This window comes from Protomyctophum parallelum (genome assembly GCF_964188405.1).
Source record: "Protomyctophum parallelum genome assembly, chromosome: 9".
NCBI lineage: Eukaryota > Metazoa > Chordata > Actinopteri > Myctophiformes > Myctophidae > Protomyctophum > Protomyctophum parallelum.
In genome coordinates, this window is record NC_139706.1 from 23,986,907 (window position 1) to 24,058,995 (window position 72,089).

The 72,089-nt window shown below is 40.4% G+C and overlaps 3 protein-coding genes across 4 annotated transcripts in view; all 3 read right to left on the minus strand.

Moving 5' to 3' along the window:
• Nucleotides 1-1,926: 1,926 nt before the first annotated feature.
• Nucleotides 1,927-28,982, minus strand: LOC310864656 (CD166 antigen homolog A-like). Of its 2 annotated transcripts, XM_083773354.1 has the most exons (16): nucleotides 28,752-28,982; nucleotides 12,339-12,445; nucleotides 11,909-12,131; nucleotides 11,267-11,331; nucleotides 10,467-10,554; nucleotides 9,362-9,535; nucleotides 9,082-9,206; nucleotides 8,799-8,931; nucleotides 8,405-8,517; nucleotides 7,888-8,014; nucleotides 7,351-7,472; nucleotides 6,596-6,728; nucleotides 6,222-6,251; nucleotides 5,448-5,559; nucleotides 3,955-4,111; nucleotides 1,927-3,694 (listed from the first exon to the last, which is right to left on the minus strand). In XM_083773354.1, exons 1-15 carry the CDS (start codon nucleotides 28,807-28,809, stop codon nucleotides 3,988-3,990), a joined length of 1,734 nt encoding a protein of 577 aa, XP_083629480.1. In that variant the 5' UTR covers nucleotides 28,810-28,982; the 3' UTR covers nucleotides 1,927-3,694; nucleotides 3,955-3,987. The 2 variants fall into 2 exon arrangements, with proteins under 2 accessions (XP_083629480.1, XP_083629481.1); XM_083773355.1 differs by lacking the exon at nucleotides 6,222-6,251.
• A 29,971-nt stretch (nucleotides 28,983-58,953) lies between these two features.
• LOC310864491 (zona pellucida-like domain-containing protein 1) lies at nucleotides 58,954-64,063 on the minus strand (the record flags this gene model as incomplete). The annotated part of the gene is made up of 9 exons (XM_083773179.1): nucleotides 58,954-59,087; nucleotides 59,959-60,067; nucleotides 60,194-60,362; nucleotides 60,661-60,741; nucleotides 61,105-61,202; nucleotides 61,423-61,495; nucleotides 61,796-61,980; nucleotides 63,090-63,310; nucleotides 63,967-64,063. 9 exons carry the CDS (start codon nucleotides 64,061-64,063, stop codon nucleotides 58,954-58,956), a joined length of 1,167 nt encoding a protein of 388 aa, XP_083629305.1.
• Nucleotides 64,064-69,824: 5,761 nt separating this feature from the next.
• Nucleotides 69,825-72,089, minus strand: part of LOC310864305 (zona pellucida-like domain-containing protein 1) — a gene marked incomplete at both ends in the record, with an annotated part of 5,546 nt that continues 3,281 nt past the window's right edge. The window contains 3 exons of the mRNA XM_083772945.1: nucleotides 69,825-70,000; nucleotides 70,272-70,301; nucleotides 71,885-71,987. Coding sequence (XP_083629071.1) covers nucleotides 69,825-70,000; nucleotides 70,272-70,301; nucleotides 71,885-71,987 — 309 coding nt within the window. The remainder of the gene's footprint in view (nucleotides 70,001-70,271; nucleotides 70,302-71,884; nucleotides 71,988-72,089) is intronic.

Here is a 72,089-nt window from a genome sequence, read left to right on the forward strand (position 1 = left end):
CAGTCACCAGGTTTTCTTCAGAATATGTATGACACTGCTTTACTAGCACATTTGGAGTCCACTAGTACTAGCGGTTGTCAAATGTTTTATTTGTAAGGACTCCCATAACTGAGTGTGTTATACAAATGGAACCAAATGTTTGATTCCATTTGAACACTCAGAGTTACAGGCCTGTTATGGTCATTCAGGGCTAACTCTTTGTGTTTCTGATTATATTATTGTCCAGTCCACTCATTTTGTATGTCCATGACAAAAATGGAATTTTTACCAAAACAAATTCGCCAGCATGGCTGCAGAGGTTAAATACCTGAGGAATTCACATGGGGGAGGGCAGTACAATACAATAAATATATACTGTAAACACCACAAACAACTGTACCATGTTTTTCAAACAATTTCGACCAATAGACCCATGCTGCTCCCCCTTAAAGATTTAAAAGAAACATAGGAACTGTTACTCTTAAAGGACCACTTCACCACTTTTCAACCTATCTACATATAATAGGTCCTCACTAATAATCATGATAAAATGGCACAATGTTTTTCTACTCAGTCTGTGTCTCATAGGAGGGCTGTAGGCAGTTTAGAAACCGTCTTCCAGTGACATCATCATTAGGCAGTTTTTAAACAAGATCTTTTTACATTTGTTTTTAGATTTTCATTATTGTGAGAACGATGGCTGTGGGCAGTTCAGAAACCGTCTTCAGTGACATCATCGATGGGGAATACAAGCTAATGGAAACTGCAGGCTTTCTAGTCCTGAAAAGTTGCAATGCGAAAATGGAAGCCGTCGTTCTCACGATAATAAAAAAAAGTTAAAAGATCTTGCCTAAAAACTGCCTAATGATGATGTCACTGGAAGACGGTTTCTAAACTGCCCACAGCCCTCCTATGAGACACAGACTGAGTAGAAAAACATTGTGCCATTTTATCATGATTATTAGTGAGGACCTATTATATGAAGATAGGTTGAAAAGGGGTGAAGTGGTCCTTTAAGGTCTACAGGTAACCCATTCCTACTACAGTTGATGGGATCGTGAATGCACAATTGTCCAATGTTCCTCTTAAATCTGAAATAATAAGGCTACATATGGAGCTAAATTACTCAAAATCCTATGCACCATGCACATCTTGATTTGGGTCACTCTCATCTACTCTGAGCCATTTAAACTCAGAGTAGCCTACAGAGGTGAGTTCTGGAATTGAGCTTGATGGTCTTGAGTTTTTCCTCAGACATAACGGGAAAGGAAAAAGCATCAAATATCTATATAGCTTGTTTGCTATGGTGTTTACTACAAAATATTTAGGAAATTATCTACATTTTGTGCTTACAAGTATATGCTTATTTCACAACATGAAAGTGTCTGTTTCAGACACTTTCATGTTGTGAGTTTGACCTGTTCTCTGATATTCTTTTATCATAGCCTGTGCCTTCTTTATTAGCCCTTATTTATAAGGGGTTTGCTAGTATTAAAATGTTAGTATTGTTTTATGTCCAATGTATTTGTATTTAGTTCATAAAGTTAACATAACTAAAGGCATTTGAAAGGCATTTGAAATAAAATAACAAATAGCAACAAAAAAAACCCATTCAGTATTTCAATTCAAATATAGCAAAAATAGCTTATCTACAAGCTCAAAATGCGGCGTAGTGCGACGTGTTTTGAGTTTGTAGATTTTTTTTGTAGCTATTTTTGTCGATCTACAAGCTCAAAACACGGCAATGCGTTTTGCACTTCGATCGTCTATATTTGCTACGACAGTAATATGCAATGTGGCCCTCTAGAGTGAGTGTGGCACAATAATGGCCCTCTCCATCATCAAAGTATGCCCACACCTGCATTACATTACACAAATAAATTACTCGTGCATTTGTGCAAATCCATCAGATACAGCACTCATTATTTATTGTTGAAATAATTGCACATTCTAGTTTGGTTTAATTCTTGGAAAAAATAAAAGGATGTAAACAAACCATTCATGGCTTCAGAGGGCATAACATATGCATCTATAATCCTCCCATGCCATGTCTGTCAATGACAATGAGCTCATGACAGTACCTTAAGACTTGTGTGAATCAAAACATTAAATAAAGCAGGAAATATCACAGTTTCACGACTGAAAAACATTCTGTTGACATAATGTTCTGAAATGTACACTTTATTTTAAACAAAAGTACAAAAACAAATGCCAGATATTTACAATACTTGCATGGTAATATTCACTCTTTGGTCATACTTCCAATTTAATTAGTTTATACAATGTAGGGAATAAACGTCAGCTTGTCAATCTAAAGATATCACACATTGAATTGGAAATCAACCAGAAGCTGGTTGATTTCCAAGCCTACAAATGACTCCGAAACTTGTTTCTATAAAGTCAGTAATTGTTACCAATTGTTTTAACCTAAGACTTTACAATTGTTTGACAGTTTATTTATAATATTGAACAGTATAAATAGCAAAGACAAAAATAAAGTCACATTGTTTACAATTACATCCAGGTGTGATATAGGCTTTTGAGATTTCATAAATGCTCACGGATAACCCTTTACCAAAATTGTGAAGTGTCCAGCTGAGTATTTAACATCTGATTGTACACAAAGAAAACATAAACCATAGATCACATTGCAAACTGAAACCTTTACTGGTAGTTAACAGGTAGATTTTCAAAAGAATACGTGAACCTGTCTATATTGCAAATCTATTTTCAAATTAACTTCTTAACCTATCAAGCTTCATCTTCAATCACTGGACTCAGTGTTGGCTGACAATAACATACAGTCAATTCATGAAACAGATATAACAATAAACATTTCTTAATGCTACTAAAATGGTTTGTTATGCTTTATTTGATTATTATTAGTATTGTTTTTTGAGAATATACCTGTCATTTACAGTAATGGCTATATCAAAGCTACATAATGTGACACACAGTGAATTCAGTACCTGTAAAATCGATCCTGATACGATGATGTACAAACAAATAATAAAATCATATAAACATCCAAAGAATTTCTGGGGCACATCTCCTACTTCCTATAAGGCCAGGGGACACATGCCTGAAAACCCGTAAATCATATGACCCTCTACAACTAAAGAGTGTATACCCTTAGCTCTTTCACAAATTCCATCTCAATTTCAACATCTCATGGATAGGCAAAACGCAGCCGAAAACAGTGATGACTTTTAAGGTATAGGTGGTAATGAGACATATGAATAACCAACAAGAAGTAACACATTACTAAGATGTAACAATTGTGAGGGATGTGAAACAAAAAACAAACAAAAAACCCTACTGCACTATGGGTTACAGACAGATATAGGCCAATGGGAGCCATACATCCTTACAGCAAAGGCAACTGGTCCAGTAGCAATTCTACTAGCAGCAACGGGAGAAAAATAAGGAAAAAAGGAAAAAGAAAACTTGCATTTCTTTTTAATTTTCCCACATTCCTTCAAGCAAATGTGAAACCATATTTTATAACAAGCATGTTGGTATGTATCAGTAGTGCAGACAAGTTATGTATATCACATATCCCTTCATTTTTCAGAAAGGGGGACCTTTTGGATGTGGTGTTGGGTGCGAAAATTGTCCCTGAATCCAAATCTAAATCATCTCCATTCATAACGTATGCCCATTTTCAACAGAGCTGCACAGGAGTGTGCAAAAGCCTCTTGTTTCCAATTGTTCACTGTAGGGGAAAGAAAAAAGAAAACATCTTAGGAATATTGTTTTGAAAAACAATTTAAGGGCACGGTCACACCGAAATTTAACCACAATTATTATTTTTTTCTCCTTTTTTCAAAACCAAATCACACGGCTAGTTTTAGAAGGAATAACAGGCTTTCCTCCCTGGCACAAAGCATTTTCAAATGGGGGTCCGCAGCCAAATACAAATCAATTTGGGGGTCCTTGACAAGAAAAGGTTTGAGAACTAGTGTTCGACAGTACCTTTCACATTCCTATTGGCTGACTCCTGGTACTTTACACCTCCTCAGCTTTTTGGCTGTTCACCTCCACCTCCACTTTCTCCACCTCCACCTCTTCCAGCTTCTTCCCCTCCTCAGATGATCCATCTTCCTTCTCATTAGTCTTCCAGGTTCCTTGCCTTTTTTTTAAAGAACAAATCACATAAGTTACATTTCTGGATGTGAAAATGTTTAAGTTCTTTTGATGGAAATCCATCACTTTGGGCCATATTCACAAAGCAATTTACACTCATATTTTGGGCATACCGGCATTTCCGACCATTCCTACGTTAGGTGTGGGATTCGTAATTTTTTGGGGGCTGTGAATTTGGGCACACGGTCCGCTCAATCTCACGTCAGTTCCACAGGGTGACTTACCAGGGATCAAAGCTTGCGTATATGTGTTATGTATTAAGATCAATTAATTGTCCCAGTTCTGGTCAGTTCAAAGCTTGTTGAAAGAGTCACTTCGAGGACATTTATATACCCCCACAGCCTGCGGACCACATTATTTAATTATTAGGTCGCTCAGTGTCGGCCAACTCAGCCAAAGTTTTAAGCCAGCTCTCGAGCCAGTTCTCCTCCGACTATCATGCCTTATGTTGCTGCCTCGCAGACACTGGGCAGATGCACCCCCATTGTGTCATGCTATTAATGTATAATAGTGTAGGCTACTGTATATTGATCACATGAATGCCACATAAGTCCTAACATTTCATGAGGAAACGTGGATGAAATCTATCTTTTCCGACAGGAACGTGATTAATCCAAAATATTTCCCCCTCAGTAATCAATAAAGCTCTGTTATGGATTATTACGGCCCTTTCTTTTTATTTTTGTTCGAAATCATGCCATGTCCATTACTCGATGTAGGCTAGTGGGACAGTGGATGATGAGTATCCAAAGGACAGAATCACCTCAGTAATCAATAAAGCTCTAATCAAAACGATTGGATATTCCAGCATCATTCTTTTACCTCGGCTACGGTAAGTTTGCGATTGTTTAGTAGCAATTGGGCTTATATAATGTCCATTTCAAGTTTTATTAGCCTTTGGTCATGAGGTTGAGCTCTATATAAATTAACTTCTTTCTCATTATACTTGAGAGTAGTCTATACTTTATAATGTTCCGTCATTTCATCCATTGCAAGAGGGACTCGCTTGCCAAAATAAGCTGATATACAAGTTCATGCGGTGCGGTGCATCGCAGAGCACCGTATTGTAATCTTGGAGATCTGTGTGTTTTGCAGGTTATGATGTTTTTCACCTGACATTAGATATTTCCTGTTGCCTTATGGCATGAAATGGGGCGTGTAACAATGCAAATGAACTTGAACAATAATGCGCCTGTAATTTTACGACAACCGCCATAAGTAAAATACACCCGGCCGTGATCCACACATATCAGGGACATACTGATCCCTCCGTGAATTGCACGTTGGTTTCAATTTGTGAATTGATTCATTTGGATTCTTACTTGTATTTCTTCGTGTAAACCCAGTATGCCAGGCCCACAATCACAGTGGCAACGAGAAGGCCGACAACAACTCCAACCACCACCTTGGTTTGGTCACTGTCATCCGGTTGGTCTGTAACACAATATGTCAGAAACATCAGAGAGTTTTCAGCATCATACCCCAACCCTTCCAATGGAGATTTATCATGGGAAATGAATAGAAACAATAATATGCATAAATAAATAAATGCATGAATGAATGGGCATACTAGTGCTGTCAATGTCCTTTATATCTTTAACCACATAGTGTTCCGATTCTGGGCATGTAATAATGGGCAAACATTTGGAAGAAAACATTCAAAAATAGCCGATCTATAAGCTCACAACTTGTCATGGTGTGGCGCATTGTGAGGTTTTAGATCGATATTTGACTTCGAACAAAATATAAAGGGTTAAAGTGGTTAATAACAAATATCTCTCAAGATATATTATTTCGTTAATTATCAGTAGATAGATATATATATATATATATATATATATATATATATATATATCAACATATAGTAGATATTTTGTCAGGATGCTGGTAGCTCAACTCCCCTTACTCTACTGTGCTGCATAGTAATTCCATATACTTCAAAGCAATGTATAAACAACTGCTGTGGGAACCTATACCAAACTGTTCAAAGTTAAATTTCACTGTGGTGATAGGCTATTCTAAGTGGGGTTCTAAGTGAATTCTAACATCTCCTTTACGCCCCTTTTCATACAAGTAAGAAGACCACTACAACTTACCTTGTTTATCCATTCTCACCTCCTCAAATACTGAAATCAGATATGAAATAACATTAACGTCCATCCAAAGAGACAAAGTTGTTGGTCAGACAACTGTTTACCTTCAAGCTATATGAGAATCTCTACACTAAATTATAGACTGTTCCTGCATGCACATAAAGAATGTGATTCAAAGAAGGAAAGGATAGAGCCCAGCATCCCGATATAAAGATAAAGATAAAGATAAAGAAGATGAAATGATCACATGCAGGAAACATATGAGGAAGATTCCATGATTCAATTTTAAAATGTCAACATATTACGGTACTGTTTTGTCAAGACATCATGCAGACGGATGCAGTGATCTTCGGTCCATACTACCACACTGTACTTACAGGCTGACACCTTTATGTCCTTAGAGTCTTGTCCATGCTCATTGTACACATAACAAGAGACGGTGAGATTGGCAGTAGGCACCACATTGAGTGTATGTGTAATCTTCCCATTGATGAAAGGGGTCTCGTCAGCCTAAAAATGGTGAAAGAAAAGCACAGGTTGGAATATTTGATTTGTTCAGTTGAGCTCGAGTCCTGGCATGTTCTTGAAATTATAATATCTTCCACAACCAAGTTTATACAATGTCATTAAAATGTTCATTTATAGGCCAATATTATAATTTGAGTACTGGCTGTAGAGTGTACATCTAGCAGCTTTGTCCACATAACCTTTCAAAAACATCAGATTTTAAGTCATTTCTATAAATGTATATGAAAAAAAAAACTCATGATGTGGACTAGTATTTAAATATCTGAAGCTTAAGTTGTCCCTTATAAGCAGGGTAGTAGTATACAATGTTATTCCACAACACCCCACTAGGGGATAGTGTGGATTTACAGTGTGGCTCAGGGGAGTGTATCCCTTTGTGATGAAGGCCAGTGGGAAAAACTGTAGACAAAGGAAAATTGCAAACAACATTTCTACTTATAAATAGAAGATGATGTGTCTGCATTGTAAACAACTTGGCTTTTAATTTGATCTGAATGTCATTGAATAATCTTTAAAGAAGAAGAAAGGAAAAAAGTTGGAAACCTTTGTCATAGGGATCATTTTAAGGTTTTCTTAGGGGGTGCTTAGATGAGCATTTGCTTACCGATGTTCCATTGATGCTCCAGGTAACAACAGGCTTTGGGGAGCCCTCAGCTTCACAGTAAAGGACCTTATGCTGCTTATCTTCCCCAAAGTGCTTGTACAACTGTCTGATAACTGCCCCACCTGCAAGAAGACAGACATGCCACTTGAGCAACAGTACGCTACATCAGACTAAAGCTTGATTCAAATTACAATTCAACTTCTATACAACTCTATAAAAAATATAAATCAATTCTTAATTTGAAATGAGCAGCTGAACAACATTAACAAACAACAATATACAAACGAACGAACGAACGAACGAACGAATGAATGAATGAATGAATGAATGAATGAATGAATGAATGAATGAATGAACGAACGAACGAACGAACGAATGAATGAATGAATGAATGAATGAATGAATGCATGAATGAATGACTGTGGACGAGTAGGTTATTACTTTATGTATGAAAAGCTTTGCATCCTCCCAAGGGTGTTTGGAGTACTGACAAAGTATGCTACATCAAAGATGACTAGGGAGCATCTCATTCCTTACCTTCGACAACAAGCTCAAAAGATCCTTTTTGGCTGATAGCTCCGATCCTCACTTCACACTCATAGAGACCAGAGTTAGAATAGGCCACTTTGTCAAATTTGGGTTCCCCATCAAGCTTAATGTTATCCTAATGAAATTAAAAAAATGCAAACATTTTCAACAGATTAGACCCACAAATATACTGGACATACCGTATATTAATACAATGGCCACCAAAAATACTTGGATAGTGGATGTCTGTTAGTATTGTCAATACTCCTGAAATATTCAATTATATGTAACAGTAAACAACCTGTAGCAACCATTTGTTGGACTAGACTAGAAAGTAGTAACCTAACAACAGAGCTTTTGTTTACTGCTTTCCTCAATCATGAAAGTATAAAGAAATGTAAACAACAGGCTCTCTTTCTTTTCAGTGAATAGAATAGTGAACGCCGGGATTATTTTCCAATATCGGGACACTTTGTCACACTTTATGACTTGCATATGTGCTTTGATTTACACATAGGAGTCTTACCTTTGTCCAGGACACCGTTGCTACTTCAGATGCATCAATATGCAGGCTCACAGCCAAGGTCTCACCAGCTCTCTTCAGAATCTTCCCAGAGGGGCTTAAATTCATTTCTAGGTCTAAAAGAGAGTACAGCATCATTAAAAGACTGTTTAAGAACCTTGCGGAAAACATTTACAGCACTCCTGCAGTAGAAATGACAACCTCCCGGTCCAATACATCATCACCCAAGCACAACTGAACCACAGTTTCACTGTTAACACTGCTTTACCAAAATTCAACTAACTATACTCTAACTAAAAAAAGAAACAATGTATGGCAACGAGTATAAGACTAGTAAAGAATAAAGTTTTAGTACAATCTTTGATTCACGTAATAAACAACACTCAGTACTACTTACAGTTGACTGTGATGTTCTCTGAGGCTTCAATCTTAGCATCGGCAGTAAGAGCACACTTGTATTCACCAGTGGCATCACGAGTGACATCGGTCAAGGTGTAGGTGTTTGAATTCTCCACTTTCACCAACTCTCCCTTTGAAGTCAGAGTGGTATATTTCAGCCATCACACATACAGTATAGCTTAGCTTTCATTAACAGAGAACCAACGTTGTTACCGTTTTAGAGGTGTATTGTTGTTATAACCTGCTTGAGCTTTAGATGAAGAATAAAGTTGATCTCTTACCTTGATGTGAAAGTTAAAGCTGGTAGGAGCTGGGTTTCCATCTGCCATGCACTTCAGGGTCACGTTGTCTCCCTCTGTAACAGGCCCTTCAGACATTACCTGGAGACTAATGTGTTCGGTGGGATCTGTGGAGGGACAGCAGAGAGCAGTCATTAGACAGTAAAATCCATAGTGTTGACTGAACTCAGACTCCATTTGTACACTCTTCTTTGTAAACTGTTCAATCAATTAACACTAGGGTTTACTGGTTTAGACGTTGGGATAGAACTTGTGTACTTACAGGTGACGGTAAATGTCGCTGGAGCAGAGACTTTCTCTTTTCCCACAGAGAGCAGGGTAACACAGGTGAACTGGGCATCTGTGTCTGCCTTCTCCGCAGTGTACTGTAGTGTGGATGAAGTTGTTGACAGGCCAGTTTCGGGGTCCACTTGCACTGAATCATTGATTATGATTGCTAAAGCGAAAGCAAACAGCACTCATTAATACATATGGCATTGTAGAGTCTTTACATTTTTATCCCACGATTTTGTAACCCAGTTTTTCTTTTCACCCAGTGCCAATTATCTAATGTAATCCTGGGCGCTACACTTCCTCTGCCAACCTGGGGGGGCAGCGGACTGACCTCATGCCTCCTTCTATGCATGAGGAGTCCAAGCTGCTTCTTTTCACCTGACAGAGGGGAATTTCCCCGGCCGGACGTAGCGCGTGGAAGGGACACGTTATTCCGACCAGTTCCTTTCCCCTCCATCAGGCGGCTGGCCAGGGGGAGGTAGTTTTAGAGACCAGGATTACGGCATGTTTTTGTGAGGGTATCTACCCTTGGGGACACGGGGAGAACATGCAAACTCCGCACAGAAAGGCCCTATCGCCAACCCCCGCCTTGGGTATGGGCACTGATGACGCAGAGGAGGGAACACGCCGCTAGTGCCCACAGCGTCCCCAGCGGGAATCGAACCCAGGACCTTCTAGCTGTGAGGCGACAGCACTATATACGCACTAATAACGATGGTCCAGTCAAAAAAAATAGGAAATGCATATATTTTCAACTATGATCCAACTTTCATGCTCATCATGAGTTTCACTTTGACTTTGGCAGATATTTCCAAGCTTTCATGGCCGGAGTCGAGTGCACGTTGCTGCATGAGCTGTGATTGGTCTACTTTTGACAGGACAGACACATACTGTAGGTAACAATTCTATTGAGCAATGATATAATGAGAACGACATATTGACTGCAGACTGAGGGAACTGAAATCCATAGCTGAAGCCTAGCACAGTCTGCCTGGAACAGCACAATATTATTTCTGCAAAAACTTGTCAAATGCCAATTTGTTATACCTCGCTCAGATGTTCTTTACAGTGATAAATAAGGTTGAAATACACACCTTTGCCATCAGCCACCAGAGGTAGCTTGTTTTTAAACCATGTAATGTTGACAGCTGGATAGGCATCTTCTGCACGGCACTGCCCCAACTGCAGAATAGGTAATGAGAAGAGAAACAATAGTGAGAAAATTGAAAATACCTACATTTACGTAAGGTCGGACTGTCAGACTGGCTTAATTGATATCGGCCAAGAATGTGGTTCTCTTTTTCAATGCACTGGGACCACTGGGAGATGGATTGCTGAGGTGCAAGCTGTGCTCATACTGAGTGGTGGCCAGTAGTCGCTCTACTGACTAAGCTACCCGCCAGAGAGCTGCTTTTTATATGTAAAAGAATAACTTTAGCATGAATCTATTAATCCTTTTAATCAATCAAACAGCTGTCCAAATGAGGTCTTTCAGTTCATTAATAGAATTCGAGGACTCTCCTTTCCTATGCAATAGACCATGAAATGCCTAAAGCATTACTAAAGCATCTCCTCTCCTTTGGGTCTGTTAATTAGAGAGAGTGTGTGTGTGTGTGTGTGTGTGTGTGTGTGTGTGTGTGTGTGTGTGTGTGTGTGTGTGTGTGCGTGCGTGCGTGCGTGCGTGCGTGCGTGGGGTCGGGTGGGGTGGGGTGGGGGGGGGAGGACATGGGGGGGTGGGATGATACTGCTGTTAACTAATTCATGAGCATCACATCAAAGAAGTCATCATTCCGCCTCGTGAAGCCTTAACTCCAATGATTGTGCTTTTCCCCTGATGCTTTCCTGCTTAGAATAATGTAGGTATAAGCAATTATATCATTATCTATTATCTTACCTTAACTAGTTTGCCAATCTCTAGTTCTTCAGCTTTGTCAGCAATCTCCAGCTTGGATGGAGCCTCTGCAATACAAATTTTAAATAGTATCAATAAATGGTGCATTTATATAGTGCTTTTATTCAAAGCGCTTTAAATACACCAGAAGCAGCGAGTGCATAATCCGACAACGGCATGAGTCACTGCCGGGGGGAGCTCCGCCGCCGCAACTGCCAGTAAACTGCCGGTAACAGCCGCGGCGCTGCCGGGGAGAGGGGCGGCATGTGCCGGGGGATTATGTCACTCCACTGCCGCTCATCTCGTGATCACCGCTTCACGCAGCAACTACCGGGAAACTGCCGGTAACATCCTATTCATTATTTACACTGATTCATGCATATCATCAACTATTCTCCACCAGGCCGTTCTGGAACATTTGGGGCAGAGGTTCATCGTTGGCATCCAGGGAGTGTGTGTGCAAAATTTGGCATCGACCGGGTTAACGGTGCCGGAGATTAGCTGGTAACAGACGGACGGACACACACAGACTCACACACGGACGGAGTGCAAAACATACTCTCTCCCCATGCCTTCGGCCTGGTGGAGACAATAAAATTAAGAGTAGAAATTAATATAGAATGTGTTAATGTTCTGTTTACTCACTGCGGATCTGCACAGAAACAGGATATTCTCTGATGTCTAACATTACTCCAGAAACCAGCATGCAGGTGAAAGTCTTCTGGTCATTGAGGGTGACTTCAGAGATGAGTAGACTGGAGTTTCCGGACAAGCTCACACGGCTTTTGTAGCTGTCAGTGGCAATGACTGAGGCATTCTGGTCTTGTGGCTTGACAATTAGGTCACCTGAAACACCCTCTCCTTTGTCCTGTGGAATAATCAAGTTTGTACATTTTGTTACTCTTCTGCCGGCTAACTGTAAAAGTATAGTGGCAAACTTGAGTCTAAACTATAGGTTAATGAGTAAGAACAGTTGCATTTTCTATTGTAGATAGATAGAGACTGTATGTTTCAGACAAGGTCAGTTACCACCTGTCTCGCCCCAAATAAATTAATGAAGTAATTAATAACTTACGTATTTCCATTTAGTGATCAAAAGGCCAGTTGGATTTGCAGCTCCATTGTTGCATGGCACCTCAAGTGTTTCCCCATATTCACCGATGACAGTTTCCAAACTGTTCACTGAAAGTGAGAGGAAAAAAGATAAATTAAAACCAAAGCCATGACAACCTTCTGACTAAAAAATACACGTTTAACACTGACTTTTCCACTGAATGCTCTCTTGTACATGTCTGAGGCCACACATTTGTGCAGCATGCGTCCGCCCAATACACACCCATTCATGGGAGGGGGATAGGGGGGAGATTAATGGGTGTGTATGGGGCGGACACATGCTATGCGAGCTAATGTGTGAGTGCGGCCAGGCATTAGCCTGACGTTAAACTTTAACGTCAGGCTAGTTTGCGGTCTTCTATTTATCCTTTAACGGTTAAAGGATAAATAGAAGACCGCAAACTGTAACTTTTCAAGAAGCCCCTGGTCAGGGACTCGAGACATGGCCAAAGCATTTACAGGTCCTCAGCCAGAAAGGTTGAGAACACCTGGATTACTATGGTCCTATCCAAGCAAAGCTCATCAGCAGTCTGACTGTGTAATCCATAAATTATGGTTATAATATATTGAACAAAACAGCAAATAAAGGCTTGCAGAGAAGCACAGGACACTAGTAGTCTAATAAGTAATACAAACCACTCAAACCAACGGCAGCAACCTATAATGCTTCTATAGTGACAATATAGAATGTTTTTGTGCATAGTTCCCATCGTGTCATTTTTTTCCCAAGAAAGAGAAGTAGAGAGGGGGGGGGGGGGGGATCATGGCAGGAAAGAATAAAGTTTGAGCGCTTGTATACCGGTACTCTCTCTTCAGGATAGTTCATCAGCATTAAAATGGCTGTCATGAGGTTATTAGAGTGAGCAGAAGATGAGAGGTTCATTTATCTGCCCTGTGTGCCTGTACCATAAATATAAATCTTGTTTAAATGGAAGTGCACAACTTTCTTTTGCTATTGTTTTCTGTAATATCAGTATAGATTGCTTGATATCACCTAACCATACTTTTGACCACTTCTGACTTTACTATCACTTAATGTTTACTTAAAATGTCCTCTACAGCCAATTGAGAATACTTCAGACCTGATTGGTACACAGGAGACTGAGTAGTGAGCACTGTGTCCTAGGCAGGGCTCTTTCATTTTGTACAGTGCTCTGGCAATCCTTTCTCTGGTCTATTGTAGGCTATATCAAATTGAGAACCAATGATTACATGAGGATGTTGAGCAAGATAAGAACACATGAAATATAGCAGATCTACAAGCTCACAACACATTGGCACACAGCTAAGTAGTACACACACTTTGTGTTACATCTACAGCTGTACAAATAGACCCTTTAGGCTCAGGTGATGAATGTTTGTTGTGATGTCATCAACTATAGTCAAAGTCAAATCCTCGAAATGCATGCAAAATGAGCTTGTACTGCTTCCAGCTTTCTATCTATGGCATTACTTAATAGGGGAGTGGGAAAGGCTAAAGCACCAAAGAAGATCACTTCATGTTCCTGATTAAGGTACCTTGTATCCCCAAGGAGGGATGGGAGAAAACAGCTCCAAAGCCCACAAGGGAAATCATCTGTGTTCTCTTTCTCTCTCCTGTCTCTGTGCAACACACCCATTTCCATGATTAAATATAAAAGTAAAGGCTGTGCAATACGTGGTGGACCTCAATCCCCATGATACAAGAAAGAAGATAATACAAATAATCTAATGCAAATACCCTAGCTTCAGAATGCCCAGAGGTGTGAGGTAAACATACAATACATAAAAAAAACTTAACTCTATATGACATTTTGCTTGACTAATTCTATTTGTGTATTGATGAACAAGATCTGTAAACTGCCATCTCACGTGACTAAGCTGTGTGGAGAAATTTACGATCTTGGGATCACTGGATGTTTACCGGTACTTTTTGACAATGTACTTGAAGTACATTGTCAAATAGCTATAAGTAAATATCCTCCTCCTAGGTATGTTGAGATTTAGGAAATATGTCTGCATAAATACATTTCAGTTAGGTTCCTTTGCTTTGGCAGAATTCTTTGGTCAGTTCATATGCAAAAGATTGGTGATGGGTCCAGCCAGGTGCAGATAGGCGAGAGGCTTGATTAGCATAGAAACTAGAGACACAAGCTAATACAATTAGTAAGTTTTAATGGTGTTAATTTAAGATATTGCCATGGCAATGTGCATAAGCCTATAACTCACACTGCTTGACATTTGAGACCATATTTCTATTTCAATACAAGTTGTTGTTGAGAACTGGGGTGTTTGGAACTGCTAGTCCGACAATGGAGTTTGATGGAGGTTATTTCACCCAATTCCGCTTGTCTGTTAGCAAAATATGTGTCTGGCAGAATTTCATTAGACTGGGTTGGAATGGAAGGGCTTTTCATGAAAATTGGTGGTTATTAACTTATGGGTTGAAAAGGTAAAAGGCCATGGTCACAATCAAGGGCAAGGCTTAGACACATTTCTATTGTCTATCATCGCTGTTGCCTGTCTATGTCTCTCCATTTCTCTGTGTGTCTGTCTATCTGTCTCTTGGGATCTGTCTCTGTCTCTTGGGATCTGTCTCTGTCTCTTGGGATCTGTCTCTGTCTCTTGGGTGATTGCCTGTCTATCTCTCTGTCTCTCTGGCTGATTGCCTGTCTATGTCTCTGTCTCTTTGGCTGATTTCCTGTCTATCTCTTTGTGTCTCTGGCTGATTTCCTGTCTATCTCTTTGTGTCTCTGGCTGATTGCCTGTCTATCTCTCTGTCTCTTTGGCTGATTGCCTGTCTATCTCTTTGTGTCTCTGGCTGATTTCCTGTCTATCTCTTTGTGTCTCTGGCTGATTGCCTGTCTATCTCTCTGTCTCTCTGGCCGATTGCCTGTCTATGTCTCTGTCTCTGTGCCTATACCTAGCTATGTCTATCTGTCTTTCTCTCTTGGGAGGGCCTATAATCATCTCATTGATGGATAACTGAGAGCATAATTACAACATCCGTTTCAGACAGGAGTCTTTCTGTTCTGCAATCCATCCATGGGAGCACCATGTCTTAGCTGATAATTTCTGCTCTTCATTTCTCGCTGAATGCAGTCCCCACCTGCCAATATGCATATGACAGATCTGAGTATAATTTATTTCTATGCAAGCTTCACTCCCCATGACTTCATATGCTACAGTTCCATATAAATAAAGTATTAGGTACATCACATTCATTAACACAGTAGTTTATTATTATTAATGGTGCTTATTTATTTATCTTTTGGTCAGTTTTCACTTTAAATAGGAGAGTAGCATGACAAGAAACTCAGAGATGATGCAATATGTCCTGATGAAGATCGAATAAGATCGAAATGTTGACAAGCAATAAAACTACAGAGGAGCATTTTCAGCATCACCAGTGTGCACACTATTCTTCTTTTCGATATATTTGCTTGTCTTGCACCTGGCCCATGGATGTGCGTGCACTACCTTCTTAAGAGACAATAACAACTAGACCACTTTTATGAAGACTAAACAACTGCAACTAAAGGTGAGAAAGCCTTCTAGCACGAAACGTTAGGCCGGGGTACAGGCATATGTTCTGACATACTAACAATCTGACAAGTCATTAGACCACCCTACCCCAAACCCTAAACACAAGTCATTAGACCACCCTACCCCAAACCCTAAACACAAGTCATTAGACCACGCTACCCCAAACCCTAAACACAAGTCATTAGACCACCCTACCCCAAACCCTAAACACAAGTCATTAGACCACGCTACCCCAAACCCTAAACACAAGTCATTAGACCACCCTACCCCAAACCCTAAACACAAGTCATTAGACCACCCTACCCCAAACCCTAAACACAAGTCATTTGACCACCCTACCCCAAACCCTAAACACAAGTCATTTGACCACCCTACCTCAAACCCTAAACACAAGTCATTAGACCACCCTACCCCAAACCCTAAACACAAGTCATTAGACCACCCTACCCCAAACCCTAAACACAAGCACGACGCAACGCATGTCAGATCAACGCATGTCGGGAGCAACGGGTGATTTGCGCATGTCGGACTTCTGGGGTGTCGGATAAGCGTGTGCACCCCTAAGGTTAGAGACAGCCCATTATCTTGCATGATCTGTGTGTAATAAATTGTACGTTTTGTCACAGCATGAAAGTGCACAATGTTGGAAAGATTTTGTGACATAAAATAATAATAACAATGAGAACATGCAGTAATATGATCACACTCCATTATGCCAGTAGAAATGGTAGCCATGGACTGAACTTGTTCATGTGCACAAAAAATCACATCTGAATTGGAGATGTAGGCAAATTTCTCTGCGGTTGGAATTGTGCCCCAGCTGTGTGGACTTTGTCAGTGCAGCTAAGTCAATAATTAAACACTCCAGAGCAAAGACAACCCAAATGGGCAGGAAAACATAGGCTTAAACTTACTTTTTCTAAAACTACTCTGAGCCACGGGTTTGGTTAATTGGTCTGTTGAGGATGAAAGCTAAAAGAGTGAAAGCTGTTGAAACCATATTTTTAAGTGAATATAATTATGCTCTTCCGCTTTTCCATGATGTCAAATTAGAAAATAGAGTCTTCATGTGGTATATTATTAACACACTCAGAGTTATTTTTCTTCCCATAATGAAAACCCACCCTGAGCTCTGAATTCAAATCAATATTCAATACGAATTCCCTTTTCCTCTTTTTCTTCATTTTTATATTTTACAGGAATGGTAAAGTGGTAAAACACAGCCAAACACATCCGCAAATATAAACTTTAATGGCTCCCACAGCCACTCCTCCAGACGACAGCAGTAGTTAAAACATAGCCTGCAGTCCCACCTGTCAGACTTCCATTGTGGCCTCATGGCGGAAATAGTGGCTCAGTGTTCCTTGATGTAAGACATGTCCTGAAGAGGCTTCCATACCTGTTCAGGCTTGTAGATTTAGGATTAGATTTCTGTTTCTACCGCTCTTTCAGGGGATGTGCGAGACTCCAGGAAACAAAGGAGAGCAGGACTCAACAAGGACAGAGCGACGAGACCGTTAAATTGTTTTGTCTCAGGGGGATTCAAACTGATACAAAGGGCACACTTGGACGAATTAGGTGTCTGAATGAACAGTGAAGCCAATTTGCAAGTTTGGTATTAAACATTGGCATGTGAATTGTCAACACAGTTGCATCAGAGATATGAGTGTACCACTACACTGTCTTTAACGGCTTTCACTCAATTCAAAAACTAATTTCACCTACTGTTTTACACCTGTAAAACTGTATGTAATATAACAATAAAGTTTATTCTGATTCACAACAAACACAAAAAAGAAAAAGAAAAAAGAAAAATCGTCTGACTGCAGAAAGGTATAGACATAAACCTTCCGCAGGGTCCAGACTCCAAGAACGTTTCTTGATGAAGAAAACAACACAGCGCAGTCTGTGCAGTTTGTTTGTAATTCATTCTACCGCTTTCTGCCGAGAAAGCCATGCACACACTCACAGTTCAATGATAGAACATAAGAACAAAATAAACAACATTTTCTGTTAACTGCTCCCAACAACACCGAAGCTCTGAAATAACAAAGAGCAGTACAAAGATGCAGTATTTTACCAATAGATTTAATATCTCATTAAGATAAGATTTTAATGGCCAAGCAATTTATTTTAATAAATGATATTATACTGTCTTTCTTTGCATTCTGCACTTCATCACAAAACTTAGGGTTTACTTTAAAGCTGCTGACACTGACACCACAATGTGTCCACTTTAAAGTGGACATGGTGGAAAATATTAGAAGGTGAGTTTGTTATGCAAATGTCATTAGCAGTCAGGAAGAGATGATGCATATATTATGAGGACAGTAATGGTAACTCTAAATTGACTGGTCATAAGGTTAGCCTGAAATTGATCTTGTGGCATGATCATTAGTCTTTCAAATCTGCTCTTCTATACATTCAAACAAATTACTTCCCTGAAAACCTCTTAAAATGTCATAAATTGCTTCAGCCGATGTAAGGGTACGGCAACCAACTGCTTTTACAGACAGCAGCCTTCTGGAGGGATAGTGGCTATAAGTGCACTCAGAAATCACGTCCATTATGTTGTGAATTATGTATTTGAGGGGCGTAGGCCAGGCGACCCTAGGGGAGGAGTGGTTAAGAAATGCCTGTAAGCAAGTTCTGGAGAGAACATACAGTCCTGAGCATATATATCGCCGCTGTCCAGCAGAAACCATGTATGTCCAAAACAACAAAAATATTCAGATGTTTCAAAAATAGTGAAAATAGCAGGTCACAAGACTCACTTGATTCCCTGAAGAAGACCTTACAGGTCGAAATGTTGGTTTCTGTTAATAAACTTTCAGCATCGTGGCTATGAGTGTGCAGCCTTTTTCTTATTTTTTTAAGACTCAAATTGCGACGCATTGAGAGCTTGTAGATTGTAACTTTTTGCTACTTTTGCACGACACGGTCACACGACAAAGTACAAAAAAATATGTTACAAAAAAAATCATTAAAACTGTAAAAATATGAGATACAAGGTTTCTTCCAACAGCAATGATATCCACCAGCATCTCCCATTAATGGCCTGCCATTAAGCCTAACATTAGGCCATTAACAAAGCACGGCCATACTGCTCCCCATTGGTCCATTAACTCCTAATCAAATTCAAAGCTCCTGGCTTTGGCAGTGACTTCACCCTGCCTGCTGCCTCCGTAAGAGCCTGGATTACCTCACACAGTGGTCTATGTGGGTTATGCACAGTATTGTACAGGAAGCAATTAAATGTTCTTTCGCAAAACTCAACAGATAGCCTAAAGGCTATGCAAGCCTAATGTTGTCTTGACCATGGACCATTTCAATAGGACATACTTAGCCTATACTTAATTTAGCCCCGGAATTATTGTTTTTTATTACTATTAAAACATACAAAAAAGTACTAGGGGGGGTGGCGGCACCGTACTGGGTGAATAATTCCTGCCTATTGAAAATGGCAAAGCTTTGCATTGATTCCACAGTGATTACAAATTAACCTAATTGGTGTAAATAACACACAAGTAATACATGTAACACAACTGGAGTTCATGCCATTGCCTTTACTTAAGATTAAGACAGAACCAAAAAGGTAAATTATTTTCTGCTGTAAGTCTTATGGTGGAATAAAAAATGTACAGTAGCCTATCTGGACTTTTAAATTAAATATATTTATATGTTTTTTTAAACTTTTTTTTTACACTAGCAACTTGAGTGTGTTTATACTACAACTCTGTTGGAGACTACTCAAGAATATATTTGAGGACAAATGCAGGCGGGGTTCCCATGAATGACAGCTTGTATTCTATAAATACCATCCTGCAGTCTCTGTTCCAGTTTCCAATATTCTGGAGATTCTGAAGTTCAACAGTAGGTTACATTTTTGTTTCATATAGTTCCATTTACACCTGGGATGTCAGGTATTTTTCTTGTTATAAATAAAGTACCTGAATGATTCCGAAACATTGATTGTTAGAGCTTGCTGGTGAAAATGATCTAGTTTATGTATAAATGTACAACCTGTGCTCTTAACACATTTACTGTAAGTCAATGTATTCAAATTAAGGTTTGTCTGCCCACTGCCACTCCCCCCTTCGGACAATTGGCATGACAAGTTAATAATCTCTTGTTTCACCCAGGGCGAACATCTCCAACAGGTTTGGTGCAAATCTGTTCATAATTGCTCGAGATATCCTAGTAACAGACAGACAGGCAGACAGGCAGGCAGGCAGGCAGGCAGGCAGGCAGGCAGGCAGCCAGACAGGCAGACAGACAGGCAGGCAGGCAGCCAGCCAGCCAGACAGACAGCCAGACAGCCAGACAGACAGGCAGGCAGGCAGGCAGGCAGGCAGGCAGGCAGGCAGGCAGGCAGGCAGGCAGGCAGGCAGGCAGGCAGGCAGGCAGGCAGGCAGGCAGGCAGCCAGACAGGCAGACAGACAGGCAGGCAGCCAGCCAGCCAGACAGACAGCCAGACAGACAGACAGACAGGCAGGCAGGCAGGCAGGCAGGCAGGCAGGCAGGCAGGCAGGCAGGCAGGCAGGCAGGCAGGCAGGCAGGCAGGCAGGCAGGCAGGCAGGCAGGCAGGCAGGAAGGCAGGCAGGCAGGCAGGCAGGCAGGCAGGGCCTAAGAAATGAGGCCCTGCCCTATGCCAATTTATAAGTGTCTAATCTACATGCCACCAATATATTTGTGCCTGTTCATCAGAATTGTGAAACAGCTTCAGAATGTCCCTGAAGTATACAATACATTCTTGACATCAAAGCGTTACTCTTTTCGACATGTCTCTCCAAAAGGAATTGCATCAGACAAGGAGGTGTCCGTTTGTCTTTACCCATAAAACTACCTGTCCTCCCTTATCCAAGGACCCGCCAGACATGCAAGCAAAGCAGAAATTGAACAATTTCTGAGGTCATTCGGTGTCCTCCCACTGATGATTGTTTTCCCATTCAGTTCAGGTTTTCACGAGGGCCCTTCAAAGCATGCCGGATCCAAGGAGAGAAATGTACAACACACACACACACACACGCACGTACGTAAGCACGCACGCACGCACTTGTGCTTTAAAACTGCCGAGCTGATGCCTAATGATTTGATTTCGCTATTTACAACTTCAACCCTTGGTTTGAAGTACCTGAAGATCTGCCTCTGGGTCACAACTTGAGGCATTCCCTCCCTGTAGATGCGCCCTGCATTGTTATCCCTACCCCCACGTTAAACTCCCACAAAACAAAAGCTTTGAACATTGCATTCCGTAGGTCCCAGAGGGCCCACTTGTATTTACCATTATCCTATCTGTATAGTTATATTGTGGTTGCAGACAGATACCAATCAAACTTGCCATAACACACGACTCTGTTTAGGGTAAATTGAGCCTTTAGTACATAATGGGCAAGCAGCCTGCAATCGTGACCAACAATGTGGAGAGAGAAATTAGTGGTCTGAGTCTCATCGTTTTTTTTCTGTGGGTAAACAAAACAGCATCCTGCTATCGATCTGAAAGTGCTTCATTAAATGGTGTATGAACTGAAGCTGACTAATATTTTCCCAATCCAAATGAATAATGGCATACTCATCGGTGCGGACAACTTTACTTTACTCTTTACTGTCTAAATAATGTATGCCGCCCTAGACAAATAGGGACAAATCCTCATTTGTCCAACAGATGGCTTACATTGCTTCCATCTCCAGTAATTACCATAGTCTTGCACTGATGTTTTCACATTAGTTGTGCAAAGAGATCAGTTTGTTGTTGTGCTGCTTGTGCAGTCATATCAAGGCTGACCTTCTAACCCCTTCACTGTGAGACAGGATAGGCCTTGGTTCTCCCATTCCAATAAGGCTAACATATCGTGGTTTGTATTATCAAGAGGCTGTGATTGTTGTTGGTAATAAATCAAGGCCAAACACAAATAATGATGTATGTCTTGCATAAACAACATATTCTGCATAACTTCATATTATTGAATACGATCTGTGAACTTTTTCCCCCTTTTTCTAACTTTAACTAGCCTGAACTCTCACCACAGGCATTATTTAAGATTTTGAAAGATGAATTTGTGTAAAGAAAGAGCTTGCATGAATATATGTATCAGAAAAAGCTTTTTTATACTGCCAAATTAAATTGGATACAGGCCATAGTGATCTTGGGACCAAAATGTTCCACCGGAACATTCTGTGCAGAATACCGCCTTCATCATTACCAGACAGTCAGCAAACTTTTCAGAGTAACTTCTAAAGAAATGTGCTGACACTGTTGTCATCACTTGACACTTTCAATGCAGGAATGATCTATTTCATAACTGCTGATACAATACAATAAATGCATGACATAATAATCTGTGTGTGTGTGTGTGTGTGTGTGTGTGTGTGTGTGTGTGTGTGTGTGTGTGTGTGTGTGTGTGTGTGTGTGTGTGTGTGTGTGTGCACGCGTGTGCACGTGTGTGCACGTACGTGCGTGTGGCTGAGTAGTGTTTGTAAATAGAAATATATATATTTAAAATAATTAAAAAAAAAACACACATTAAGCAATACACTGAGTCTGATAGCTGAAAGAGATTACTGGAGAAGCCATTAGCATTTGTGTGGTGCCCGCTGGGTTTATAGGTGAACATGCTTCAGCCTGCCCTCAAGCACCAGAAAAGCACACTTAAGATGTCCTAAGAAAATGCCTGGAAATGCCATAACGTTACCATCATTAATTTTACCCCCCACAGAGACAAAACCAATCTTACATTTCTCTGTGACATTTCTTGCAGTGAGTTCAATTAAATCACAATCACTTAAGAAATTATATAGACAGGCTATTTGTTGTGTGATAAAAATGAGTAGTGAAAACTGAATAATCTAATAATGGAAAATGGAAAATGGTTGGCGCATATAACACACACATCTCATCTATACACTAGGCTTGCATTAAAAAAGATAATACCAACATTTATTTTACAAGTGCCCAGGTAGCAGAATGTGTTTATGAGTCTACTATAAAATGACATTCCTGCTCTCTGTTTTATTACCACTCCATTATCTGATGATGCCAAGAGATTCTGCTTAAAAAATGGAGGGAAAATGTCATTTCAGCCAGGGTGTAAAATGAGTCTTTGAATATGAATAGATTCCACATAGATACCAGTGCAGACGGCAGACACCTTAGTAGTTAATAATAATAGAGTTAGTTAGTTAGTTGTGAGAATTACATTTCTTAAAATATTCCTAGTGACGGCCCTGTAAGACATTTTTAAGAGCACTACATTAAAAAGGCTATCTTTGAAAAACAAAGAAGAGGTCCCACACACTGTCAGAGACCTTTCCTGGTCTGTCCTGATGAAGGTCTATTAAAGCGACCGAAACGTTGAGAACATTTTTGGCAAATGTGTCTGACAGTGTGCGGGAGCTCTGCTTTGTTTTTCAAAGATACCCTTTTCATTATATGCTCTATTGCCCCACGACCTAGCTGCTCTGAGATGTAACGTGACAATGTTTTGAGCTCAAAAGGACAACTGTTTTGTATGAAAAAAAGCTTCAAAGAATGGCAAAAGTCTTCTTTAACCTGTTATTATCATACTGTACATTCCAGTCTCTGGGTTCATGGCCTCTGTGAATATGCAGCGGGCACAATCTAGGGACACCTTTAAATCAAGGTAATAAATCTACCTCTTTAGAAAACATCAGAAGGTCTCTGAGGTATGAGACAAGGCACCTGTTTCCTCAGAAGTAACTTTTGAACCTCTCAGAACGCTTCACGGTTAGATCCTAAACCACCACCTCCCAAATCAATTCGGCCAAAGATTGTCTATGAACATGCTTTACAACTTTAACTTCAAGAAATTGGCAGGCATTTTACTCTTACGGTATGACAAATAGACCTGAGTATGACATAACAGCAAAAATGTATAAGATTGAGTGTGCCTGTGTGAAAGTTGGTCAAGTACTCTCTGAATGAGAACTTGTGTTTCCTCCAACAAGTTCAACAGTCGAAGCAAGGAATCATAGATGGCTTCAGGCACCACTGAGCGCAGCCTGCTGCATTGTCCAAAGGATGGATGAGGGGGCATCAGTAGAACACAAAGAAGCAGCTTTAAAAATGACCAGAGGATACTGAGGTCAAATGCAGACACAAAACTGTTCTGTTGAACCCTGAAGGCAAACGGCTACAGAAAGAAGACTGATGACGGAAGCATTGCAAAACAGGGTTTCAGTGAATAGAGATTCCAGTCAAACACCCTTTGGCCTAACAGAGGTCCATTCAGGAATCAATGGAATGAAGAAATTGCATATCGTTTCATAAGGTTTGAATTTCTCACCTTTTGAACAAAAGCCATGTCAATTCAACAGTCTACCATAAAATATAAAGCCAAGTAAAAAAAAAGGGGGCTGACACAATAGCAAGCCAATCCTATTCTGCTCTTGTAAATAGGTAGAAATAATGGCTTTATGGGGAGTGTAGGCTTAAATTTTATGGGTGTGACAATTGACCTTTTTATGGGTCAGAAAGAGACCTTGCCACTGAGGCTCCCATGGGGTAATATGGGCTCCCAGTGATGGGACCCCATTACTGTATTGTCTCTTTTCAAATAGATGGCTCATTGTAATGAAAAAAGAAATTCATTACTATGACTCATAAGAACAAAGACCAACTTAACTTAAGCATCCGCCCCCTCTTCTCTTTTTACTTTCATGCGCATGTGTCACAAAGCATGTTTCCACTGGAATAGAAGACCCAGGGGTCATATTGCTACCACAATTAATGGCTTGCTGTCACACTATTAATTAAAGCAGACTAACGACTACTACAATTGAAAAAAATCTAACAAAGATCGAGGTGTGACTGTTAGTTTTTCACATGGGAGAGACACTTCTGCTACTGTATAGGGTTGCGCATGTTAAGTGTGAGGACAAGCAGTGGATATATTATGCCCTCTCCTAGGGGTGCATGCTCCTCCATATTCATGACAAAGAGAAGAGCAGAATGAAGAAATCACTATCTAAAGGCATTTGTTTAAAAAGAACTTGCTTCACAATACAGTCCCCAGGAACCCAGTGAAAGCCAGGGGTTGTATTAATGACAAAAGAGAGAAACAACCTCACTGTTGTCCCAAATACAAGGGTTGACCGATTTCACCAAAACTAAGGATATGTTCATGAATTTCAATGGGGGAATTTCTGCATAAAAAAGGGATTGCTACTGCATAGGGCACGGCCAACTCTACCCTGCTGTCATGCCTTTCACTTCGTTGATACATTGCAACTTTTTGGGGGTCCACCCTTTGGATGACAAAGCCTCATTTTGCATGGCATTGCAAAGATGCTGTATTTGAATAAGAGGATGGAAGGGAAACAAACAATGCGGAAGAGAAAGTCATTTCAAATGAGCAGAAAGACATACCAGCATGCATATCTTAACATGAATGAAAATTGTAATGATAGAACAGGCAATTCTAGTCGTGATTATAAAGACATACTGTATGTAGCCTAGCCATCTCCCAGCCTTACTTAAATGCAAGTGAAATTTAGGGTGTTTAATTGCTGCAATTACACTGATCGTTTTAATCAATTATATTCTCCCACATTTATTTATTATTATTCATTAAAGTAATCCAGTTAAAGATGTATATAGTGATATTAGACCATGGTTAACTAATCTTGGATGATTTATTGTTTATTCATTTAAGGAGGCAGACATTGTCGCTCTTACCCGTGACTCGTGGTAATAGCAATATTGTGTTAAAAAAAAGCGCTATGAAAAGGTTGAATATATCATGTCCCTTCTAGCAGCACTTATCTTAATTGCATAGAACAAGAACAGACTTCTTGTCTGCTAATAACTGAAAACAGATAGGAATCATTAGCACTGTCCCTCATCACAAGGCCCGAGAAAGGCACCACTATATCCACCTGTTCCTGTCTCATGCTGGGACCATTACCCCATGTGACACCATAAATCCTAACCCCAGGGGTAAAGGCATGGAATACCTAATAAGAAGCAGTCTATAACCTCAGTCTAGATTAGGCTCTTTCTAAATCTAGCCTGTTATATTGCTCAACCAGCACTATGTTGATTTGTACCATTTGTTCCTTCAGAGATTGGCCCAGTTAGGCTAGGCTATTTTTTAGTTTTTTCCCCAGTCAGATATTACAATGTAAATACATGGCATGACAGTGTAAATACTGGAGATAAGAACTCAAGTACAATAGATAAAGCCAATAAGTATCTGCATACCAGATTTGTTTGTTGATTTATTTTTGCCATTTTGTGGGGAAGATATAAATCAAACTCATATTTTCTACCACAGACACTTTTACTGTTATAGTTTAATGTTTTATATCAAGTCTTGAAGTCTATATAAAGTTAAAGATTTAGCTTAACTGACTTCAGTCTGATTAAGCCTTGAACAGCACACAAAATGTGGGCTCATTCACCTAAAGCTCACTCTCTGTCCTAATCAGCTGATCAACCTAATCAACATTCAATATATAATTCAATATTACAATCAGTCACTGACACTGAACTCAGTGGAATGTTGTTGTCCCTGGCGTTTGTCAAAAGTGTTTAGGCAAAGTAAAGTGCAATTATTTCCAGTTTGTATGGGTGTTATCCTTGTTGATAATAAGAAGGGACCCTAAAAGACCCAAAAATAAGACTTATAATCAAAATACAATCTAATCAATCACCATAGACTTGGATGTATGATAACATAATGTATAATGAACTTGACATATTGACCTTCATACGCACTTCTGTGAGTTTACGGATATTTCACAGATTTTTGAAATTGTACCTGGCCATTTATTAAAAGCATCTGAATTACCTAGAACAAGAATAGGCTGCTTGTCTGCTAACAACTGAAAATACAGACATTTTGTTCTGTTTTCATGAGGTAGAATCTACTTGACAGCCCCAAACACGGATGCAGCATTTCGTGCTTTGCATCGGGATGCGGCTATATTTCATGTGGAGATACAATAGTAAAAAAAAAAACACTTTTTTTGTTGTGTCACGACAACCACAAACATCTTTCAAACATCAAGAGAAGCATGACTACAAAAAAGACAAGACAAGGCATGCGCAGGCACACACCATCGTACAAATCCCACATGCAAACCGAGCATACAAATAAGCCCTTCCATCCTGTGCATTATTATTACAACAACAACCACGTTTCAAGCCTGGACAGGAGCTAGTTACAGATGAAAAGAAGGGACGCTCAATCTATCTCAGGTGAAACGGGGTGACCCTGCCCTCATCAGAGCACGGAGGCCAGTTTAATCCATTAGCAAAAGGAGAGAGCCCCGCTCACTTGACGGGAAATACCAGCTGTGACACTGAGTGCTGTCTATTCAGGAGGGGTGATGGTGGGGGAGGGGAGTAAGGAGGGAACAAAAACCAGATGCATCTTTCCAGACTATTTGTTCTCAAAGCCTTTCAGCCAAGGCCTGGTTTTTCAATACTATCAGGCTTGCCCAAGGGTCAGTCTTCAGTGTTTAAAGCCTGAGGAGCTGTTGCTTTTTAGAGAATGAGATAAAAGGCATCTTCTTCTTTTTTAACCATGTGATACAGCTTAAATTGTGAATCTCCACCAATAAACCACACAAGACAGCACTATTCAATTGAATTAAAAAAAACATCATGTTTGTTTTATTGTTTTCAGCAACTTAATTAGATAAGCAATGGTGACTCAAATAAGAGGGCTGGTGACTGTAACTGGCCATCTCTTTTGTAAGCAAGCACACCCTGAATAGCCTACTCGTGTGCTGGTGTTGTAGATAAGGCCGTAAAATCTGTCCTCATTATCCTACTGAATTTTTACCATCTCACAGGACAACACTCCAGCATAACAGCACCTTAAAACTCGTAAAAATGACATTCTTGTTTCCTATTACAATGTCTGAGCTTGAGTGACAGGTGTGGCAGGCACTGTGTTCATGTACAATGACAGGCACCACTGTCATATAATGAGGTGTCAGTCGGGGGACAAGTGATGCTCTAAAATAAATAAGAGCATTCTAATGGGAGTGGTGAACTCCAGCGCAGCTCTGGTCGAGCTAAGTAGCATAGGTAGGATACTCTTACACATTGGCCTGAAAATAATGTTTTCGTGAATGAAACAGCAATGCACAATCCATGCAAAATACATTATATTTAAATACCAATGATTAGAAATCACCACAGACCTATTTTCAAGTTACAAATCATACAAACTCTAGAGAGCCATTAGAGGTCTGATAGGCTATATATTACTATGGGGAAAACAGCTATTACTAAACACAGCTAAACACTATACGAAGTAGGCCTATACCTCAGGCTAAGGTCTTATATTCCAAACTGAAACCCTAACTGAATCTCTCCCAGTTCCCTCTCAATCTGTGCTCCATTTAAAGTCAGAAAAGAAGCACCGCAGAGAACCACAGCATAGCACGTGTGATGACTATCGAAAGGAACCTGTCTTCTCTCTGGGGGCTAGAGACAGACAGGTGGCACGAGTAACTCATTTTATCTCGTGTTAAATAATCGATTTATAAACACTCGTTGTGAATGTTCAAACTCCTCTTGCGTTTTTTTATAGTGGGAAATGGTATAATTAGGCTATATAACTCCTCTCGTCTCGTACCGTTACTACAAGCTAATTAACGAGATACACACCCATGAGCGGTTTTGTACCATATATTGATTGTCTAAAAAACTAAAACAAAATGCTCTAAATAAATGAACATGCGGTTACAGAGTGGCACGCAATAATTAAGTTTCATAAATGTATTGTTTTGCAGCAAAACCGTTATATTTTTGCACAAAAGTACACACAATTAAAACAAAACAAATATGATTCAGAATGGTTATGAAGACAAAGCCTACCTTGGCAGATAACAGCGATGATGAGGGCACCCACGCAGCTGGCAGACAACAAGTGCATCCTCGCAAGTGTCTCGGATGCTTCTCTCAGTTTAAATGATTTTCAGCAGACGTTGGAGCAGCGATCCTTTTAGTTGTTGTTGTTTTTAATATACTTTACCGTTCCTTCGAACTTTAATATCTCGGTGGAATGAATTCGGTTAGTTATCTTTTGGTTCTCCCGAGGCAACGTGCTTCACACTACAGTCTCAGTCTGTGACTCTGTGTTGTAGTCTGTGGCAGTGAGTGAACAGGTAGACGCGAGAGGGGCACCACCAGCGAACGAGGGCGTAGGCAACTCTCCGCAACTCCGCCCAATTTCCACCCCGTCTTTTGTAAACCCCCTTCTATGCACCATTGGCTCTTCTATGTTGCCCCCCCACTAACACACTCGTCACCACATTATTCTGTCTGTCTTGCTTTGTCATTCTCAATTTCTCTCTTGGTCTGTCCAGCACACGCACACGTATACACACACACACACACACGCGCACACACACACACACACACACACACACACACACACACACACACACACACACACACACACACGTATGTAGACCAAATACCGTAAGCCGCTGCCTACTGTATGAACAACATGCACTTCGTCTCCCATAAAGTAATTTTTTTTGTCTGTGTTTTTATGTCATTGACCTATTGTGCAAAGACAAACAGGAGGCTGAAGTCCTTCATGTTCCCTTAAAACAGGTTTGTACACTCACTTTTGAAATTGTGTATCACTGAGTCATTTGAGTCGTGTGTGTGTGTGTGTGTGTGTGTGTCATTATGATACTCATCATCATTGCACACACAGGGACATGTCAGTGACTCAAATTGAACTGCAGAGTGCAACACTTACACTATAATTACTATTGACTCATAGAACATGTCAAGCATTTCAACATGCAGCTGTCTCATCTGTTAATAAACTTGAAAAACAGACTTTGATTTAATGTCAGATCTGTGAAAACTATCAATACATTTTGATAAGAATTTCATGTGGGTCAAAATTATTGAGACATGCAGAATGGCGACCAAGTCTTAGAGTTTGGTATTCGATTACCAAACAACGTGTTAGCTTGGATCAGCAGAGAATTCAAGATCATCAGTTTGTCTGTTGATTGATTGATTGATTGATTGATTGATTGATTGAAGTATTTATTAACAGTTTGCAGAATTACAGTACATTTCAAGCACAACTCAATACAAAAACTGTTAACTGTGAGTGGATGACACCATAAAGCATTACACTTGTTTACAAGAGGGTCCACCCGTGTGAAGTGAGTGGTGGTGGGAGGGGAGTTCCAGACCCATATAGGAACACACCCAGGGTGCCGGCCCGATTCCGGCGAGCCGCCCCGCGCCCGAAACTGTTGAGAAATGAGTTACTGTGTGGGGGTCCCTCTACTGTGGGTCCCTCTACTTTACTGTCCTGTACTGTCACTGTACTGTACTGGCACACCCATGTTTTCAACATGTTTAAAGACATGTTTTTCCATCACTTTCGAGATGGAGCTAAGAATAGAAATAGGGCGGTAGTTTCTGGGGTCTAATTTGCTCCCTTTCTTGTGCAGGGGGGTTACTTTGAAATCTGTTTGATGGAGAGGTTTATTATGTGGGTGATGATTGGAGCACTGTGATTATTTGAGCACTGAATGCTTAGAGATACACGAAGGCAACTTATGCTGGCACTTAGCTTACTATCTATATTAAACGTAATAGTAACTATTATGTTTTCCTTCAGAACAAGACAATGTATAAAGTCATATTAGGTGGATGTGGTATTCATTGGAGAGCAGTCAGCTGACTCAGCTCCCATTTCTGTGGGAAGCAAACACAGAAGGAATAATACAAGTAACATGTCATATCGTGGTGCTGTACAGCTGCACGGTTTTTTCTTTGATGAAAGAAAAACATTTCTTGTGAGACATTATGTGACACTGCTACAGCTGAGGATAGATACAAACAACCTTTATATTGCTGTGGATTTGGGGAAATAAAAGCACACATAGTGACATCCCAGAATGCATATAGAAATATTCACCACTTAATATTCAGTGCATGTCGGAAATAATGATTTAGCCTGGAAACCAGACGAATCTGCCACAGGGCGAAAAAAAAGCCCTGGGCATAGAGTTCTACGCACCGCCGATCTGACCAATATGCTCATATATGGAGATCTCTGTCAGTATATGCCCACAGTACCTGCATCATTTTGTGCCCACATAGCTGACTGATTTGTTTGCGCCTGATGCCATTGGCAACACATTGAGTTTAGACAACACACTCCATATTTGGGCGTAGCTGCATTGGGAAGTCCTTATATGGTTATGGAGGAGTCATAGTGACATAATGGTGACTACGTGCCGCCCACCCGCCAGTCCTACCTTAAGCCAATTTTTAAGGGGCGCTTCAGCGATTAGTGTAGATTTTTGTCTTTCACAAACATTAAATTCCCATTGACAATGAATGGAGAATTTACGTCATATGTGGACGAGCAAATCGGCTATTTTGTCTTACACAAACGTTAAATTCCCATTGACAGTGAATGGAGAATTTGTGTCATATGTGTCTGAGCACCCCTCACTTCACACGGGTGTGATTTTTATATAAGATTAATGAATATACAGCCATTTTCCACATGAATAACGAGAATTGACCATTCAGCTGTTCATAACAAGGGTGTCCACACCACAACAGTGCATTTTCAATTTCCATTTTTCTCCATTGTATTTAAACGACAGCAGGTGAATATGGCTCTTCTCCAGGTTTGATAGAAAATAAGATCCCTGTTCCCTTGCCACATGGGCTCATCACATAGGGGATGGCTGAATGGATTGTCTCCTGCAGACTTTGTTAGTCCACCAATAAGGAGCAGTGAGCAGAATGACCGTGACATTTTCAAAGTGGCCAAGAGAGAAGAAGTACCACTTTTAATGGTCAGCCTCAACAGTGTCGCGCAGCAGCCACACTTTCGATCAATAACTCTTTCATTAGTTAATCTGATTGATTGTGCAAGCAGCATGTAGTCAATGCGAGGTTACCATTCTTTCTGTGAAGTGCATGTTTTATTGATTTAAATTTTCTTCTGTATAGCCTAAATGTCCCCTCAACTAATCCTTACACTTACAGGAACAACACGGTACGTAGATCTCATTTTTGGAGTTCAGCCATGGTCTCAGGTGTCTTTTATTGAGTGAGTCAATAGAAATAGTCTGTTGAGTTATCATTAAACCATTAGGCAGACAAATGCCATTTCTTTCGTCAAGGTTGATATTGTTTGTCATGGCATTACATTACATTACCTAAGTAAGGGGCCCTTCATCCTGATTGATCCAGAATTTGACACTTCCCTACAAGACTGATTGCTAGGTGCTGATAGATATCATCATCATTATTATTATTATTATGAATGTATATTAAAATACATTTAGAGTAGTATTTTAGTCGTTATGCTAATTAATTCCTCCCAGGCTCCCACTGCAGTTGTATACAACTGGCTTACCTGCCAGTGAGGTGCCCCCACTCTGGGAAAACGTAGCTACCCCTCCCGTTCAACATTCCCCTCTGACAGGCGACGCCTCAGCCTGTAGGAGTAAGTGCAGTGACAAACATCACCCTCCCCACCCGGCTTCCCAAACATAGACAATTGTGTTTGTTTTAGACACTCTGCAAGCCAGATGCACCACGGTGGATTCAAACTAGACTAGCCTCTGCGTAGGTGGGCAGGTACTTTACCACTGCAACACCACCATATGGCATATGTGTGTTCATAAAGTTATGTATAAGCTGGCAAGAACCTACGCATCTGTCAGTGGTTAGTATCTTGTACCTCAGCCATGCCTGAAACATTTCATTCATCAGCTAAGCATCTTCTGGTGAAGGTTTACACATTGAACACAAATGGTTTATTCTTATGTCTGCTTGTAGTTTCACTACCCAGATTCCCCAACAAACAGCTTAATATTATGGTGTACGTTTTAGCATAATTTTACAGTATTTGTGATTATCAAATACGAAAGTAAATCTTTCTTGTTGTGGTAATGTTTCCATGCAGTTGTGTTTGATTTCAAAGGCGAATGTTAAAATATTCGATCTCTATATAGTTTTTCCAACAACACAGTGGTGAAAAGCATTCTTGACATTCTATTTGCCACCTAATCTTTAAACAGAAAGAGATAGATCAGACAAAGAAAGATCCAATCTCCTGATGTAGCTTTTTGAGTTAAATCTCAAGAATATCAAAGAGATGCCAGAATCAGATTTAAATGATGGGAATGTTAACTAACTAACTAACTAACAGGTGCCATTTATGGTTTGAGTGAGTCATACTCAGTCATTACACCAAAAAGTAGCTTCAGAAAAGCAATTGCTTAGAACCAGTTTAGACCTGTGCTTTTCCCGTTTTTTCCTTGGCATACTACTACATTAGAACACTTCCTCTCTTGTGCTTTTCTAAGAATCTATCAATAGAGAGGGGTTTAAGAGATTTGCGAGCATAAGAATGATATCTTCAGTTTTGGGAACAGCTAAGAGAGACAATTTGTATTTAATCAAAAGCCTGATTGTCAAAAATAATTGGCAAGAAAATAAAATAGAAACCTGAATGTCCCAAAACTAGTGATGTGTTCAGCTATGGCCTTCAGTTAAGTATGTTGACTGTTAGGTAACTAGGCAAATACAAATACTATACCATGTACATTGGGACAATGTCCAAAATGTATTTCTAGCGGATTATGTTTTGTACAAAATTTGAGGAATTAATTTCTACATGATTTCTTCATACATCCCAAGTGAATACCTTGGAAAGTATATATATATAAGAGTTTGGCAACACATAACCACTTAAGCCACTTAAGCTTTATAAAATAGTAAATGGTGCATTTATATAGCACATTTATTCAAAGTGCTTTAGCGGGAACCGCAGGGTGCAGACTCTGTACTTGGTCTGCTCCTTTGTCACCTCTACATCATCTCTTTGTTGAAAATAGCCAATCTACAAGCTCAAAGTGTGTCACATTAATGATTTTAAAGTTTGGTATTTGTTTAATACTTTTATTGTCGCTGTGTGAGCAGAATAGCTAGCTTGCCGGCCACCATAAGCCCTGTCATTGTTCAAGGTAACAGCATGGATCCAGTTCAGCCTTCTGTCAACGGTTCCCTCAGATAGATCTGATTACAAGTGTTTAAACATATAGGGAGTTGTGCTGGGTGTATACCACCATAGAGAGCAGGAGGAGGAGAGGAGAGCCCGGAGAGGGGAGTTGTGCGACATTTGAATCTGGGGGGATTTTGGTATCTCAAGCCCACAGGGTTTTTCTTGTGGAAATACCAGTTTGAGTGTGAAGGAGCAGCTTAGTTCAAATGACCAGGCTGACGCTATCTACACAATGCCTTGGGCGCTGAACAACAATGTGATTGCTACAGAATTAATTTCACGTGTGACCTACAAGAACCTAATTAGCCTCACCTGCATTGCAGCACAACTACAAACAAACTAATGTTAGCATCCTAATCATTACTGTTTTTGAGCCAAATATCCCGACTATAATCATGTGCACCACGGAGTCGGTTGAGTGGTAGCTGCAAAGCTGACTATAACCTACTTGGGATGTTATAAAAAGCCCAGTGTTATTTCAGTGAAGGCAGGCAGAGGTTTGAAATAATATAAACATCTGAAACTGTTGTCTCCTTTCCTCCTATGTGTTAAATGTGGATTCAAGTTTTGTTTTGTTTGTGGACTCAATACTGAAGAATGTAAACCATCTTGAAACTTCCTTGAAGTAATTTCTTGGATTTCAAGGTCAGAGTAAGTGCCATGAAAGTTGAGCAATGCCATGGCGTGTTTTGAACTGTAGATGGTCTCTAATGTTAATGTTCAGTTTTACAGTATGCTAGGACAACAAGTTTGTGGTTCAACTAGAGTTACATTAAGTTGACGTTGGCTGATAATGAAATGTACAGTTTCAAACATAGCTATTGACTCAGAGGAATGAATTCACTAGAATTTTGTTTCTTGTTCTTTGACAACCGTTTTTGTGTCCCCATGACAAAGAGGACTAGCTGCGCCCGAAATACGTAGTTGAAGCTGATTCAACGGCCATTTAAGAAAATGCGGTGGGATTCATTTTTGATAAGCAGTTACTGCATATTATAATTACTTTGAGTCAAAAAAGGTTTTAGTGTGACAGAAGAGAACTAAGTATAAGAATAATTCAACACTTGACTGGTGCTGATATATGCTCATGCTCTAAAACTAGCGCTTTCACTCTTGTGCCTAATTTGACAAGGCCCATCTTTTAGACAATTACTCTTTGGGACTAATTTTCTCCTTTGTTGCATACATTTCATATGGAGATTAGGAAGCTGTGCCATTCAGACCGAAAGAGCTTTCTAATTACCATGATAGTTATTTAAGCAATGTTAAAGTGTAACATGAAATAAGTTGCAATATCGATGAGTTATTTAACAAAATCCCTGATCTATCTATCAATCAATCAACAAAACAATAATATATCAATAAATCAATAAAGATTGTTGGAATCTCAGAGACATTATAATAAAGAGTGTTTGGTCGATTTTAAGTGAAAAAGGGAAATATAAGAAAAAAAGTCTAGATTTGGGGGGCAATCGTAAGAAGGGGCAATTGTAACACCGATCAGAAATGACATTGAATCATTCTGACATATAGGATTTTTAGGCATTAAAGGGTTAGTTCAGATTTTTGGACTTAAAGCTGTAGGAAATATTTGCCATTAATATAAAATCACACCCGTGTGAACCGAGTGATGCAGCTAATGGAGTAGCTAATGGCTCTGGTATCATGTAAAAAAGACGCATACGAAGCATAATGGCTTTTGGAGTTAGACCCTTAATGGCCTTTACCCATTTTGGGCGGGAACCCATTTTGGTGTTAGCATTATGTTATGCTTTAGCTATTGAAAAATAGCAGATCTACAAGCTCATAGCGCGCCACTCGGTGGCGCGCTACGAGCTTGTAGGTCTGCTATTTTTTTAAACTGTCAGGATTTAAGACATTTTTAGAATCTGATCTCAGGTCAAAATGCATTAATGAACCACCATTCTTCTGTGCGTTAGAATCTGATCTCAGGTCAGAATGGGTTAAACAGTTTTAAACCATTTTTTCAGTTTATGATTTTCGGGCGGGCTAAATCATGGCTTGATGACCCCATTTTCAAATGAGTCATCAGTCAGTTTCCCTGGGTGGGGGAGGGTCACACCAGCATGTTATCCCTGTTCTCCCATCAATGGGCATGCAGGTTTCAGTGCCTGCAGGCTGCAGGAGACAAGCCCCCAGGGTCAGAGCAATTCTGCTTTTATTTTTTACTGAGGGGCGTGTGCGTGTAATTTGTAAACACAAACTTTGTATACTAACACAAACATAAATTATGCCATTGATAATGAAAGGCCAGTTTTGAGTGTTTGTGTAAACACAAACACTAAAATTTGGCTCACACGGGTGGGATTTTTAAAATTTCTTTCACAATATATTTTTATCATTGTATTTGGCTGGGTTGATTATACCACATTCGTGGTGTTAGAGAATACAAATTATTAATGCTTTACAGGGTCTTTAAAGACTTGCTTTTAACACTTTCAATAACACTTTCTGTCACCCTACAAAATTTGCATGCACATTTCTTATCAGCTATTGGTGTCCACACTTCCATTTGGGATGTAATTTGGTGTTCACACGCCCATTTGGTTTCGACACATCCAAGCTCCATCACCATCTTTGTATGCAGTTACTTGGAGAGAAATGTCTTCATTACAGTCCTTTGTTCTAAACCTCAAAACACGGCATTCTGGTGTCGGTTTCATGTCCTGTCAATTAACGTGACAAATTACGAGGCAGGCACTACAGCAAAAACCAGATACACAGAGAAACCCCTGCCACCCTCCCAAACAACCTGAATGCCTTCTACAACCGGTTTGAGATCAACTCCACCCACAACATCACCTGAGGAGACGAACAGCACATCAACCAGCCATTAGCTGCACCATCTGAGGGGGCCAGCCCTTTGACCATCTCGAAGGACGTAGGACGGTGTACGCAAAACCTTCAAACGTGTGAACCGTCTGTGCCTGTGTGTATTTGTACTGTAGCCTATATATAATTAATTAATCGTGTATTTGTACTGTCTTGTATGTAATGTTTTACTTGTACCGACTGTGTACCTATGTGTCTATATCTCAAGGGGCCGTCCCCTCAATAAAATGATGACAAATACTGGGCTGTGGGCCCAGACCGGACCAGCGTTCTTAAAGCATGTGTGTGCAGGGATCATCAATGTGTCCGTACACGGACAAAGTGTCTTTGATTTAAAAAAAAAAAACACTAGAGCCAGTGTACAGTGGCAGACTTGTCAGTGCCCATGGGACTTTCTTCAGAATAGGACACTTCAGTTAATTCATGCAGAAATACCACTGTAAAGCTACTTAGATAGGCCTACTGCCCTAGAAAGCCAAAGTGCTTCAATGTGTTATCGGCATATAATTCTGTACCAGTCAGACGTCACTTCTACAGTCTAACTTGTTAAACAAACTACATTAATAAACGCAGTAAATTACACACTGTTGTCACCATTAAGCGTGTGGAAAGTGTGCTGCTGTTTCAGCGCTCCAGCTACATTGAGTGACGATGATGGCACAACGTTCTGCGTGCATGTGTGTCTGTGTGTGTGTGTGGGAGGAAAATATGGTCAGAAACCTGCAGTTCCAAAGACCAGCAGTTCTGTCACGTTGACTTTGGAGAAATAAATGCTTTTGTTTGCGTTTCACCTCGCTTCATTTGGGTGTTTTCTTCTCTCCAATTTTTGTTTGTCAGTCCAGTATTTATTTTGTATCAGATGTCCGGACACTGTCTGTTTACAGAGATTCATTTTAGAGGGACTAATTTATTTATCCAACGTGGGAGGTCAAATGGAAGCATGTCCATGAAAACGAAATAAAAACGAAATCCCATGTCCATGATGATAGTAGCATCCTATTGGTGTGTATGTTGTTATATAGCTCACTTCATTCAGACATGTAGTGCAGTCGTGAATCCCGTGGTTGACCGGTGTAAACTATTAGTTTTGGTCAATGGTTTCCTGGTCGTGGAACAATTGACCTGCTCTATACTGTTGCTGTAGTCTCACGTAGCCATGAGGGAAGCATTTGGAAACTGCGCGAGGCAACAGTCAGGCAACACAAGACTATACTCTTGCAGTAAGGCTGTGACTAAGGCTAACTCTTGCAGGGATCTTGGAGAAGGCCTGGGAGTATTTATATCCGGTCTATGTGTGTTTTGTGGATTTGGAGAAAGCATATGACCGGGTCCCGGAAGTGACACTGGAAAAACAGAGAAGATGATAGCGTTGTTAGCTTGTAGATCTGTGGTGCCAAAGAATGACGTATATCGAGTCAGAATGTTCGCAAGGCAAAAGATGGCCCCAACAACAAAGACAAATGCATATTGTGAACAATGGAGGATAGACGTTGCAATGGCGATAAAAATATATAGATTTATTTCAAGGGCAATGTGTGGGAGTAGGCATTGTGCGTGGCTCTGTTCAGCTCAGTTTGCAGACGACACCAGGCTTGATCATGTAAGATGTTGAAACAGCCTACAGGAGAGAAGTGGAGAACAACCTGGCTCTCAACATTGACAAAACTAAAGAGCTGATCTTCGACTACAGGAGACCTCCCAGAGATCACTCTCCCATCCAGATCGGAGGCGCTGCAGTAGAGAGGGTCAGAGAGTTTAAATTCCTGGGGGTGCACATCACTGAGGACCTCACCTGGGCAGTACAGAGTGGGTGGTGAAGAAAGCACAACAACGCCTCTTCTTTCTCCGAAAACTGAATAAAGCTGGCATGGGTCCAAAAGTTCAAAGAGCTTTCTACAGAGCCACCACAGTGAGCATCCTGACTGGCTGTTTCACAGCCTGGCATGGCAGCTGCACGGACCTACACCGCAAGGCATTGCAGAGGGTGTGCGGACAGCCGAACGCATCAGTAGATGTGCTCTCCCCCATCCAAGCCCTGTACGATGAACGTTTGAGATGCTGCCGCATGGAAAGTGGTTTCGCAGTACTGGAAATAGACTGCAAAAAAGCTTCTTTCCCTGCAATCAGATACATCAGAAACAAACAGATTAGAACCAGAGCGAAACAGGGCAAAAGAAAACGCATTCAGATATTGCGTTCTGGACAGCTGCTTATCTGACCCACTCATAGGGGACACACAGACACTGAAATCTCCATTATATGGGCATAAAAGGGACAAAGGCAGACAGACGGTACAACAAGTACAATGGGAATTGCATAACTGGCTTCATTTCCAACTTGCATCATTCCTGATTGACTTGGACTGGTCTTGTGAGTGTCAAGCAGAGGCTCAAGCATTCCCATATATTCCTACATGCAGAAGGGCATTACATATAGGCATTATGTGATGGATTTGCTGTAGGGTATTGCCCTTAAATAAATCATCCAAATCAGCCAAACCACTGTTGTCCCAGTCACTGAAGACTGTAAGGAGGCCCTCCTTGTTCATCCTAAACAGCTCTGAGCAAAACACAGCACATACGGCTCCCCAAAAATGAGAAATACATCTGAAAAGGTTATGAATCATTAATCAAACAGTGGGGATGTACCTTGCCTCCAGCACTCTGACAGCCTAGCTGGAAAGAAGATGCTGAAGGATGATCTCTGATGTTACTCCCCCAAACAGGATGAACCTCTTTTTCGCAAACAAATTCATCATGGGAGATCCCTGTGCACTGGAGCTGATATGTTTTGGGTTCGCTTTTCTGTACTCCCAAAGGGACCTCATACTCCTGCTGCATTTAAATTGGGTATGTGACAGGAAGCAAGGAAAGACATTTTTAATAATAATTTTGCCTCTGGTTAGATGCTGTATAATATGGAGCCCTCACATAAACATTCAAGCAGTGAGATTTATTCATTCATTTAGCAACCAACATTAGTAACAAAATTGCAAACTAGAAAATTAAGTGGGATTAGTACAGGTTTGATTTATTTATATATTTTGAGCTCAAGCATATAGCAAAGGAAAATATGAAGAACATAAATTGTCTTACATTTGTCCTTGATGATAACAGTTTGGCTAGTTCTCATTAGATCATTTGGCACTTTATTTGAATAATAATCCCATAATAATGATTGTGTCCCCTTGGGTCACAATTTGGGGTTGGGGGTTTTCAGCTTTCACCCATATAGCCCTTTGGAGCAGGCTATATTTGGCAAATGTGCACAGTAAGGGTGTCACATTATAGATTTACTGTAGACAATAGAATCCTCAGTGCTAATTGAACTCATTGCAGAATGCTTGCGCACGCACGCACACACGCGCGAGCGCACACACACACACACACACACACGCACACGCACACGCGCCCTTCTCATTGGTTATTCAAAGGATTCCATTCCTGCCCTCCAGAGGTGTTACTGTGTAATACCATAACCTGGCTGTGGTTTAGCCACTAGCCAGAAATCTAACTCTAGTTTATGGGTAAGACAAGAACCTAAGATAATCGTGATGAAAAGAAGTCATATGTTCTCACTTTAAAAATGAGGTATCACACAAAAAAAAACTTTAAAACAGTTCACTGACATTCTACACTGTAGTGAGCAAAACAATAATTGAACAAATATAGAGCATGTACAGCAAAATCCAGACTCTTTACACATTCAGAGTATTCAGGATGATGCTGTATGCAATTCATGGCAAAGCATAGTATGAAACAATGCCATAATTGTACTAGGAATTCAGTATAATAAAACAGTTTTGGCACAATCTGCCATAGGTGAGAGTGATTCGGTGAGAATGGGTGGATCCAATCCATGGAGGTGGTTTGCTGATTAGTATGGCTCTTTTATTCTACACTACAATAGATGGATAAATAAATACCTATATTATCCCGCAGGGAAATTGTCTTAATAACAGTGCTGATATTTTACAGCATTGTTAAAAACAGGGCGGCCAGCATTCAAGAACTCTTTGCTTCCTGCCCTCGCATGAAATGCAGACCAGCCTCAGACGGGTTGTGTCATTACAAAGCCTATACTTAGTGGACCCTTAGTGGACCCACTCTGAGTCCCCCACCACACGTATAAAATGTACCTGTTGGCCAGAAAGGGATTTTCTTTCACCGGAAGAAAAAATCTTGTCTATGAGGTTTTCTCTTGGCAATATTGGTAGAGGGCGCAGTGGAGTAACTAAAAGTATTTTTCGTCCGGTAAAAAAATAAATCCCTTTCTGGCCAAAAAGTACATAGCGTAGTGGGGGTTGCTTTGATTTATTGATTGGTTGAAAGATGTATAACAGATTGGAGAATTACAGTACATTTCAAGCACAACTCAATACAAAAATGTTAACTGTGGACGACACCATAAAGCATTACACTTGTTTACAATAGGGTCCACCATGTTCAATACTGCTTTAGGTCATTTTGGACATCTTTAGGGGGTCTTTGATAGATATGCATCATTATTTTTTAAAGGAAAGGTCCCTGCTCTGCTCCCCCCAGACCCCCTTTAATGCAACACCACCAATTAAGGGCATTAGGGCTACCACTGAGTGTGCTTCTGCCCCTACCTTGCCTTGCCGTGCTCCTATTCTATCCCCCCTCAGCCAATCTCCTACTCCCTTCTACCTGAGGCCAAGAGTCTGATTGAGTGTAGTCACCTGTGAGGACCAGCTGAGCCTGGTTGCGTCTTGAGCTCCTGAGACTATTTAGAGTAAACTGTGTGTGATTCTGTGTTCTGCAGTGCTGATTCATAAGTGCATGTCAGGTTCTCTGTTATGTTTTACAATTTACAGTGTATTGGTTTGAGTTCATTTTGAGTGAGTTCATTGTTACTTTGTGACACTGTACTTTACTCTGTTGAGATGTTTTACCAAATCACAGAGTATGGTAGCCTGGATTGTTTGGGTCAAATACCTAATACATAAGTGTTGGTTCCTTCCTGGTACCTCCACCCGATCCACCAGGGCTGGACTGGCCTGACAAGACGGGCAAAGCATTGCTTCACAATAAAGGATAGCTATTTTGATCCCTTACCCATGGTACAGAATCTACAGAATACTTAATGCTCTGCCATCTTTTGACTTGACAATCCAGCATTAGAATGGCCATTGTGTTGTTGCTGCCTTAGAAAAAAATCTAGCCTATTGAGTTGGCAATTGAGCTTTCAGCTGTCTTATTTTATTGATATTTACATAATATTACATGATAGTTACATCTCCGCAAAGTTTGCAATGCAACGTATAATAAATGTAGCCTATAGGCCTACACTGTAAAATCCAGAGTACGGTTACTGTACTCTTTACTGTCACTTTGCTGTGTAATAATGTTTCTCAAAGGGATTTACTTTTCAATTATTATAGGATGGTATATAATGAGACTCCATAATGTATTCAGAGTCCCACCCTGGGAACTTATAGCATCCCAAACCAATGCCATCCCACCACTATGCCTAACAGAGCCACGTTAGCAACAGGGCTCCTCCTGCCTGTACATTATTGATGGGGCTTAAATAGAATGTGCCTTTGTTCTATAGGTTCTACCAAGGACGGCCACAAGCCGTGTGTCTACGCCCCCAGCATCCCCATTCTTCCTACCCGATTTCGCACCAGTGAGGGTTGGGACTTGGGAGGGTTACAGAGCCCTGTATGCAGATTTAAACACCTTTACAATTGTTTTTGTTGCCTTTAGGTTCAAGATTAATATTAACTTGTGATATGCTATTGGCTGTTTGTATTCTTTTTGGAAAAATATAAAAAGATACTCATGGAAAGGCTTTATTATTTTACTTACCGGTATATTGACTCTATAAACAATTTAGTATAATTTAGGCCTATGTAAGGTTTTGCCCACTCAAATGGTACCTTGTCAGATAATCCCCACATAGCCTACAATAACTTCCGTGAACCACTTCACTGTAGCAGCCTTTACATAAATTATATTTGTACTTAGGCTCTCAGTCTGCTGTCGTGAAAGTTTATAGTGAGAGAAATTCAAATTAAGTTTCAACACCAAAGTAGTGATAGTTGTGAATTAGGAAACTGGACATTTGCTTTATCCTTGCGTTGCAAGTTGCCTTTTTGTTTTCGCCAAAGTTTTCATTTTATTTTATTATTCTTTATTTAAGGACATCCACAATAATACAACCATTTTTCAAATAGTATTTCTTTGTCCACGGGCTCTTTTTTTCCAGCCCCTCTCACCCCTCATTGGTGCGACATCGGGTAGTAAAAACGGGGTCTCCCCATGCGTGGTCATATAGGGGCATTGGGGGAAGGGCCGCGATGGGGTGATGCACCCCATCCCATCATGCAGAAGGCGATTCATCCATCACATTAAGAGGTGCCGCATTAATCATTAACAAGTAGCCTCCTGTTGAAAAAATGACAGACAGCTTGACAAATAAGTCCAGATGAAGTGAGACAAGGTGATGATGGCCTTATTCACTTTCCAGACAATTTATTCAAGACACAACAAAAGAATACCCAGATGCAGAGAAAAGTTCCTGACTGGAAATACAATTACTAGAAAAAGTGCTCCTCAGACTCAGAGTAGGCCTGCAGGTCTCCGCCAGGTCAGGTAGGTTATTGTACCTCCTGGTGGTGCTATAGGCCAATGTGAAAAGGTGCCATTTTCTTCTTACACCTTTGATGGACGTTCAAATTCATTATTCAGCAGCATTTTGTTCCATTTAGTAAAAATCCATCGGTTGGTGGATTTATTTGCAGTATGCTGACCTGACCTGACGAAGATCTACTAAGATCGAAACGTTGTCGTTTATTCAATAAAGTAATTCTTTACCAAATCCTTCCATGATTGCCTTATTGGCCCTAGTTGTACCCACTGTCGAGGTGCGTGTATAGGTATGCTCTGCGTTCCTGATTTGAGGCATTTTGTTCAAAACCGGAAGCCAACTTTGGAAGCCAATGTTAGCCAATTAGGATGGAATATGAAATATCGGACAGATCCGTCTTGAACACATGACTATAGAGATACTGTGTACTCATTTGCGGGAGTTATGGACAGAATCTGAGGGAGTGATATAACAAAATGTGTTTTTACAAAAGTCGGCCGAATATTTGGGGCAGAGGTTCGGAAATGGCATCCAGGGATGTGTGTGTGCACAGTTTCATTCTATCGCCTGGCGGCTGGCGGAGACAATAACGTGTCTCTCAGAGAGGCTTAAACCAAAATCGGGGAGAGAATTTCTGCACAGACTGAAGGTGGAAACATATTTATGGCACTTAATACCTGTCTTTCAGATGGTCAGCTCTTTTCATCTAAAAATTCCAGTGGGATTTTCTGCACTTGGTGCTAGCTGCAAGGGTCACTTTTGATAATCTAGAAATCCTAGAAAACGGCCCCGGGGAGAGGATTTCAAGTGTTGGGACCCAGGCCCAATGGGGCCGCTCATCCACGGAGGGATTACTTATCCTTTTAGAGGGATTTCACATTCTTGCTATAGCTTCGCCACTGTGTGCAGGGGGCAAAAGCCTAAAAGAAAAACATATTTGTCCTATCAGTATATCCTGTCGGTGTGAGTGCGTGCCGTGCACGCAGTGGTGGAAAAAGTACTTTTTTAAATGACTGAGTCCATATCAGTGTGGTTTGATTTGTTCATTTTACAGGACGACATCGCCCTAATCTCTGATACAGTCGAGAAAGGAAGGGAGCTACTACTGGCAGTAGAAAAGTCAAAAGGAGTGCAGGAAGATCGGCCTCGAGCTCAATGCCAAGAAAACAAAGGTAATGACAGTCAACACCGAGGACAAAACCATTGCCACTAGAGACGGGATGGTTTGATTGATTGAAGTATTAACAGTTTGCAGAATTACAGTACATTTAAAGCAAAACTCAATACAAAAACTGTTAACTGTGAGTGGACAACACCATAAAGCATTACTATTGTTTTCAATTCATCATAACATCATAAAGGAGGTAAAAAGGGGGGGAAATATATACAGTGAGGGGAAAAGGGGGTGGGTGGGGAATTCAGATTTTACGGGAGCCAGTTTCGAATTGCAGCCATCCGTAGGTGCCCTTTGAGAGCGGTTTTGAAGGAGTCAAGGGATTTGCATGTCTTAATGACATGTAGGGCATTTTTGTGGCATAGGAGCAAAATTAATTTAGTGTAAAGATAATTTGTTATCAGCGAGCCAGGTGCAGATTCTGAGCTGAGGGCCTTTTCAACCTGCAGTTTGTTCCAGTCCGAGACCCAGGTCCAGCATGACCATGCCATAGTATTTGCCAGCATCCACCTCGTGTTTGATGTGGTCACTCAAATAGAGGAGGCATGTGTCAGTGGAGTGGGATGTTCTGAAGCCGGATTGAAATTCGTACATTAATTTATTTTCTGGCAAGATACTTTTCAACCTGTTCATAGACGAATTTTTCCATCACTTTCGAGATGGAGCTAAGAAATAGGGCGGTAATTGCTGGGGTCTAATTTGCTCCCTTTCTTGTGCAGGGGTTACTTTGATTGATTGATTGATTGATTGATTGATTGATTGATTGATTGATTGAAATATGTATTAACAGTTTGCAGAATTACAGTACATTTCAAGCACAACTCAATACAAAGAGACGACCCATACTGTGAGTGGACGACCCAATAAAGCATTACACTTGTTTACAAGAGGGTCCACCATGTTCAAATCATCAAAACATTTAGAGACGTACAAATAGACACTTCTATATAGCCAAAGAACAGAACAGGAATTCATCATAAAGGAGGTAAAAAAGGGAAAAGAAACATACAGTGAGGGGGAAAAGGGGTGGGTGTTGGGGGGAGGGGATTCAGATTATTCGGGGGCCAGTTTCGAATTGCAGCCGTCCGTAGGTGCCCTTTGAGAGCGGTTTTGAAGTAGTCAGGGGATTCGCATGTCTTAATGACTGGGTGTTCCACATTTTGGTGGCATAGGAGCGGAGAGAATTTAGTCCCTTGTTTGTGCCGAATCTGGGTTGCACATGGTTTGTTGCACTCCCTCTGGTGTTGTGGGTGTGGACTTCGTTAACATTAAGGAAGTATTTATGGTCAGTTTGAAATCTTGGGGGATATGTCCCTGTTTGATGGAGAGGTTTAGGAGCTATAGAGATGGCCGAGTCTCTGAGAAATTTGGAGGGAATATTGTCATGGCCAGTGGCCTTGTGGGGTTGAAGGGCATTCAGTTTTTTAAGTACCTCCTCAGTTGTTACCATTCATCTTTACAAACACCTAGGTTTTTGTAGTAGGCTTTGATGTGCTCTACACACCATGAGTTCCCAACCACTGGTAGTACCACTAGTGGTACTTGAGCCCCCCTCTGGTGGTACTCAGAGGACATAGTTGTTCTGACCAAGCAATTGGTTGAAATAGGCTCTCCAGCCGTGCTGAAATGAGCATAACATGAGCATGACCTATAGCCGTAAGATTGTAGGACGGATTAATCACATTAGAAATATATCAGTTGTGCATCAGAGAAGCAGCAAATTTGTTTTAGGAATGGAACAAAAACAAAACAATTTAAAGAATAAATTACATTTTCCTCCTGGGTTAATAATAGCTGAATAGGATGGGGCAGATCTACGCTCCTGTATTTTAACATCGGTTATTACGGTGGTACTTGGAGTGCCAGATATTTTCTGTGGTGGTACTTCAGTATAAAAAGGTTGAAAACCCCTGCTCTACACCAAAGCGCCCAGAGTGCGAGGGCAGTTTGTTAACCAGCGTTGTTGCAACGTTTGTGTGAGTTTGTCGAGCTCAGGGCCTCAGGGCCTGGACTGCCTCAACTGAACAGGATCTGAAGGTTCTTAGAGCACTTGCCTGGAAAGCATGGGATGAGGAGAGTGTGGAAATCAGATATGGGAGAAGACCTTAAGAGGCGGCTGTTCATAGCTACTGTGGAGTCAGTACTGCTGTATGGGGCCGAGACATGGACCCTCACAGTACAACAGGAAAAAGCCCTGGATGGAGTCTACACAAGAATGCTACGAATGGCACTAGGTGTCACATGGACGGACCGCATCAAAAATGTAGACCTCTATGGGGACCTACAACAGGTCACGGACAAAGTCAGAGAGAGAAGGATGAGGCTGGCAGGGCACTGCGTCAGGCACCCAGAACTTGAGGCAAGTAAATTTACTCTATATGGGAGCCAACCCAGGGCAAAGCCAGGAGGGGAAAGAGGTGTACCACCTATGTAGACGTGATGCAGCGCGACATAGCTTGGCTGACAACACTGCAGAACTCAAGAACCTGATGTTGGATAGGAAATTGGGCAGCGATCCAGGAATCCCGAGTTGGTGTTAGCTAGACCTCACTCTCGCAGTAACAACAACAACAACTGCAACAAGACGTTAAACACAAACAATGTATTAAAACATGTTTCTGCATCATCATTCACATCACAATACAGGATGTATTGCCTTAGGCCTACTCATTGACTGACAGAATCCTGTAGCGCTCAATGGAGTGTGCCCCCTTATGGTGCAGTGGAGCTATAGCTCTGTATGTGTTGTCTGACTATTATAGTAGTAAAAGACTAACATTACATAAAGCAATGACAAAATGAAATACACTTATGCAGGAACTTTTATCCTTTTAACTATTTAACTTGTAATCCCATGAACTCTACTATGAACGTGAGTAGGAATTAATTATGAAATAAACAATAGGGGGTGTTTTAAGCTTAGGCCTACTTAGTTACTTTCCACCACTGCGTGCGCAAACACACACACACACACACACACACACACACACACACACACACACACACACACACACACACACACACACACACACACACACACACACACACACACACACACACACACACACACACACAGCAAACGTGTCATCTGACATGGCATGGCTTCACATCTTATCTACAGGTATGTATGACAGAGCCATTTACCTACTATGATTGGCCAGTGTATAATCTAGGGGACAGAAAAAACCAAAGCATCTTTTGTTTATTCACATGTATCATGATAGACACTGTGACCTAAATTACAGAAAAGAGGGCCATGAATATTTAATTACTGTCCCGTCTGCTAAATTGAACGTATAGCCTGCAGGTGGATTAAATGCAAATGAATATGAAAATACCTTGGATCAAAAAGAATATTCCATCATCAATCATTCTTTCAACTTAGGACAAAAAAAATATTCTTTGAAGCAACATTTCATACCAGCAGATTGTTTTTATTTATTTTGCACAGAATGACAAAGTTTTCTTTTCTGTCAGCAATAATGATGCTTAGTATAATAGATTGAAGATCAATCAATATGAGTAATATTAGCAGTAATATTATTTAGAATAAAATCCCAAGTGTTAGTAATGTACTAATAAGTTAATAACTTACTAATAAGGGATCCTCATCAGCAATGTTTTACACTATGCGATACACACCAGGATGTGACCTTTGTCCCCCGCATGTTGTCCTAAATATGCAAAGAGAGTATAGTGACTGAGTCCCAGCCCCGCCTCACTTCTATTCCTCCAGAGTCCAGGCTATTAACATTTTAGAGGTCCCACCATCTGTCTCTAAAGGTTACTGTCCAAAGTAACCATTAGAGAGAATGAGAGCACACACGCATCCTTGTTGTTTTAATGAAATTAGAGAGAATCCCGTATAAAATAGGGTAGATTTATCTAACATACAATTACTCCAACATATTGAAGAGACACCTTATGGTTCATTATTAAAAAAAAAGGTTGTTTTTAATAGCTGGGAAGAAAGATTGCCACTGGGTTTAGGTATAGGGGAACATATATATTATGTCATATATATGTCACATATATATGTCACTTCCCTTTGGGGTCCCTTTGTAGAGATGCTATTTTCAGCGCACGACACTGTTCACGACACTGTTCACTGTACATATATATGTCATATACTGTATATGTCACATGTATATGTCACTTCCCTTTGGGGTCCCTTTGTAGAGATGCTATTTTCAGCGCACGACACTGTTCATGTACGATGAAATAAAATAAAGCATGCTTTTCTTGACTAATCTGTAGCATGTTACCTCCCACCCTGACCGGACCCTCCCAAATTTGCTTACCAGTATAAACAGAGATCCACGGACGATGTCATCATAGCCACAATACTCAAAACCACCCTCACCCACCTGGAGAAGAGGAACTCTATATAATATAACTGTGTATGAACAGCATCCTCATATTATGAGGATGCTGTTCATATAGTACACCATTCAGTATTCATCACCATAGTCTCCTCTAACTCTGAACCATAGCTCTAATGCCTTTGCATTAGAGCTATATGGACCAGAGCTAAGTCCCCTCCTGCAGACTCGACACCAAACTCCAGGGAATCAACGCGGCTGGATCCATGGACTTCCAGTCAGGCCGACACCATGCAGGTCGTGCTGATGGGGTCCAATGTCGAGGAGCCGAAACCCAATGGTTTTACTCTCCTATACTTCACTTGGTATACATCTAACATGAATAAAGAATCTTGAATCTTACTCTTCGGAAAGCTAAACTAAATCTACTTTAGGTGTTTCAGGAGGTAGTTTGGCCACCTACTAACTGGAAGGTATCCGGTTCGGTACCTGATGATCCCCCATGGATCCATGCTTATGTGTCCGTGCTCCCAATGAGCAAGATGGTGCCCGGCATGGTTGTTTCCACCATGGGCGTGAATGTGTGTATGAATATGTGATGTATTTTCCATCTATTTTACAATTATGAAGGGCCTAATTGGAAGGCCAAATTTATTACTGATTCATTCCCTTGTTTGTGATGTCAGTCACTTATTTTGATCATCTTTGCAGATAGATTGGTGTTTGGAATTGTACATGATGAAGTTGAACCATACAGTCACCATACATTAAGAGCCATAATTGAAAATGGTGATTAGGTACCCTCTAGTGGAGAGTAAAAATAAAAACATCACTTTCATGGACCATTTCAGTTCTTTCTTTCTTTCTTTCTTTCTTTCTTTCTTTCTTTCTTTCTTTCTTTCTTTCTTAATTTCTTTCTTTCTATAAATGGTCTGCCATCTCTGTTCAATTTCCTGAAATTTAAATTACATTTAAATAATTTAATTCATTCATTAATTTCCATTAAATCAATGAAAGGAATCAAAACCAACATAATTCCTCTTATAGGAAGCATCTAATTTGTGATATTTGCATTTGTGAAGGTGGGATGAATATTGATATCATTGATTTAGGTAGTGTATATTGCAGGGCAATTTCTATTGATGAATAGAATAGATATGACTAGACTTGATTAATGGTAATGCATGCAGACATGAACAGAAACAACAGCAACCATTCATTCTTGACAAATATATAATTTCTTTCTCATAACAGTTACTTAGCTGCACATAATAGAATTATACATTATTGCAAATAATGTTTAATATAATGAAAATACCCCTGAGACTTCTTAAAACTCTGAATGTGTTGATCTCAGACTTGGATACATTGGTTCAACTTCAAGTCAAGTCAAATTAGCAGACCAAAATATGTTTGGGATGCTTTCTGCAAATAAATAAACAAATGTGCCCACTTGTCTTCTTGACATTATGGTTATACTGTATGTTTGAATTTTGGTTTGTACATTTTTGTGCCTTATGTGAGGTACAGAATATTGGCTAAAAGTTTTCACCTTGAATTTAATAATACATGCTTACTACAACATGCAACAACAAAACAAAAAATGTACAGTAACATTCACGTAAGCAAGCGCTGGGTTGAACAAAAGTCTATGTCCTTCAAAATGGCAAAGCAAATCTATGACTTTTAGTCAGTAGTTGGTAGGCCAATGGTAGTCTGCTGTCTGCTTCACCTGTGCTCATGGTTCATACACAGGCGGGCAGGCTTTTTTCTATTACATATACAAGCGAAAAGCATGAGCACCGGACATACTCCTGGAATACTCACACACTAACAAACTCACTGTTTTTTTTAGGTCATTTAGACTGGAGTATGTAGCCATCTTTTGGTCTCCTTGACCATCCTGTCTGGATTTGAAATGTCATTTCTTTCTTTTCTTATGTGGAATATTCAAACTTCATGTTCAAGTGGTGAAAAGGTTTAGCTTTCCAAAAACGAGAGCCAACGCTAACAACAAAATAAACGAGAGAGAGAAAATACAAAACCAACCATATACGTTGATTCAGAGAAACCCATTCATACCTCCACCAGTATGGAAATGTGGCCCTGTCTCATCATGTCATGATATTGATGCACCCCATCCCATCATGCAGAAGGCGATTCATCCATCACATTAAGAGGTGCCGCATTAATCATTAACAAGTAGCCTCCTGTTGAAAAAATGACAGACAGCTTGACAAATAAGTCCAGATGAAGTGAGACAAGGTGATGATGGCCTTATTCACTTTCCAGACAATTTATTCAAGACACAACAAAAGAATACCCAGATGCAGAGAAAAGTTCCTGACTGGAAATACAATTACTAGAAAAAGTGCTCCTCAGACTCAGAGTAGGCCTGCAGGTCTCCGCCAGGTCAGGTAGGTTATTGTACCTCCTGGTGGTGCTATAGGCCAATGTGAAAAGGTGCCATTTTCTTCTTACACCTTTGATGGACGTTCAAATTCATTATTCAGCAGCATTTTGTTCCATTTAGTAAAAATCCATCGGTTGGTGGATTTATTTGCAGTATGCTGACCTGACCTGACGAAGATCTACTAAGATCGAAACGTTGTCGTTTATTCAATAAAGTAATTCTTTACCAAATCCTTCCATGATTGCCTTATTGGCCCTAGTTGTACCCACTGTCGAGGTGCGTGTATAGGTATGCTCTGCGTTCCTGATTTGAGGCATTTTGTTCAAAACCGGAAGCCAACTTTGGAAGCCAATGTTAGCCAATTAGGATGGAATATGAAATATCGGACAGATCCGTCTTGAACACATGACTATAGAGATACTGTGTACTCATTTGCGGGAGTTATGGACAGAATCTGAGGGAGTGATATAACAAAATGTGTTTTTACAAAAGTCGGCCGAATATTTGGGGCAGAGGTTCGGAAATGGCATCCAGGGATGTGTGTGTGCACAGTTTCATTCTATCGCCTGGCGGCTGGCGGAGACAATAACGTGTCTCTCAGAGAGGCTTAAACCAAAATCGGGGAGAGAATTTCTGCACAGACTGAAGGTGGAAACATATTTATGGCACTTAATACCTGTCTTTCAGATGGTCAGCTCTTTTCATCTAAAAATTCCAGTGGGATTTTCTGCACTTGGTGCTAGCTGCAAGGGTCACTTTTGATAATCTAGAAATCCTAGAAAACGGCCCCGGGGAGAGGATTTCAAGTGTTGGGACCCAGGCCCAATGGGGCCGCTCATCCACGGAGGGATTACTTATCCTTTTAGAGGGATTTCACATTCTTGCTATAGCTTCGCCACTGTGTGCAGGGGGCAAAAGCCTAAAAGAAAAACATATTTGTCCTATCAGTATATCCTGTCGGTGTGAGTGCGTGCCGTGCACGCAGTGGTGGAAAAAGTACTTTTTTAAATGACTGAGTCCATATCAGTGTGGTTTGATTTGTTCATTTTACAGGACGACATCGCCCTAATCTCTGATACAGTCGAGAAAGGAAGGGAGCTACTACTGGCAGTAGAAAAGTCAAAAGGAGTGCAGGAAGATCGGCCTCGAGCTCAATGCCAAGAAAACAAAGGTAATGACAGTCAACACCGAGGACAAAACCATTGCCACTAGAGACGGGATGGTTTGATTGATTGAAGTATTAACAGTTTGCAGAATTACAGTACATTTAAAGCAAAACTCAATACAAAAACTGTTAACTGTGAGTGGACAACACCATAAAGCATTACTATTGTTTTCAATTCATCATAACATCATAAAGGAGGTAAAAAGGGGGGGAAATATATACAGTGAGGGGAAAAGGGGGTGGGTGGGGAATTCAGATTTTACGGGAGCCAGTTTCGAATTGCAGCCATCCGTAGGTGCCCTTTGAGAGCGGTTTTGAAGGAGTCAAGGGATTTGCATGTCTTAATGACATGTAGGGCATTTTTGTGGCATAGGAGCAAAATTAATTTAGTGTAAAGATAATTTGTTATCAGCGAGCCAGGTGCAGATTCTGAGCTGAGGGCCTTTTCAACCTGCAGTTTGTTCCAGTCCGAGACCCAGGTCCAGCATGACCATGCCATAGTATTTGCCAGCATCCACCTCGTGTTTGATGTGGTCACTCAAATAGAGGAGGCATGTGTCAGTGGAGTGGGATGTTCTGAAGCCGGATTGAAATTCGTACATTAATTTATTTTCTGGCAAGATACTTTTCAACCTGTTCATAGACGAATTTTTCCATCACTTTCGAGATGGAGCTAAGAAATAGGGCGGTAATTGCTGGGGTCTAATTTGCTCCCTTTCTTGTGCAGGGGTTACTTTGATTGATTGATTGATTGATTGATTGATTGATTGATTGATTGATTGAAATATGTATTAACAGTTTGCAGAATTACAGTACATTTCAAGCACAACTCAATACAAAGAGACGACCCATACTGTGAGTGGACGACCCAATAAAGCATTACACTTGTTTACAAGAGGGTCCACCATGTTCAAATCATCAAAACATTTAGAGACGTACAAATAGACACTTCTATATAGCCAAAGAACAGAACAGGAATTCATCATAAAGGAGGTAAAAAAGGGAAAAGAAACATACAGTGAGGGGGAAAAGGGGTGGGTGTTGGGGGGAGGGGATTCAGATTATTCGGGGGCCAGTTTCGAATTGCAGCCGTCCGTAGGTGCCCTTTGAGAGCGGTTTTGAAGTAGTCAGGGGATTCGCATGTCTTAATGACTGGGTGTTCCACATTTTGGTGGCATAGGAGCGGAGAGAATTTAGTCCCTTGTTTGTGCCGAATCTGGGTTGCACATGGTTTGTTGCACTCCCTCTGGTGTTGTGGGTGTGGACTTCGTTAACATTAAGGAAGTATTTATGGTCAGTTTGAAATCTTGGGGGATATGTCCCTGTTTGATGGAGAGGTTTAGGAGCTATAGAGATGGCCGAGTCTCTGAGAAATTTGGAGGGAATATTGTCATGGCCAGTGGCCTTGTGGGGTTGAAGGGCATTCAGTTTTTTAAGTACCTCCTCAGTTGTTACCATTCATCTTTACAAACACCTAGGTTTTTGTAGTAGGCTTTGATGTGCTCTACACACCATGAGTTCCCAACCACTGGTAGTACCACTAGTGGTACTTGAGCCCCCCTCTGGTGGTACTCAGAGGACATAGTTGTTCTGACCAAGCAATTGGTTGAAATAGGCTCTCCAGCCGTGCTGAAATGAGCATAACATGAGCATGACCTATAGCCGTAAGATTGTAGGACGGATTAATCACATTAGAAATATATCAGTTGTGCATCAGAGAAGCAGCAAATTTGTTTTAGGAATGGAACAAAAACAAAACAATTTAAAGAATAAATTACATTTTCCTCCTGGGTTAATAATAGCTGAATAGGATGGGGCAGATCTACGCTCCTGTATTTTAACATCGGTTATTACGGTGGTACTTGGAGTGCCAGATATTTTCTGTGGTGGTACTTCAGTATAAAAAGGTTGAAAACCCCTGCTCTACACCAAAGCGCCCAGAGTGCGAGGGCAGTTTGTTAACCAGCGTTGTTGCAACGTTTGTGTGAGTTTGTCGAGCTCAGGGCCTCAGGGCCTGGACTGCCTCAACTGAACAGGATCTGAAGGTTCTTAGAGCACTTGCCTGGAAAGCATGGGATGAGGAGAGTGTGGAAATCAGATATGGGAGAAGACCTTAAGAGGCGGCTGTTCATAGCTACTGTGGAGTCAGTACTGCTGTATGGGGCCGAGACATGGACCCTCACAGTACAACAGGAAAAAGCCCTGGATGGAGTCTACACAAGAATGCTACGAATGGCACTAGGTGTCACATGGACGGACCGCATCAAAAATGTAGACCTCTATGGGGACCTACAACAGGTCACGGACAAAGTCAGAGAGAGAAGGATGAGGCTGGCAGGGCACTGCGTCAGGCACCCAGAACTTGAGGCAAGTAAATTTACTCTATATGGGAGCCAACCCAGGGCAAAGCCAGGAGGGGAAAGAGGTGTACCACCTATGTAGACGTGATGCAGCGCGACATAGCTTGGCTGACAACACTGCAGAACTCAAGAACCTGATGTTGGATAGGAAATTGGGCAGCGATCCAGGAATCCCGAGTTGGTGTTAGCTAGACCTCACTCTCGCAGTAACAACAACAACAACTGCAACAAGACGTTAAACACAAACAATGTATTAAAACATGTTTCTGCATCATCATTCACATCACAATACAGGATGTATTGCCTTAGGCCTACTCATTGACTGACAGAATCCTGTAGCGCTCAATGGAGTGTGCCCCCTTATGGTGCAGTGGAGCTATAGCTCTGTATGTGTTGTCTGACTATTATAGTAGTAAAAGACTAACATTACATAAAGCAATGACAAAATGAAATACACTTATGCAGGAACTTTTATCCTTTTAACTATTTAACTTGTAATCCCATGAACTCTACTATGAACGTGAGTAGGAATTAATTATGAAATAAACAATAGGGGGTGTTTTAAGCTTAGGCCTACTTAGTTACTTTCCACCACTGCGTGCGCAAACACACACACACACACACACACACACACACACACACACACACACACACACACACACACACACACACACACACACACACACACACACACACACACACACACACACAGCAAACGTGTCATCTGACATGGCATGGCTTCACATCTTATCTACAGGTATGTATGACAGAGCCATTTACCTACTATGATTGGCCAGTGTATAATCTAGGGGACAGAAAAAACCAAAGCATCTTTTGTTTATTCACATGTATCATGATAGACACTGTGACCTAAATTACAGAAAAGAGGGCCATGAATATTTAATTACTGTCCCGTCTGCTAAATTGAACGTATAGCCTGCAGGTGGATTAAATGCAAATGAATATGAAAATACCTTGGATCAAAAAGAATATTCCATCATCAATCATTCTTTCAACTTAGGACAAAAAAAATATTCTTTGAAGCAACATTTCATACCAGCAGATTGTTTTTATTTATTTTGCACAGAATGACAAAGTTTTCTTTTCTGTCAGCAATAATGATGCTTAGTATAATAGATTGAAGATCAATCAATATGAGTAATATTAGCAGTAATATTATTTAGAATAAAATCCCAAGTGTTAGTAATGTACTAATAAGTTAATAACTTACTAATAAGGGATCCTCATCAGCAATGTTTTACACTATGCGATACACACCAGGATGTGACCTTTGTCCCCCGCATGTTGTCCTAAATATGCAAAGAGAGTATAGTGACTGAGTCCCAGCCCCGCCTCACTTCTATTCCTCCAGAGTCCAGGCTATTAACATTTTAGAGGTCCCACCATCTGTCTCTAAAGGTTACTGTCCAAAGTAACCATTAGAGAGAATGAGAGCACACACGCATCCTTGTTGTTTTAATGAAATTAGAGAGAATCCCGTATAAAATAGGGTAGATTTATCTAACATACAATTACTCCAACATATTGAAGAGACACCTTATGGTTCATTATTAAAAAAAAAGGTTGTTTTTAATAGCTGGGAAGAAAGATTGCCACTGGGTTTAGGTATAGGGGAACATATATATTATGTCATATATATGTCACATATATATGTCACTTCCCTTTGGGGTCCCTTTGTAGAGATGCTATTTTCAGCGCACGACACTGTTCACGACACTGTTCACTGTACATATATATGTCATATACTGTATATGTCACATGTATATGTCACTTCCCTTTGGGGTCCCTTTGTAGAGATGCTATTTTCAGCGCACGACACTGTTCATGTACGATGAAATAAAATAAAGCATGCTTTTCTTGACTAATCTGTAGCATGTTACCTCCCACCCTGACCGGACCCTCCCAAATTTGCTTACCAGTATAAACAGAGATCCACGGACGATGTCATCATAGCCACAATACTCAAAACCACCCTCACCCACCTGGAGAAGAGGAACTCTATATAATATAACTGTGTATGAACAGCATCCTCATATTATGAGGATGCTGTTCATATAGTACACCATTCAGTATTCATCACCATAGTCTCCTCTAACTCTGAACCATAGCTCTAATGCCTTTGCATTAGAGCTATATGGACCAGAGCTAAGTCCCCTCCTGCAGACTCGACACCAAACTCCAGGGAATCAACGCGGCTGGATCCATGGACTTCCAGTCAGGCCGACACCATGCAGGTCGTGCTGATGGGGTCCAATGTCGAGGAGCCGAAACCCAATGGTTTTACTCTCCTATACTTCACTTGGTATACATCTAACATGAATAAAGAATCTTGAATCTTACTCTTCGGAAAGCTAAACTAAATCTACTTTAGGTGTTTCAGGAGGTAGTTTGGCCACCTACTAACTGGAAGGTATCCGGTTCGGTACCTGATGATCCCCCATGGATCCATGCTTATGTGTCCGTGCTCCCAATGAGCAAGATGGTGCCCGGCATGGTTGTTTCCACCATGGGCGTGAATGTGTGTATGAATATGTGATGTATTTTCCATCTATTTTACAATTATGAAGGGCCTAATTGGAAGGCCAAATTTATTACTGATTCATTCCCTTGTTTGTGATGTCAGTCACTTATTTTGATCATCTTTGCAGATAGATTGGTGTTTGGAATTGTACATGATGAAGTTGAACCATACAGTCACCATACATTAAGAGCCATAATTGAAAATGGTGATTAGGTACCCTCTAGTGGAGAGTAAAAATAAAAACATCACTTTCATGGACCATTTCAGTTCTTTCTTTCTTTCTTTCTTTCTTTCTTTCTTTCTTTCTTTCTTTCTTTCTTAATTTCTTTCTTTCTATAAATGGTCTGCCATCTCTGTTCAATTTCCTGAAATTTAAATTACATTTAAATAATTTAATTCATTCATTAATTTCCATTAAATCAATGAAAGGAATCAAAACCAACATAATTCCTCTTATAGGAAGCATCTAATTTGTGATATTTGCATTTGTGAAGGTGGGATGAATATTGATATCATTGATTTAGGTAGTGTATATTGCAGGGCAATTTCTATTGATGAATAGAATAGATATGACTAGACTTGATTAATGGTAATGCATGCAGACATGAACAGAAACAACAGCAACCATTCATTCTTGACAAATATATAATTTCTTTCTCATAACAGTTACTTAGCTGCACATAATAGAATTATACATTATTGCAAATAATGTTTAATATAATGAAAATACCCCTGAGACTTCTTAAAACTCTGAATGTGTTGATCTCAGACTTGGATACATTGGTTCAACTTCAAGTCAAGTCAAATTAGCAGACCAAAATATGTTTGGGATGCTTTCTGCAAATAAATAAACAAATGTGCCCACTTGTCTTCTTGACATTATGGTTATACTGTATGTTTGAATTTTGGTTTGTACATTTTTGTGCCTTATGTGAGGTACAGAATATTGGCTAAAAGTTTTCACCTTGAATTTAATAATACATGCTTACTACAACATGCAACAACAAAACAAAAAATGTACAGTAACATTCACGTAAGCAAGCGCTGGGTTGAACAAAAGTCTATGTCCTTCAAAATGGCAAAGCAAATCTATGACTTTTAGTCAGTAGTTGGTAGGCCAATGGTAGTCTGCTGTCTGCTTCACCTGTGCTCATGGTTCATACACAGGCGGGCAGGCTTTTTTCTATTACATATACAAGCGAAAAGCATGAGCACCGGACATACTCCTGGAATACTCACACACTAACAAACTCACTGTTTTTTTTAGGTCATTTAGACTGGAGTATGTAGCCATCTTTTGGTCTCCTTGACCATCCTGTCTGGATTTGAAATGTCATTTCTTTCTTTTCTTATGTGGAATATTCAAACTTCATGTTCAAGTGGTGAAAAGGTTTAGCTTTCCAAAAACGAGAGCCAACGCTAACAACAAAATAAACGAGAGAGAGAAAATACAAAACCAACCATATACGTTGATTCAGAGAAACCCATTCATACCTCCACCAGTATGGAAATGTGGCCCTGTCTCATCATGTCATGATATTTCATCATGTCATGTTAATTAATGCTAACTTAGCCGCTTGAGCTTTCGATAGAAGGCTGCAGCCACCAGTACAGCAATCACCCCTATCACACCGAGGACAGCCACTGAGATCCCCAGGCCGACTGCCTGACCCTTGCGAATACGCTGGGTAGAGGGGTCTGCACACAAAGGAGAATGACAACAAAAATCATACATCACAATGATCACACACATAGGGCAACAAAGCACCCAATGTCATGTGAAGACAATACATTCATTAATAATGAAGTTAATAATACTGTTGTTTGGGGAGGGGCGGGGGGCGGGGACGGGGGGATGCATGACTAAACTCGAAAAGTGCGCTCAGAGGAGCGCACAGGTCTCTGCCAGGCCGGGCTGTGTATTTCTGCACAGATGTGTCAGTTGTTGGGTGTAGCCATCAAGACACAAAGTGGATGCGTGTGTGTGTGTGTGTGTGTGTGTGTGTGTGTGTGTGTGTGTGTGTGTGTCTCTTCCATCCCCTATGGATGGAAGAGAAATTGCTTTTGGCTCTGTTTGTTTATTTATTTAATGATTGTTTTTTTGGGCTTTTGTGCCTTTATTGATAGGACAGCAGGCTGACAGGAAATGGGGAGAGGGAGATAGAGGGTGACACGCAGCAAAGGTCGTCGGTATCGGGATTCGATTGGATGTCAGGCTGCATCAGCAGCCCAGGCGCCCGGACCACTACCACGAAAACAACCACGACCCTATGGCCTTCGGCCATCCGGCCAGGCAGAGACAATAATTAAAATAATAATATTGATGCAAAATAGACTTACCGTTATACTGGATTACAGCGGCTAGAAGAAAGAAATGTGAGAAATACTCAAAGTCATTATCGATGGTTAATTTTGAATGATTGTAAAATAGTCTGAAATATATTTGATTATTTCTCTATTTTTATTTAGAGAAAGTGAGAAAAGGCATGAGAGACAGACATGGACAGAATAGAAGATGTAGAGTTTAAATGTATGTGTATACATGCTGATCGACTGATGGGAGACATACTGTTCTCTGCCTGGGTTGCAATGGGTACCGTGAGTAAAGATGCCTCAGTGATACCATCGCGGATGATAGTGGTCTCAGCATCCCTCCTTCTCCTCCTGTTGTTGCACTGCTGTGGAATCAGAGCGAAAGAGACAGATTGGTTCACGGTAAAATCCTCGGTGACATTCATTTGTACAATCTGAGTTAAATGAACACTGATTTGACTGTGCTATTGGTGTGAAAGGTTTCGGCTTACTTTAAAGGTCTCACAGGTGGAGCGCTCACAGAGTCGGGTGATGCAGTGAAGGTAGTAGGTGGAGACCGTTTGGTTCTGCTGCTCAAGGAAGCGGAATGCAGGGAAATAGAAGCGGGCCTTCTGGCTGTCCCCGTTCTCCAACATGATTGTCATCGGATCTCTAGAGCAACTTTTGGAAAAAGGCGAACCTCACCTCAAGCGCTCATTTGCACACAGATAGATACAGAAAGTATATTAATGATTGAAAATAAATGAGGTGAATTTAAGAATAAAGGCTCCCCTGACTTGAGGTGGCTGTGTATTTACTGCATGAAAAGTGGAAAGCCTGTACAGATATGGAAGTGTTTGAATTTAATGTGGAATTCTGGTGACCATCGGGCAGAAACCGCCATCAGGCCTTGATCAAGCGAGAGGAAATAAGTTACGTTTGTAGAACAGTGATTATACAACTGTGCTGTTTGACTTACGAGACAAAGAGATTGAAGAAAGTAGAATTGTTGGGTTGAGGAGAGACTGAGGCATAGCACCGGTCCAGCAGAACATGGTACCTGTGCAGAAAAAGTGAGGTCCACAGCACCGAGTCAGAGACTCCAGGTCACAGGTGGAGTCCTCAAAGTCTATAACTAATTATTCAGTCGGACACACTAACCAACAATATGCTGAAATAATAATATATCTACAGTATGTATCAGTGTATGCGTGTCCATACATACAATGCTAGCATGTGCAAGCAAGCATGCATACATACAATATTTATGTATACATACGGTGCATACAGTACATGCATTCATACAGACATAGATACAAATTATATACTGTACACACATACAGACAAGCAAAGTACCTACAAATCAATTTCCTAATCATCGTATGAAAATATGCATTGCTGTCATGAAAAAATGGTTTCTTACAGGGATGTCAGATTGGAGGCTTTCACCTGTACGTAGATTTTAGTTCGCAGTTCAAGACCCCGAGGTGGTATTATGAGGGGCGTAGTATAATTCAGATCCTGGCAAACAAAGAAGGCATGGCAATTAATATGAAAGTAATTGAAATGCAGATGTTCAAACTTCTAGGCTTAACAGTGGATAGAGCCTAATATCTGAGATATGTGAGCACGTTCCTCTTCATGGTGGTTATCCGTTGGCGTTTGCCAATTTGTGCAGCTCAGAAATCTATGTGTCCGTGCATGCATTTGAGATAGCACTACTGTGAATGTGTTTTCTCACCCGGAACAAGGCCATGCTCAGAGTACTGATGAAGCTCCCATTGTTGTCTTTCAAAGCAATGGAGGAGGCTGACCTGAGAGGGAATAGAGAAGCAACAGTGAGCGAAGGTCCATACAGAGCAGACAAAAGAGTGATTTATGCTTAGTTGTGTGCCAGTGTCGCGTAACCAAGTATGAATCAAGCAAAACACTGATGCATCCATCTGAACACTATATAAACCAAGCCATTAAATTCATTATGAATATCCTGCTCTCAATAGGAGAGTAAAATATGCTCAGGAAGTATGATAGACATTTACTGTATGCATGCTGCTTAACGCATCGTATTATGCAATCCCTCTATATCATGCATTAAGACAAAACAAAACACTTACACATCCACCTGGGTGTTGTTAATGAGATACTCAAGTGGGTAGGCACAAGAGTAATAGTACTTGAGCTCTGCATTGTAGGTGATCTTTCCAATGGTAGGATCCCAAGACCTGATCACTCCACTCACGTTGACTTCCTGGATGTTGGAGAAGTCCGAGAAAACCCCCGACCCTGGTGCACTTGTGGTCTGAGAAGTTAACAACAGATTGTTAATGCAGTTCTGGAACATCAGACTGACACCAAGTGGACACTGTGCAGTGATGTGCATCGTACCTGCTTAGCAACAGTACACATTCAAGTTCTTAAAGGTTTTATGACATTCATTTTCATTTATTTTTATTTTTTATTTTAGGTTTTATGACCTCAATTACACCCAAAAAACCTGAACTTTGAACATTCAGTGGATTTTCTGTGGTCTGAAGTTTTCTTTGGGGTTTTTGGGGCCTTTTGAGCTACAATGAAAACAGGCAACACAGTGAAACAGTGACATCTGCTGGCAAATCCCATTGACATATATGGGATTTGCAGTAAGTGATGTCACTTACTGCCGGCAAATCAGAGCACCTGTTTGAGCCAGAAAACCCCAGATCACAGAAAATCTACTGAATATTAAAAGTTCATGTTTTTTGGGTGCAATTGAGATTAGAAAACCTAAAAAAAACAAGAACAATTCCAAAACCTTTTTTTTAATGTCACAATCCCTTTAAGCACTAAAACCCTATAGCCTGTATACTTTGTTGATCAGGATCCCTCAGGGCCCTATACTTGGCCCACACCTTTTTCCCCTCCACACCAAATATCACTGCAAGGAAACTGCCAATGTACAAGCTATATATGTCACAGAATATTCACCTCAGAATAGAGACAGGAGAAGTCACATTATTTTAAACTATTTTCAACTGCACAAGATGTGGTCTAATAATGGGGTGGCTCTGTGGATCTCACACTTCATATTCTATGAGTCTTCTGTGACATTTGACTCCATATTTGAGTAAGGTTTCAGCCTGAATATCCGACTGCCATTATTTATTTTTATTTATTATTATTATTATTTAAATATTTAATTTCTATTGAATTATTATTAAATAGAAGTTAAATATTTCAAAAAGTAGCCTATAAATCTGGGAAAGAAATGTATGGAGATACTTCTATGGCCTACTGGCAGTGTGCACAAGAAATACAGACAGACAGACAGACAGACAGACAGACAGACAGACAGACAGACAGACAGACAGACAGACAGACAGACAGACAAAGTAACCCAAAATGGCAGACATCTGTGCCCCCAGGACTTACCTTGAACTTACTACCACAGGCATTTCCTTCTCTGATGGGGAAGCTAAATCTCAGCACCGGAGGAGCCACTGAAGTGTCCAGCGTTCCTTTGCAGCCCACGTTATCCATAATATGGTTCAGCACCAGCAAGCTCCCATTGTACCCAGTGTACATAGCTGGGCAGATTAGAATGGCCAGTTCAATGCTGTTGGTCCCACAAGACACTGATATGTCAGTATATTCTGTTGAAGAGGATCAGACAGTAATGTTACTGAGTGCATCATCAGATCATTTGCTATGCAACATAACTTTAGGAGAGGATGACATTCAGGTGAGGTCATTTCAATGACATGCTGAGGGTGAGTATTATATTGCATAATAATTACCGGTATATTAATAACTAATAAAATAACTAATTGTGTGTGTGTGTGTGTGTGTGTGTGTGTGTGTGTGTGTGTGTGTGTGTGTGTGTGTGTGGCTTGCGTGTGTGGCTTGCGTGTGTGTGTGTGTGTGTGTGTGTGTGTGTGTGTGTGTGTGTGTGTGTGTGTGTGTGTGTGTAACCCTATAAATATTATTAGTATTGTAGATGATGACATTCAAGTGGACTTTACAATGAATAAACTATGACCCAAGTTGTTGTACAAATTAAGTCAGTCCCCTATTTTAAATTAGAACATAACAACATATGAACTTATCTTAACCCATTTTGGGCAGGAACCCCTTTTGGTGTTTTAAACATGGCGCGCTATGAGCTTGTAGGTCTGCTATTTTTTTTTAAATCGTGAAAATATTTATTTCAGAAAACTGGAGGATTTAGAAGAATTTCTTTTAGTTTTGAGGTCAGGCCTAATAAATAAAGAACCGCTCCATGTTATGAGAATAGATGTTAGTCCTTTACCTGGTCTCCTACCAAACATTCCGCATTCAGTTAGTGTAAGGGCCTCTCGGCCCGCAATCCAAAAGGAGCTCAGGATGAGGAAACAGACTAAAGCCATGTCACCGGAATGGCCTCTGTGAAATGCTGAGGTAAAGATAAAAGCAAGCAAGCAAGCGGAAGATGAAAATCCAAAACAGTGTACAGCAAAACATTTGTAGATCCAGTGAGGTGCGTATGGATGCTGAAGGTCCAAAACAAGCTGGATAATCCAATGTTGTCAAGCAATGAAAGTCTTATGCTGTGTATATGCAGATACCTCAGCTCAGTCAGATGCTTGTGTCTTACCTCTTCAGTCTCTCAGTTGTGTCGAGGTGTGTCCACAGTGGTCTGTCTTATATATGGCAAGCGGAATAGCTGTCAAGTTGCAATGCTGTTTTAGGATTGGATGGAAACGGGGTCAATGCCATTTTGGTGGAGCTGCCTCGGTTTGCTTAAACAATTCACTTTTGTGGTTGAGGCACCATGGTACTTTCCTTGAGGCAATTGGTGAAACCCAACACAGTCACCTTCAAAGTTACATGGCTAAACAATGTCAATGTCACAAAGTGGCTTTGTGGCATTGTGTGTGCAATGAACTCCTTTACATACTAATATGAAACTTAATAAAGTAAGAAAGTGTATGGTTCATAGTCTACTGGGACTATGAGCACAATGAAAAGGGAGGTCCTGTTTCCCCATATAGCTGTCTATAGGTTTAATGTGTCCGGACCTGAACCTGGGTGACCCAAAATATTGATAAATTAGCGCAAATGATCACTTCGAAATTCAGGTGTTAGCTCAGCAATTTTATAGTTTGAAGGATGTCACTAATAATTAATTTTAATTATTAGTGAATATTTTATTATTAAAAAAGTAATTTAAGTACCAATTATGTGTACGGTATGTGATTGTGAAAATAATAATAATAATAAATGTAATAATAATAATAATAATAATAAGAGGAATGTTCTTACTTAATCATTGAGTAATTTTGCTGTAATTTAGCTAGTGAGTCAAAACACAAGGTCCCAGCAGGTAAACAGATCATCTTCCACATTCAAGTTTTGGGAAATGGGTGAAGGACATTGGAACATGATCTTGTCAAGTGAGTCACCTGGGAAGAGAAGTCATTTTCACTGATTAGGGTCAAATCAGGGTATCAGTGTTGGCCTCGCTCTTTTGTCAAAATGTATAAAACTATGAAGAGGATTACGGACACCGTACTTACATTGTCATAGTTATGACGTGTACACTCCAAACGGACTGAATGCCCTCCTGTCCTCACATGATCATTTCTGAGTTGTCCCTCAAACACTCCCTACGACATATCATATTTTCAGGTCACTCAAAAGAATAAACTTCCTGGCTGTGGTTTCTCATGGAACTTCAGTTGAACTTGGGTTCAACTGAATTAACCCTACCCAGTATATGCTCTTTAGAAGGAAAGTTGCACCAGTTTTCAATGATAATATAATAGGCCTACCTCGACTACGCAATAGTGACTTTTCTTTAATCGTTCTCAATTCTTCCATATAAAAAACACATTATGTTAATTATAAGTATGTTTTAATGTTAGAAATTCATCCAAATAAACTAAAATATGTGATATATCATATTGTATCATAGTATTCTGTTGTTTGGGGCATACTGGCATAGGGAATTGTTCACAAAGATAATCCTAAAACCTATATGAAATTGTGACCCAGTCTTCATCAGGGTCATTGTCAGCAGTACTAGCTTACACACCTGTATTGTGTTGCATTAATGAGTTGAGTGGGAGGATATTATCAGTGTGCAAACATATTTGGTAAAAAACAAAACAAAAAGGTTGTGGCATCATCAGTAGATAAGAGAGAGAGAGGAGGAGGGATGTCTAGAAAAAGTGCTCATCAGCGCACAGGTCTCCGCCCAGCCAAGAAGGTGATTAGGCCACATAGTTTGTTACTGATGTGGATGTGTTGGTGTTATTGTAGACCTACTTGATATGTCAGCTGGGTTCGACTGGGTTCGATATGTCAGCTGGGTTCGACTCCCGAGCACGACATCCTTTGCCGCGTGTCACTCGATCCCCATCTCTCTCTCTCTCCCCCTTTCCTCTCTGTCTACTGTTCACTGTCAATAAAGGCATAATTAAAAGCCCCATAACAACTCTTAAAAAGGGGGGGGGGGGGGAGACATGGAAGAGGAAGGATGGATGGGGTTTCGGGAATGATCAACGTATGGAATGTCAGAACAGGTCCTGACATATATCCTGCACATATTAATATTGATGACATCAGAAATCAGCTGGGGTCATATTTTGTCTGAGAATCTATGCTATATTTTACCTGCAATAGTATAAGTAGGCTTACTAGGCTACTAAGAAAAATATATATCATTATCATATATCATATCATATCATACTATAATTAACTCAATGTCTGTCTGAATGAATGTCTGAATGTGTGTGTCCTCTGTGACACATTTTATTAAAGGTTCCCGTGTTTTTGTGCCTTTGATATATTTCTGTACTTTTTCACATACAATACATACTTTCTCATAAACAGTTGAGCTTGACCCTGGTTGTCTAATTGATCGTCGTATTTTAACTTCATCATTGGATGATGTTGCATTTTCGCTGGATTGTCGCTGCACAATGGTGTCTAAATCTCTTTTCATTGTGAAAGTTTTCCTGCACTTAGCATGATATTTTATTTTGGGGATTTCATTTGGAGGCAAGTTATGTGCAATATCCAGGATGGGCTGAAATTCACGGATCTGGGCAGCTTGTAATAACGTAGCCCATGAATTTAAGTCCCTCGGTTCTACTAATGGGGCCATTGGAGATTCCAAAGAACTGTGTACAACACGGACTCCTGCCTATTGATTACTGGTCTCTGATCTGGTTCCATGCTTGCTTGATAATGCTTGCTTGCTTGCTAATGCTTGCTTACTTGCTGACTGGCTTGCTCACTGCTCTGTCTGAGTGGAGAAACAAATCTGAGCTCCAGTCAAACTGGGGCTTAAATAGGGCTGGCTTGATTGCAGGATGATTGTCTCCAGGTGGTGTCCACCTGCCAGGCAGGAGGCCCAGACACGCCCACTCCCAGAACTAGGTCAGACTGTGAGATGCTCAACAAACATCTAACATAAATTACTATCAGTGAAATGAAAGATATTAATGATATTTACATGTGAACAGTAACTTGTAACTTTCTGCAGGGTAATTTCCCAGGGGTGGGGGATCATTCTATGCCATACTTATCTACTTTTTGTTTAATAATTGTTATATTTCAACATCAGGGAGTCTTTTGGGTACACTGTAATGCTAAATGCAAGTCTCTAAGTCTAAATGTAATATGGTGGGAAATATAGCCCATTTTGTGAAACGAAAATACTAATTTGACCTATTTTTTGAATTATTACTCTTGTATACCTTTATTCTATATTCCCAATAACCATTTTTTGTCATTACAATGTTTTATAATTCAGTCCCCATCAATTCCAGGCATAGTTTAATGTATTAACTTGTATTATAAGGATGAAGGATGAAAATGAATAAAAAAATGAGAATTTCGGTTATTTCTCATATAAAAGTGGTGGTAGCAAGTAGAAAGCTACCAAGTTGGTAGTGCTTTGATTGATTGATTGAAATATTTATTAACAGTTTGTAGAATTTACAGTACATTTTAAGCACAAACTCAATACAAAGACTGTCAACTGTGAGTGGACGACCCAATTAAGCATTACACTTGTTTACAACAGGGTCCACATTGTTCAATTCATCAAAACATTTAAAGACATACAAACATTTAGAGACATACAAATAGACATTTCTATGTAGCTAAAGAACAGAACAGGAATTCATCATATGGGAAGCAAAAAAGGGAAAAGATACAATATACAGTGAGGGAAAATGGGGGGGGGGGGGGGGGGGGGATTCAGATTTTACAGAGGCCAGTTTCGAATTGCAGCCATCCGTAGGTGCCCTTTGAGAGCGGTTTTGAAGGAGTCGAGGGATTCACATGTCTTAATGACTGTTGGTACCAGGGCTTAAATGATACCATATGTGGGAACATAAAAAGCATCATTAGAATTTGCCACCAGAATCTATTCCTATCAACCCCACTGGCCCATGTACTAGATGTGGGGGGGGGGGAAATATATGTGAATAATTGTTTTGAAATTACTGTGAATTTAATGTTGTAAAGAAAAATCAATAAACATATGTTTAACCCAAAAAAAAAAAAGAAAAAAAAAAAAAGAAAGCTGGCATGGGTCCCAAAGTTCTAAAGGCTTTCTCTACAGAGCCACCACAGAGAACATCCTGACTGGCTGCTTCACTGCCTGGTATATATGGCAGCTGCACCGACCTCAACCGCAAGGCAATGTAGATGGGGTTGTGCGGACAACCGAACGCATCAGCGGATGTGATCTCTCCCCCATCGAAGCCCTGTACGACAATCGCTGTGTCAGCAAAGCTTGTGGAATCATGAAGGATCCAATCCAGAACAAGGGCAAATGCTAGCTGATTGATTGAAACCTTTATTTCAGGGGAATCCAATTGAGACCAGGGTCTCTTTTTCAATGGCGCCCTGTATACAAACAAGAACATTTACGGCAATGATTTTACATACATGACATGGACACACAGTGACAGTACAACAAATATAATACACAAGCACATACACACAGAAACAAAACCTTATAACCAAATATTACAAAAAGCAGGTGCATATGCCTTCCTCTAGTGTGAGGTCAGTTAAGAGTCTTTTAAAAGTAGTAAAGGACATTCAACTTCAATTTGTTTTCACAATAAATCCATAAATGTGGAGCATACACCCTGAAGGCAGTATCTCCCAATTTAGTAGTAGTTTTTGGTACCTTCAATAAAAGCATATCTTGTGATCTGGTACCATGAGCTGATGTATTGAGCTGTCAAGGCCTTTTGAAACTTCATTACTCATTCATCAGTTTTAATATAAACGATGCACATAAGGAAAAAGATCATTCACAGTCTATCTATGATATAGCCGCTGTATACACCTTACACTTTTATCATTTTGTTCAGTAATAACGGATGTGTCACAGAGTCAGCAGGTCATCCTTCAGTGGTCCTTATTAGATTTAAATCATCTTACTGTACTATAATGTTTGTGTTCATTTAATGGTGTCACAATAGCCTACTTGAAAGAATGCATTTGGTTCAATGTAACAGATCCTGTTCCAAACAACAGATTGCAAGTATAGCTTACTGAGGTATTCAATAGTATTTTCTATCAGGACCTACAGAAGGCCAGCTTTAACAAAGAATAAAACACGTCACTTTAAAAAATAGATATATATAAAAAGATAAATATATATAAAAAAGAAAAGAAAATACAGAGTACTACCCAGGCAGTGCCCGACTGGCATGATGTGACAGGACATGAGTAACAGGTATTTACAATGCAAAATAAATGTATGCCGGATACGCACGCACGCACGCACGCACGCAAGCACGCACGCACACACACACACACACACACACACACACACACACACACACACACACACACACACACACACACACACACACACACACACACACACACACACACACACACACACACACACACACTGGCCATTCACTGGTTATGCATACATGCAGGACACATGCAAACAAACACTTAATAAAAGCAAGCAGACATTAATAAAGAGATAAAAAATGCAATATAGTATAATGTGTTAAAATAAAGGGGGGAGGGGGGTAGCATTTACATTACAATAGTCAGTACACATGGTGAATACCACTCATGTAGATTGTAAATAGACAGTTTATTACATGCGTGGCACATGTAAACGCACAGAACTCAATCTGTTCATTTGAAGGTGGGGTTCCAGGATCCTGAGGATGTGACTGTGGGTAGGCGGGTATTATGGAGCAGGCGGACTGAGAGCAGGAAAAAGCTGATACTGAGCCCACCTAGGATAACCACGCCCGAGAGCAGCGCACTGGTCACTGGATTCATTGGCAGGGAGGTGTTACTAGATGCAGCTGAAGGATAACAAAAACAAACTTAACAACTACTGTATGCAATCATTGACATGACCTGATAGCTAATATAGCCGCATTTTCAGGTTTTCCAAAAGTGTGTGTGTGTGTGTGTGTGTGTGTGTGTGTGTGTGTGTGTGTGTGTGTGTGTGTGTGTGTGTGTGTGTGTGTGTGTGTGTGTGTGTGTGTGTGTGCTTGCGTGCGTGCGTGTGTATGCGAGCTACATTCACTCCATACCTGAATGTTGGTTAACAATGTGTTAAAGAAAGCTTACCAAGTCGTGAGTTGTTGGCTGGTGTTTCATCTGTAAATATTGAGACAGTGTTCATTAAAATGTTTTTGACAATACTTTTTTATTCACAGCCACCTATTTTTTGGGTAGACAAATAGAGTTTCAAACGATCTGACAACTTTGATACATTCTAGAAAATATAAGGGAAATTAAGCCCAGGAATTTGTGGAATTTGGGAAAACTGCACAATTTCAATATAGAAATAATTTCAACTTTTCTTTGGTTTTCCCTTTTTCTTTTTTAGGTGGGTGAGGGCTTAACACAAACAAGCAATACTAGGTCTAGTCTTTAAGTATTACCATTAAATTGAATTAATATGCACTGCTGAATGCAGTGCACTCTTCCATCACATGTACAGCTTTAGAACAAAGGGAAGAAGAGCTCCATGGGTCAGGTGGCTCTCTAGACAGGTGCTCTTTGTTGGAACCGGTTAGCTTTATAAACACAAAGTCCAGTGGCAGAAACTGTATACTATAGACCAACAAGGAAGAAATCCAATGCACTGTTGATCCTGTTCATCAAAATGTGTTGATCATTCAATATGAATTGAAATAAAAACGTGTTGGACTGCAATTAATACCACTGGGGCGAGAAAGCAGCATCTCTTGGACTTTGTGTCAATTTGTCAGCATCCCATAAAATAGGGATTCAGTGAAATTGCAATCCTCTGCATTCAAAATATATTCTCCCATCACATCAGTGCCAACTCACTGTCTGAGCTTAAGGACTGCATTCTTTCAGGAAAGTCTTGACTATAGTGACTATTTTCATATGTATTATAATAATTCAGATAGTAGCCGAAATCAAAGTACACAGCAGGCGTTGTCCGACCGGGCAAGTGCTCGTTTGAGAGTGGACGGAACAGTCTATAAACACGACACGAGATATCTATCTATACACCTGAACGTGGCCAGAGTGCTCCATCATCTGGTCTGTGGAATGTTAAATAAGAGCACTGTTTACCTATAATGTGCTGTTGCTACACTTGCTACACATAAAATATCAAATAGTTTGTGTGAAACCATAGTCATATTCATAGCCATGTAGGCAAAAAAAAGAATATCTAAGACATTTTTATCGCACAGTAAAACAATTGTTTAATTGAAAGGTAATCATCATTTTATAATGGACGATTTACTTTTCGGGCAAGTGCCTCTGAGACCTTAGTATCAAACTGTCAACCCCTGACACAGCTAATAACTTGTTAACATAACATCTTCTGCTATAGCTTTTTCTAGCAGTTAAACGTGTGGGATGTAGCTCGATTGAGCATGGTAATTGAAGAGTTTTAATGAATGACTCTACATTTTTTGTAAAACATTTATTTTATAAACATTTAAAAACATGACACGTGGCTAGGTATGAGATTTCCAGGGATCGGCACGCAAACGGGAAAATGGCTCATGTGATGATGCCATGATGATGGAAATGGACTGAGGAGGAATTCAGGGATACTTCTAGGCAGTAGGCACAGCAGAAGAGATGGGGGACTTATACAGAGAAATGTAGATGCGACATGCATGTGACTGTGGATGAAGTATGTTAATGCCTCTGTGTGAGTCTGGGTGTGGGTGTTGCTGTGGGCCATTACTCACCGCTCCTGGTGATGATGGGTCCTGCAGAGATGATGGCCTCCTCAGAGGCTGGCCTAGAATCTGGCTTCTGCTCCACATCCCGCCTACGGCGTCGACCACAAATCTAGCAATTGCATTTTCAGACTATTAAAAAGCACCTTTCATTGTAGGACATGCAGCAGTAGTTTTTCATGTTCACCTTGTCTGTTTGTCTGTTAGCAAAATA

Excerpts from the sequence above, each read along its gene's own strand:
- LOC310864656 (XM_083773354.1), bottom strand. The coding sequence starts at position 28,809 with ATGCACTTGTTGTCTGCCAGCTGCGTGGGTGCCCTCATCATCGCTGTT. Across the intron at positions 10,555-11,266 it reads AGATTGGCAAACTAGTTAAG|TTGGGGCAGTGCCGTGCAGA; the intron begins GTAAGATAATAG and ends CCTATTCTGCAG. Across the intron at positions 6,729-7,350 it reads GGAGCATCAATGGAACATCG|GCTGACGAGACCCCTTTCAT; the intron begins GTAAGCAAATGC and ends CACCATTTTTAG.